The sequence below is a fragment of the Juglans microcarpa x Juglans regia genome, chromosome 8D (assembly GCF_004785595.1).
Source record: "Juglans microcarpa x Juglans regia isolate MS1-56 chromosome 8D, Jm3101_v1.0, whole genome shotgun sequence".
Classification (NCBI taxonomy): Eukaryota; Viridiplantae; Streptophyta; class Magnoliopsida; order Fagales; family Juglandaceae; genus Juglans; species Juglans microcarpa x Juglans regia.
The window spans coordinates 738,515-805,375 of NC_054608.1; the positions used below are offsets into that span (position 1 = coordinate 738,515).

The window sequence follows — 66,861 nt, forward strand, 5'->3', positions numbered from 1 at the left end:
TGAGGTCAGAGAGTGAGAAGAGATCTTACCATCGTTCGGCAGAGAGCTTGGGAAATCCAATCAAGGAACCCATAAAAAATCACAGCAAATCGCATGAGAGCGAGAGAGAGAGAAGGTGAGAGGGAGAGTCTGTTGAGAGAAGAAATATAGATGTGAGAAAGAAACAAAACAAAAGAGGAAGAAACTGTCGAGACGTGATAGAGGAGAGATCGAGGAGAGAGGATTTCAGGAAGAAGAAACTAGAGAGAGAGAGAGAGAGGTAACCGTCGGGTGGGGGAAAAAGAACCTTACCCATACGACGTCGTTTCATCCTGAGCAGCTGGGCTTCCATCTGGTCTGGGCTACGGGCCTGGGCTTTACAGCCTTGTTGCGGAGTTAATTATCTCTCTCTGAAATGAAGATTTGAAGTGGTCTATAAGTTACCGAGTAGTCGATATAACTCACGCATTCGTGTACAAACCAATGCAGACAAAGTAACACGAATATCTCCTATAGTCAGTCTATTTCCATCAGCCAGTCGATGGGAGCAAGAAGTTTGGGATATGTTTGGTGTTTCTTTCATCAATCATACTTCAGATTGTAAGGCACTTCCACTACATAAGAAAATACTTGAATTAGATCTTGGAAATAATCAACTCAAATAGATGCTCATCATAAGCTTTCTTTATTTTTTTCATCTGTATCTCTCTGTTTACTCGCTTTCTCTATGTCTCTGTTTATTTTTGCTCACCATCTCATTGTTAGTTCCTGCCCCTACACTCCACCACACCCTACTTGGAGTATGTCACACCACATGCCTAGTTCAATCGTCGCCTTAATGGTCTATCTCGTGAGGTAAGATGCGTCACTAGTTGGAAAATTGTGCTGATATTATAGAGCTTGTTGGATGTTAAGGTCACTATGGGAATTGGAAATTTAGTTCAAATTTGAGAATTGGGTTTATGGTGGATTTGTACTATTTGGCCATTATCGAGTCTGATTTGTGTTTCTAGGTGTATTAATGGTTTGGTATTGTAAAGGCTTGGTTGTGATAATGTTTCTTTGAGATTTGGATGGAAGCTGGTTATTAACTTGGAGATGGAAGTAAGCAGGTCGCGATGAAGTATTAGTGAAATCAATTGGAGTACTTGTGAGTCAATGGGTATAAAAACATGTTTTTGAATATGGTTGGTTGGGTGTGAAAGTTGGATCATTAGGTCTCAAGATGATAAATAATGGAGGGTTTGTTTGGAGTATCTATGCAATTTGTCAAAATATCCGGAATTGGAGTCTTTGGTGTAATCATATTTGGTAAGATGTGGTAAGATTTTTTTTTTTTTTTAATGGGTTGGCTTGTTAAGTAGTGAGTGCTTATGAAATATTTGAATGGACATTTTCATAATTGAAGTAGTTCTGGAAGTTATTTTGTTGGTTTAGAGTTGAGTAATAACAAGGTTAGAAGAATTGAAACCATAGGGTTATATTGTCGTAAAGTCGTTTAGTTGTGCCATCTTATTTTAGATGTGCTAGTTTAATTCTATTAATTTATAGTTTGTATTAATCATGTTTAGATGAGGATTGATACGTGCTTAGCACTGTTTTGAGGAAATCCAGAGAAGTTGAAAAAGTTAAGGTAAGTAGTGCTCCTATGCTAGATTTTGCCAAATATTTCCTGAGATTGGTTTTTGTGAAAGACTTGTATCTTTTTGTTATGAAAATAATGTCAGTCATTTTCTAGACTATACTTTGTATCTGAAAAAGGAGATAAAATATTTTTCTATCATGACAAGTGGAGATATAAGCATTTTTGGTACTTTATTCTTAAAAGTATAAAAAAGAGTGAATATGAAATCGAAAATTTGTATATGATTATATGGTATTTATCTGGTCAATACTCTATTATCATATGATGATGTTTTATCTAAAAATCATTTGGCATGACATTCTGCTTCTGATTCTATTCTGAAATTACCACGGATGTAAACATGTGATCTCTGTTATTATGTTGATACCAACATTTCTGTTTCTAGTACACCCTTTTTGGAGACAAAGTGATTTTCTTTGTTGTGTTTTCTGTGTGCACAATCGATGCACTAAGTTCAAAAGGGAGAGATTTCATATTCTATTTCTACTTAGTTGATTGTCGGGGTTTGCGTAACCCTACCACTAGGGTTAATATGGTATATGTTCTATTATGATGCTGTTCATGGATGCCTTTGCCAAATGACTTTTGTATATCATATTATTATTATAAATAACTATTTTTAAAATGTCACTTTGTCATTTTGATAATTTGTTTTGTTTTGTATTTTGTAATTGATTCATGTTTATATACTAGTTTAGGTTCACTACTTGTTGAGTCGGTGGACTCGCTTGTTATCTCCACCATTTTTTTTACAGATGACTTGAGAATTGTGATAGTTGGATAGATGGTACGTGATAGGAATATAAGATAAAATGTGGGATAAGTGTTAGGTGACAAATGGATTTTATATTAGAAGGGTTCACCCTCAGATAGGGGGCATGATAGTAACTATGGGATGGAAGGATAAACTTGCTACATGGTGGTCTTTTTTTAATAACGGCAGTCAGATATCTTAATTCCTTGCATAGATGGCTCCATGTTTTCTTCTTTGGGAATTGTGGTTGACCCGAAATTCTGCACGGCATGATCATGCTATTATTTGAAATGTTACAAAATGACAACGTGAGATTCTTCATTGAGCCTACAAAATAATTCCAAGCAAGATGCTTCCTATCTTGTCGTCTCTATACATCCCAAAGTTTGAAATGAAAGTAAGGAAACCATTATCGGTTTCGTTGAATGTTTCCTCCTTTTGGTAAAATGAAATTGAACATAAATGATGCCTCAAAAGGTAATCCGAGATTTGCTGGATGTGGTGGTGTTATATATTAGAGATCATCATGGAAACTTTTTACATGGTTTCTCTTGTTTCTTAGGTCATGGCTGGTACTAACGCATTTGCTGAAACTTCAGCTTTGTGGAATGGTTTAATGCTATGTTACCCGCTTGGTATTCATGACTTCATAGTTGAAACTGATGCCTTATTGGTGGTAAGTTGGTTCCAACGAGGAAACAGCCGCCATGACAATTTTATAAGCTTTGGCAAAACATTCTTACTTTTCACAATTTTATATCTTTTGAGATATGTCATGTTTTTAGAGAGGGCAAATGATATAGCGGATAGATCATGTGCAAATCTAGAGGCTGCTGGATTTAATACATCTTTTTCTTCAGCTCTACAACTTCCAAAACAAATCTATGGTATTTTCTTGCTTGATAAATGTAGTTTGCGGTCTTTTCGATTTAGGTAATTTGTTGTTTTTAGATTTCTTTCAAGTCTATGCTGTACAGAAAAACTTTGTTTTGTTCACTTAGTTTGAATACTTGTACAAGTATAGTTAGTTTACAATTTTCTTAAAGTTTGGTTTAGGGAATTTTGTGACCCTCAAGTTTTATTTTTATAAAAGGTATTCCTCCGTCAAAAGTATGGACAATCAATAAAATTTGGGATACTGTCCATCTTCCTAAAAAAAGAGCTAGAATAAAAAAAAATTGCTACAAATTATAAAGAGAAATTATATTTGCAGTTATAGAGTGCGCAAGCACCGTGCACTCGTTTGAAAAAAAAAAAGTGTGTAAATATGAGATCCACATAAAATGATTGTAAAGGAATTGTAAGTGTATCATTACCTTTTCAAAAAAAGTACACGGCGCTTGTACAACGTGTATCTATAGCATTACTCAATTGTAAGTGACTTATCCAAGTCCATAATAGCTTCGTTTTATATAGAAAGACTTTGTATTAAACATGGTATATGATTTTGTTACCATAATTAATACGTCTTCTGCCTTTATTTTCACTCTTTCTGATTGGAGATAAAGGAGTACTCCCACGTTTCATCCACCAAAAAAGTTGGCCTTTTCGTTCTCTTTATCGTCTACGATCTCTGTCCAGTACTACCTTCAATGCATGAATACAACTGTAAAAGGATCTGCTTTTGCCTGCGATTTACAAGGATGTCCTGTGACATCATTCAGACCTTTGTTTTTAATGATATATTCATAATTATATATGACCAGCACATATTAATCAGTTTATGTAACTTGGAGTGTTTCTATCCGATTGTTGTGATCATGTCCTCTAGGCCTTAAAACTCTGGATTCAAGCAGCAGCTCTGCTAAAAATTGCTCAAATTTCCCTTTATGCCAAAATTTACAACACAACACAACTAGCAAAAAATGCATAGTAAAAGCCAGTATGGTGATCTCTCTGTTTTCTGGGTCCTCTTCTGTTAGCATCGAAACCCAAAAACTGTATATTGACAAAAGATACAGATATCTTAAGAAACATCCGCCTAATCTCTAAAGCTTTCAACTCCTTTTTCTGATAAAATCCAGGCATCACAAAAGCTCCATCACTGGAGATGTCCCTGCTCGCCTTCACTCAAAATAAGATAAAATAAATCCTTCGAAGTGACATATCATCAGATCATACCCCAATTCAATGGCTGTAATCACTGTTTGGGTGAGAAACTCACCCTCTTTCTCTTTCCAATCTTTACATTCAGAAAGATGAAGTAACCAAGCGGTAATCAATGATGAATTGCCAACAATTGAATGAAAAAAATAAGAGGTTGAATCAGGTGAACAAGGAAGTCAACGGAAGCATCTCAGCAGTCTGGTCCAAAACCCAACCAGCTCTTTGGCCTCTGGCATGGGTTCCTTAAAATTTGCTTTCTCGCTAAGCTCTTCAAACTCATCAACAATATTTTGAAGCCTGGCAACAAACTCAATGAGAAGGGATGAAAATGTAGCTAAAGACAAGGAACTGGCACTTTCATATACTTTTGATTCTTGTTCATTAAGCATGGAATCCCCAGCAAATGAGAGACGTGGCCATGATACTGGTTTCTTAAGCACACTTTCAGAGGATATCCACTGCGGCATTGAGGAGGGCTCTACACTCATGTTTGGATTATGTAAATCCCATGTTTCACTGAGCGAATTGATCACAATTCCTTTATTTTCATTGTCTTCGACATCAATCAAGGTCTGAGGATCTTCAAATTCCTTCGCCCGCATTACACCTTCCCAGCTATCTGAATTGACCAGAAGGTATGATTTTCGGTCAATCTTCATTTGTAACTTTTCTGCTGCATCATGCACTTCAAATAATATGTCTTTGGAGCTTAATTTTTCCATCTTTTCAACTTTGCTTCCTAGCTCACATAACACTTTAGCTCCTTCGGTACCAACCCTTTGAAGCTCACTACTAAAAACCTGTCTCTTTTCTGCTGGTGCCTAGAGGTACAAAGTCAAAACAGCTGATAGTGTAAATAGATAGCTCAGAAGAAAGTTATTATGTATCCTCAATGCCAAAAGCACAGATCTTAAAAACAGATGCATCAACAACCAATTTCTAGACTTGGAGAGCTTTTCTGAACTCTAGAAAAAGTAATGTTCATAAAGAGCTTAGTGAGGACTCTTAACTGACATCTTCCAGAAGCTCATAGGTACAAATGCTTCAGCAACATGTCATAACAACTAACTATACTCTTCAAATCATGCTTCATCTCTCATTTGTAATATCTATGCATAAAGTAGTCAATTTTTGCATCCTTTTTATTCGTCAAACCGCAATGGAAATAAAATGTGAGATATCTTGATTGTCTGAGAATTAACATAAAGAAACTAGATGATAAATGTGAATGTTAACAGCTGACAGGAGAAGCAAGTGGAACAGACGTTTCTTCAGTCCCCAGCTTTATTATTGCTCTTACTATCACTTATTCGGTGTCCCCGGCTTGCTTTTAGATACTCTACCTCCCCACCACTCACCAACTAAACTAACAAATCACAACCTAACAGTAACATATTCATTGGAGGCTAGGTCATTAAGATTTTATCAAGGGAGCAGACAGTTCATCAGCTACTGGGGGAATGGTGTCCACAGAACAGATGTTTGAGGCAGTAACCCAGTTATGTCAACAAAGAATGACTCATAGGTGTCTTGGCCAAAAAGCCTGCGGTAAATGGCATATGAAAGCAGACATGATCAAATCTTAGCACGTCCACCTTTTCGGTTAGTAAATCCCAACAAATTTGATAAATAAAAAAGAGTGACAAAATACTGATAGAACCCCTGCATGACCTTGTTCAAGTTCAAGACTTGATGCTTCAATAGAAATGAAAACTGAAAGAATTATGAAAAGAAAGATCAATTCTTGGAATAAATTAACAACTGTGCTTTATTACTTTTATCAAGAGAACTGTAGATGGCATGGAAGAACTAAAACAGACAATTTCAGTATATTATTACAAATGATCGCAAATGTCCAGTTCTAATTGATCATGTTATAAATTGTGCCCGACCTAAAAGAGCGGAAACAAAAGTCACCATTCTGGGAGAAATAAGAACAGATACAATGCTGCAACAAACATATCTAGAAGATATAAAAAAATAAAAAAAGGGAATGGGTCTATTCACCTGTATTTCTGAAAGTATGCACCCATGCATTGCCATTACCATGAAAGCACAATGCCTCAGTGCACCACTTACTTTGACGTAGTTCCTCCAGGGATAATTAAACCCCTTATAAGGGCCATGAGGTGGTTCCCATATTGCAAAATCTAACTGAAATATCAGCATTAAGCTAAAATTATCACCTGCCACATTTTGGCTCTATTCAAGACAGGTGCCAGAATAATGACAAAAGCATACCAGAGATTCCTCTTGGCTTGAAGATTGTACAGCTGATCTACAGCCACTATACAGCGGGTCATCAGATGCTTGGTATATAAGAATTTTGGAAGGGACCCTCTCATATGCAACGCATTGCAAGTATCTATTAACACAGCCTGAACAAAGTTTTGAAGCAATATACCAAGCATGTCATTGCAATCAACTACAAATAAAAGAAAAAAGATACTGTGATAGTTACATAAAAGAATGTATATATGGTACAAATCAGGGCATAAAAGAATTCGGCCCAACCTTCCAAAGAAGTAGCAACACCCTGGAAATTTTTCACCACCAATTTGTGCAGATCCTCCCCTGACCAGATGGGATACATACATATATTTACAACAAGACATACACAAGCACCGATCCCAATAAGTAATAACCGATAGAAAGCTGTTTGGAAAAACTGCGACGAGCTACTCCCAGAGACCAATACAATACAGAATGTCAACAAGAATACCCGGAAACCATATTCATAAGACTTCATTGGTGGATAAAGTTTGGTATAACTTGCAAGAAATCCTACACATCAAGACAGAAGGGTCATTTAAGAATGGATTTTCCATCCAAAACGAAAAAATGAAGGTCGGAGAAGGGAAATATAGGCATATGACATTAATCATAAAGGCTCTGACCTGCTAAGAAAATACTAATTACTATAATAACTTCCTCAAATTCCCCAACCCTCAAAGCCACCTCTGCAATGCCCAGAGCAAGCCCTCCGGCCGAAAATGTCCCTAAAGCACGATTGAATCCTTTGTTAAGCGTTGCCCCTGCAAACAAACCAGCAAGCACAGTGAAGATTACCCCTTTCTATTGAAGCACCTAAGAATGCATTGCACGAATGTAAAACGAGAATATAACTCGGGTAAAAAAGCCAACAATATATATAAATTCGTGAATAAAACAAGACAAATTCGATCTTCTTTCTTTGTTGGGGATGAAAACAAACCGAATCTCCAAGTCAGTCCTTGATATATCAAACTGGCATGAGCATGATCGAAGCTAATACCTACGCTGAATTCGAAAACCACGACGACTGTGAGAATTGCCCAGATGGAATACTGGCTAACGTCCTTGAGCGGTTCTTTGAAGAAGATGACGAGGGACACAATGGACAAGGACATCCCCATTTTCGCGGCGAAGAGGAGCTTCCGAGGATCGGACCTGCCCATCTGGTATAGCTTGGCCGAAGTTTCCCGCATACCGGTCCAGAAGTTGACGATCCCATCAGAGAAGTTACGAAAACACCTGTATTTGACTCCGTCGTCGCCACCGCAGGAACCATTCACGCCCAATTCGGAGTAACCCTTCCTGGAGAGAAGCCTTTCCTTGCTCCTCTCGACGAAACTCTGTCGAAAAGACCCGACCTTCGCAGCCATTAATGCTGCAGCGTGACGAACCGGAAACGGTAATCAGAGAGAAACCAGAAAAACAAAAAGAACAGAGGTAATTAATGAAAAATTAAGCATCGAGAGAGTGAAAATATATAGATATACATTGGATGATTTGTCAGAGAGAGCGAGAGAAACGGTGTCGTTTGGCGGTTAAGAAAATTTGAAAGGTCGTTGGGAGTTAAGACCGGTAGGAACACAAAATTAAGTTAAAAAATTATGCTTATAAAATGATAAGATATGTAGACTCTCTTTTCAATTCAAACAAAACAAAAAGAATGATCAGATCAAGACAAAAGCGAATGACATCTCTTCTGAAAACGAAAGTTGCGTTGGCTGGCATTGCTTGTTTTATTCAATGATGGGACCGGAAATTTATGTTTAGTTTAATCCAAGGTTGTCATTTATTTATGTAGTTTAATTATCTGTAGGATGTGGATGATGATCTGCGCATGTTCTTTCTTTTTCTTTTTCTTTTTTTATTTTCTTTTTTCTTTTTTGAATAAACCATTCCTCATTCATTCATATAAATTGTTTGATCAATACAAATATTATCAATCTGTAAACTATTTAAGACAAACATTGGAGCTTCTTCTATCTACACTTTCTCCTCTTCAAAATGTAAAGCAGCTTTTGCTAGATTATGAGTTACTGCATTTGTATCTCTATGTGAGTATTGAACTATCCATCCTTGCCAGCCTTTGAGCACCATCTTCATCTCTTCTATAATACTGCCATAGAAAGACAGGTCTTCAACTGGATTGTTCACAGCATTTATTACTACCTGTGCATCCCCCTCGAAGATTACTTTGTCAAAATTGAGATCTCTACAAAATTCCATTGCTTTTCTCAGAGCATAACACTCTGCTAAAGCTGGTTCTACCACATTTTGCTTTTGAGCATGACAAGTTGCCATGACCTCTCCCTTCTCATTTCTTATTATAACACCAGCTCCCATCTTTCTTGCTTTAGCATCCAAAGCTGCATTCCAGTTTGCCTTTACCCAATTCTGTTCTGGTGGAAGCCATTTTTTCTCTCCTCCCACTGCGCTTCTATTCCCCCTTGTCCCAAAGACAGAAATTGGCCCTATTGAAACTCATTCAAAATATCTTTTGCTGATCTGATTACACAACTAGGACTAGTGAACTTCTTTTTGAAAATGAAAACATTTATTCTAATCCACAGACTCCTCATTATGGCAGCTATCACTTCCATTTCAGTTTTATTGAGCTTTTTAGTCAACCTCTCCCATAAGCACAGTAAATCTACTTCTTGTTGTATCTTCCATTTCTGCACTGTCTTAAATAACCTAGCCCATACATCATTGGCAGCAGGGCAATGCCAGAGAACATGCATTACAGATTCTTCCTCTTGGAGGCATATTGGACACTTTGAGTCATCACTAATTTTTCTAACAAATAAATTCTTTTTTGTAGCCAACAAATCATTACCTGTCATCTACATGAACATTTTTATCTTCCCAAGTATATTCAACATCCAAATGTATTTCCATCGACCATCTACTTCAGCCCCTCTTGAATACTCCCCTTGTACCCTTTTTGTTCTTTCTTGCTCCAAGTAATATGCACTTTTTACACTGAACATGCATTTAGTAATAGGCCCCCAAAACAGCTTGTCTTCCACCTCATTTCTGCTCAAGGGAATACAACAGATCTGGTCAGCTTCTTCTTTCATGAAAATAGCTCTGACTAAGTTCTCATTCTATTCCTTCTTGCCCTCAACCATAAGTTCACAAACATTTGCATCTCCATTCAAAGTTGTAATTGGAGACTGCACACAGAAGGAAGATGGAGTAGATAGCCATTTATTACCCTAAGTTTGAATCCTTTTACCATTACCCACCCTCCATCTTAGTCCCTCTTTTAATAGATCCAAAGAACTCCAAACACTCCTCCATATCAATGAAGGTGAGTACCCCAGTTTTGCCTCCAACAAATTAGAATGTCTAAAATATTTTTCCTTGTAAATATTGGCAGTTAGAGAAAGAGGGTTGTGTAACAATCTCCAGCCTTGTTTTTCCAACAAAGTTGTGTTAAAATTCTCTAAATCTCTGAAACCCAACCCTCCCTTTCCTTTTGGTTGCCCCATTTTCTTCCAACTCCTCCAATGTATACAACTCTCTCTTTGCTGGTTGCCCCACCAAAACTTAGCTAGCAATCCATTCAGTCCTGTGCAGAGCTTCTTTGGCAGCCTAAAAACACTCATGGTATAGGAAGGGACAGCTTGCAACACAGCCTTTATCAAGATTTCTTTTGCTGCACTCGAGAGAAAGGAATCCTTCCAACTGTTAATTTTCTGCCAAATTCTTTCTTTTAAGCATCTGAAGGTGTTGTACTTTGAATTGCCCACCAGAGTAGGAAGTCCCAAGTACTTTTCATAGCTCCCTTTCACCATATCCCCACCTTCCCTCAAAATCTTACTTTTAGTCTCTGAGTCAGTGTTAGAACTGAAGAATATAGCTGCCTTGTCCTTATTAAGAAACTGACCAAAGGCTCTCTCATAGGTGCTAAGGATCCCTTTCAATTTTCTCCACTCCTCCACATTGGCCCTGCCTGCCCTCATGTGGAGACTCTCATATGTGCTAAGGATCCTCAGCCCCCTCCCCCCCCCCCCTCTCACAACTGAAACTCCTCTAGTATCACCCTGTTGATTAGCTTTATTAAGCAAAGCACTAAGTCCTTCTGCACACATTATAAACAGGTAAGGGGATAGTGGATCCCCTTGCCTTAATCCCCTTGAAGGATAGATTTTATCACTTGGCTCTTCATTGACCAAAACTGAATAAGTAACAGAAGAGACACATTTCATAATTAGATGTGTCCACTCACTGCAAAAACCCAGTTTTTTCATTATAGCTTCCAAAAAAAACCCACTCAATTTTGTCATAGGCCCTGGACATATCAAGTTTGATGGCCATGCTACCCTTCTTGCCTGTCTTCCTCACCTTCATAGTATGAAGAACCTCATATGCAACCATTATGTTATCAGTAATAATCCTTCCAGGTATGAAAGCACTCTGGTTGGATGAGATTATACATGATAAAACTCTTTTTAGCCTGTTTACAATAACTTTTGAGACAATTTTGTAAATTACATTACAAAGGCTAATTGGCCTATACTCAGTAACAAGTAAGAGGCTTTTTGTTTTGGGGATAAGAGTTATATAAATGAAGTTAATAGAAGAGATCAGAGAATTACCATTAAGAAAACTTGGCACTGCATTGCATACCTCATCCTCGATTGTATCCCAATGGTTTTGGTAGAAACAAGCACCAAAGCCATCAGGGCCAGGTGATTTCAAGGTACCCATCTGTTGGATGACAGCCTCTATTTCCAATCTGCAGAAAGGCCTAACCAATCTGTCATTCATCTCACTTGTGACTTGAGCCTCCACTTGCTGCACACATTCTGCAATGTCTTCTGGACTTGGCATTGTTGAGGTAAACAAATTATTGAAAAAGTTATTAAAAGCCCCTTCAATGTCTTCTTGTTTGTTGAACATCTGTTTTTGCTCATCCATGACTTTTTTTTTATAACATTTTTCCTTCTTCTTTGAGATGCACAAGCATGAAAAAATTTGGTATTTTTGTCTCCCATTGCATACCAATTTCTTTTTGCTCTTTGTTTCCATTTTAGATCTTCCTTCTCAAGCAGTACCCCTAACTCCCTCTGAACTCTTTTAATATCTTCAACATTACATCTACTCTCTTCATCTTGAAGTTGTTTAAGCAAGTCAGACTTCTCCTTAATTTCTTTTGATTTGTCTGAACTATTCTGTCTACTCCACCTTTGAAGGGCTATCTTGCATGACTCTAACTTTGCCTGAATCTTCTGAGTTTGTGTATTCCTTTGCATTGTATGCCAAGCCCCTCTAATAACTTCCTCACAGCCCTCCTCCATAACCCAACTAGCCTCATATCTGAAAACCCTTCTCTTCCTCCAAACGTTTTTCACCTCTCTTCTTCAAAGTCAATACCTGTGATCTGAGCTTCTACCTGTCAGCACTTCCACACATTGATCATTGAATATTTGTGACCATTTTGAATTGGCCATTTTGAATTGACCATTTTCTTTTGTAAATGTCTCATCTTCATGCTTATTGCTCCATGTAAACTTATTCCCTCTCCATCCAAGATCAAATAAATTCTCCCCTTCTAATGCAGATCTGAACCCTTCCATTTGTCTGTCTAATCTTGGCCTTCCTCCCATATTCTCATCATTTGAAACAATCTCATTAAAATCTCCTATTACACACCACCCTTGATTGGACCTTGGTTTTAATGCTTTTAACAAGTTCCAAGCTTCATCTCTTCTATTGGTATCAGGCTGGCCATAAAAACCTGTCATCAGCCACCTTTCCCCTTCTCCTTCTTCTGAGATCCAAGCATTAATATGCCTTTGTGAAAAGTTTTGTATCTCTATCTCAACTCTGCTATTCCACCATAGAGATAAACCTCCATTTGTTCCCACTGGTCCCACTACAAAACATCCTTCACAGCTAAGTCTCTTCTTCAATCTCACACACCGCTCACTTTTCAACTTAGTTTCCATAATGAATATCACATCTGGGTCCTTTTCCTTTACCATAAGGCAAAGATCTTGAACTGTCCAAGGGTTCCCAAGCCCCCGACAGTTCCAACTAAGGATTTTCATTGGGAATGGTGAGGCTGTTAAACAGCCACCACCACGCTTTTTAAGGAATTGTTTTCCTCCCCATCTCCACTTTTACTAACATTTTTTCCCTTCAGCCTCTTTGTATCTCCTCCCTCCTCACCTTCATACCTTCTTTTTTTGACTAAGTATTCACCCTTATTTATTACAATTTTCCCTTTTTCTCTTGCCCTTCTCTTCCATTCACCCTTCTTGATAATTAAATCTTGTATTGTTTTATTCAGGTCTCCCTTCTGCTCCCCTGCCACAGTTATAAACTCCTTTTCAGTCCCTATTCCTTCCTTCATTGCTTCCTCCCCATTTCTTATTATCTTTATTGCTTCTACGTGCTTATTGCTAGTCACTTCCCCATTTAACCTATCCTCCTTCTCCTTTTCCCTTGCACTTCTTTCCTCAGACTCAACCTCACTCAGGCTCTCTTCCATCCCAGTAGTTTTTCCTCCATTTGACCCATTTTTTCCTTTATCTATATTTCCTGCATCATCTCCCTCCACCTGAGCATGCCCAACCTTCCCTCCATTATTCTTCATTAGACTAACAGGTTCCCTTCTCTTTTTGTTTTTTCTCCTCTTTTCATATCTGCTCTTAGCCATACCCCACATTGTTCAACCCCTTCACTTTTGTTTACACAACCTTCCTTTCCATGAATTAAACAACCATAAGAGAAGCAAAATCTAAGCAACTTTTCATACCTTATGGGAATCCAGAGTTTCTCTCCTCTCACATTGATGGTCCTCTAGCTAATGGTTTTTGAAGATCTATCACAATCAAGATCCTCAGATGTCTTCCCCATCCACTGCCATCCTCTTTCACATCCACCATCTCCACCACACAAATGGTATTGCCCAGCTGCCTTCCTCTATCCTCATTCATGCAAGACAGTGGCAGATTATGGAATTGAATCCAGAAACGCTCCTGCATGAACCTCAGCTTCTGTGGTGGTGTGTCCTCATCAAAGAGTTTTAGTGCAAACAAATGGTAATGGAAAGACCATGGTCTTCCATTCCAAAGACGATATTTGTCTGCTGGATTTGCAAATGTAATAGTAAATACATTCGTATCTACTTCTAGAAACTTTGCAGGTTTGCTTATTTTCTACACTATCTTCATCGTGCTCTGCACCACCTCTTTACTAATAGATCTGTCCATACACACTTTTCCCACCAGGCTACATTCTCCTTTGTAAGATATCTCCTCTACAACTGCTTCATCAAAGACTATGGTAGCTTCTTCATCTTCTAGCAGATTCAGCTTATTCCATTCTTTCGACCTGGTCTTTCTTGAGTTTTCTGTATTTTCCTCCCTTCTCCTGGCAGCAAGTGCCTTCAGTGCCTTCCTTCACCGTATTCCTCCGTACTCCACTCACTCTCTATCCCTTTCCACTCGCACACCACCACCTAAATTCTGTTAGAATCTAGTGCCCCCCCCTCCCCTCCACCCACCTCAGGCTCCCATTTCGTGGGAGAGAGAGAGGAGAATTTGAAGTTGCTGGTGTTTTCAATGGTTGCTTCCCTTCCACATGAGGGCCGGCCTGTAAAACACTCTTGTTTTCAATTTTTTTTGCGCATGTTCTTTCTTGGATTTGGTTTGGTAGGATCCTCCTGTTTGTATTTAAAATCTATTTCAACTTATCATTATAATTTTTTTAAATTTTTACATAAAATATAATAAACAATTTAACTTTTTTCAAATCTCAAAATAACTTTATCAAATTTCCACACAAAATATAATAAGTAATTCAACTTTTATTATACTATTTACAAACCATCTCAACTCATAGTTGTTTTGATTAGAAGATGAATTGATATGGGTTGTGAATAATAGTAGAATGAGTTGTGAATAGTAGTGAAATTTATGAATTAAAGTTGATGAATAGTAGTGAGATGAGTTGAAATGAGTTGCGAATACAAATCGGACAGTTCAATCCTTAGTTTCACGTTATGAATTACTCTTAAATTTTTTCCTTTTTTTTTTTAAGGTAAAACATTGTAGACTTTTATAACTGAGCAAAGGACATTACAATGTGTTTGTACTATCTAGAACATAAACCAGATTTACAACATGACCATGATTAAGATGAATAGCCTCTTTTGCAAGAACATCATGAGCCTCTTGATTAATACACCTTGTACATAATTGAAATCCCAAGCTGAGAACCCAGACACCAAGACTAGTATATCTTGAACTACTCCCTTGTCATCTCTCAAGATAATCTCTACTCCCATCCTCTTGCTTTGACAATTGATAGCAATATCCCAGTTTGCTTTTATAAAACCCAATAGAGGAGCTGCCAACCAACGTTGAAAGACAAACTGATTGGTAGTCTTCCACAGAATCAATAGCAGCTGAAGTATTTGACTCGGATGCTGGAATACCTCATTGAAAACCAGTCTGTTACGTCTCATCCATCAGTCTGGCCATAACCAGAAATAAATCAAATTCTAATGCATCTAATATCTCTGCCATTTTAAGAACCAAGGACTTGAAACTATTATGTATACTACTACACTTTTGAATCCTTTTGCTGCATAGAGCTCAAACATCTTTTAATTCTAGAACTAGTTTGAATTCAGATATGAGATGAGATGATTTTAGATAAAAATAAAAGTTGAAAAAAATATTATTAGAATATTATTTTTTTAATATGAAAAATTCTAAACATAAGTCCACCGCCCCGCACATCACTTAAAAAACATATGATTTTGTTTTTTTAGCTTCATATTTCATATTGAATTGAAGTATGCAATATAATGATAAAAAAGTAAAATCACATATTTTTAAGGGTGTGTAGGGGTGTGGGGCTTCTGTGTAGCACAACTCTTTTAATATTATTATTATTTTGACATTTGAAAAAATTGAATTGTTTATTATATTTTATGTGAAAATTTGAAAAAGTTTTAATGATGAGATGAAATGAGATAAAATAAAACATTTTCTAAATCCAAACAAGGCCTTATGAATCTAACAAGGACACGTTTAAAAAAAAAGTAATATACGACGTATCACATTAAAATATATCAATATGTGAATTTATTTTTATGAGATCTATTTGTAGTTAAAATTCTTCTTTTTTAAACAGTACTTCACGTGTTAATGATGGAGTTCAAGAAATAACTATTGTTTTAAAAATATCCTTAGATGAACTAAAAATGATTGAGTTTGAGTTTCAAAACATATGCATATGAACTAACCTCTAAGGGAAATAATAAAATTATGAGAAATCAAAATAACTAAATACTTTTCATTTCTAAATCAAAATTATGAACTAAAAATGACCGTATTTTTATTTTTATTTTTGAATTTTTATTGGGGAAGTCCAAAGTTTAAAAGAAATGAGAAGAAGATCAAATATAATTCATTAGCAGCCCTATCTAGCGATCCGAAAAGACAAAAGCCTTAAAGAGCCGTGTCACGATGAGAGTATCCCACTCAAGCGATCAAGTCTGTCATAATTTGTAATTGCCGTGTCAATCTTTGCCAAATTATTACCATCTCTAATTATTAACAAACTAGAGTAAGTTGATTTAATAAGTCATAAAATAAATCACGTAATGTTACTCTTACGTGATTATTGTAATGTTATTTTTATTATAAAATAAATCATATAAAATCATATCAGTTTGTAAGTTTATTTTTATAAAATATATTTGTGACTGTAGCATTTCTCCTTTGTTAAGGCTTTGAACTATAGTGGTGAAGAGATATTAATAAAACAGTAATGCTTTGGGTTCCGAAATAGTGTCTCAAATGAGTTTTTTTTTTTTTTTTTTTTTACTTAGTAATTAAGAAAGTATTTTTTTAATGATATTGTGAATTTTTTATTTTTTTTAAAAAAATGTTTATGATGATTAAAAAAATGAAAAAAAAAACATGAAAAAAGAAAAAAGAAAAAACTGAAATGCACTATTCGGTAACTCTGTTCAGGACACAATTTCGGTGACTATAGCACCACTCTTAATAAAATACTTCTCTTAACAATGGCATCCTATTCCTTAGAAATGTGCCTAAGAAGAAAAGGTGACAATCTGTTAACCATGATTTAAGCAAAGATTTTGTAGACCATAGAACTAAGGCTTATTGGTTTGTAGTTGGCAGAACTAGAAGCCTTATCCTCTTTAGGTATCAAAAAAGAAGTAGATCAACTTGAGCAGTCAATAAATCTAGGGCTGCTATCAACAGATCATGAAGAAACTGGAACACAATCCATTTGATTCAGGGCTATTCTCAGCAGGAATGCTCCACAAAGCCTCTTCTAACTCCTGCATCGATGGAAGGCTACACCTCTGAAATATACCCTGCAATTATTTTGTTATTTTCACTCTTTTAGAAAAACAAAAGCATGAATTTCTGACAACTTGAAGCTGGCAAAACTCGCATGATCTCAATATTTGAAACTGTAACACCTGGTCCTGAATAGTCTGATCCAAAATCCAACCCTCTTTGTCGTGGGCACATTGATAAAAGGCTCCTCAAAATCTGCTTTCTCACCGAGTTCTTCAAATGTGTCAACCACATTTTGAAGCCTTGCAACAAATTCAATCACAAGTGAAACAAATGTCCCCAAAGACATGGCGCTTGCACTTTCATATGTATTGTATTCATCAGCTTCCTCTGCAACTGCATCGCCATTGAATGGGTGACGCAATGGCCAAGCTATTTGCTTCCTCAATATAATATCCTTTGAACCACCATTTTTTAAAGGAGTCTCGACTGGAAGTGAGCTCAGATCAAGTACTGATTCACTTAAGGACTTGAACCCCAATTGCACACTTTCCTTATCTTTATCCAACAGATCTTCGAGGCGTTCTATCGTCTTGGGCTGTCTTCCAATTTCCCAGCTCTCTGAATTGACCAGGATATATGATCTTCTGTCTATCTTCTTCTGTAGTTGCTCCGCAGCCTCATGCACCTCTCTAAGTATGTCTCCAGAGCCTAATTTTTCCATTTTTTCTACTTTCCTTCCAAGCTCAAGCAAAACTTTAGCACCTGCTGCTCCAACCCTTTGAAGCTCGCTGCGAAATACTTGTCTCCTCTCTGCTGGGGCCTACATGTACAAAATCAAAAGCTTAATGATGTATAGTGAAGCTTCAATGAAGCTCATTTCTTTCCAATGGTTAATGCTCAAGAGCATAATGACAGTGTTGTGGACGGCTGGGGCAAAAGAATCAGGACTATTAATTTTTAAGGCAACATCAACTTAAAAGTACATGAATAACTAGCGAAGATCAATAACAGGGCTAGTGTCTGCAGCAAATCTTCATTCCCTTCTCCAACATTATTGCCATGGGGGCTCTTAAGAGATCAGTTCACCTGCACTAAAAGTATGTTATCCACAACTCCGAAGTGGTTGTCCGCCATTCCCACTTTAGTCCAGAAACTTGATATGACCTTTCAAATTCTTTTAGACCCATTTAGATAGTGAGATAAGATGAGATGGTTTTAGATAAAAGTTGAAAGTTAAATAAAATAGGATTGCAAGAAAAGCCATAAGCCATAACATTTCAGGATGATTGCAAAATATTTAATTAGTTGAAATCCTGCCAAAGGAAAGAAAAAATAACGACAATAATCACCTGTATTTCTGATAGAATACATCCATGCAGTGCCATGACCGTGAATGCACAATGCCTCAATGCGCCACTTACTTTGACATAGTTTTTCCATGGATAATTGAACGTTTTATAACGCCCGTGAGGTGGTTCCCAGACTGCAAAGCCTAGCTGAGCATGTAAGAACGAGTCAAACCCCACAATTCCTGCATTTTTTGTCCAAACAGATAACATTAACATATTATGATATTGCGTACCAGAGTGTCCTCTTGGCGTGCAGAGTCTACCACTGATTGGTAACCGCTGTACAGTGGATCATCTACAGCTTGGCATGTAAGTAATGTTGAGGGGACAGTTTCATATTGAATGCCTTTAAGGTATCCATTGACACATGCTACAGAAAACGACTGGAAAAGTAAGCATGGATGTTTCAATGGTTAAAACAAGCAGTACAGATCCTTGGCATACTAATATAGAAGCTTAGAAACCTTCTAAGGAAGCAGCTAAACCCTTGAAGTTTTTAACCACCAAGTAGTGCAGATCCTCGCCCGACCAAATGGGGTAAATGAAAATATTTATAACTAAACATACGCCTGCTCCCACTGCAATAAGGACTAGTCGAGTTACAATTGCCTCAAGATATCCTCTCGTCCTATTCCCAGCAACCATAAGGATACAATAAGTCAATATGAACACTCGAAATCCATATTCGTAGGGCTTCATTGAGGGATACAGCTTCAGATAAGAGGCAATGAATCCTAAGCAACGAGGGGAAAAAATACATCAGATAATTTGAAACATGGAAAAGTAAATCAAGATATTAAGTGCATGGTAAGTTAAACCTGTTATAAAAATGCTTATAACAATTACAACTTCCTCCCATTGGCCAGCCAACAAAGTTAGCTCAGAAAAGAAGAAAGCAAGAATTCCTGCACAAAATGTTCCCAAACCGCGATTGAAACCCTTGATAAAAGTTGCTCCTACATGAAAATATATTCAATAAGCTGCTAGACAGTTTAAGAAACTAAGCTGCCAGACAGTTTTAAGTCTGGCAAGCATGCATCTTGAGTATTAATTGAATTAAGGATGATATTTATTATACCGATAGTGAATTCAAACATCACAATGACAGTGAGGATTGCCCAGATTGAATACTGACTGATGTCGTGATATGATTGTTTCCAGAATATGAGAAAGGACACAATTGACAATGCCAGCCCCATTTTGGTTGCAAATATGACTTTCCGAGGGTCAGAGTGACCCATTTCCCATGCTCTCCCAGCAAATCCTTGTAAATCATTCCAGGACCTCTTGATATTTTCACTCACCAAGATGAAACACATGGAGCTACTCTTTCCATCATCATGTCCTTCAGTGCTGCTGCTTGATGCAAGTAGACCTTCTTTATAGTTGAATACAGAAGTATGCCTAGATGACTCCATTTCACCAGTACCTGTCTTTTTTTTTTGGAGGGGAGGTGGGGTAAGTTCAGTTGTATTTGAAGAATGAACATACACCGGTAAGGGGCATACCCCAGTAAGACTCTCTGAACAAGTAACCACAGCAGTAAACAACCACTATACAACATGACAACATCAGTGAAGTGCACAACATGCTTCCCCAACTTCTGAAAACCAAGTGCACAAGGAAACTAGAAGAAAGTTGAGCAAAGCTAAATAATTGAACTAGCACAGAAGTACTCGTATAAAGCACAAAATGTACCATGCAACATATATGCTGATCTAAATTATCCCACTAGATTGCCAAAACATCATTTTCGAGAAGCTTGTGAGATTAAGATTGCATTTGAATGTTGAATTGAATTAAATTGAGTTAAGATGATAAAATATTATTAGAATATTATTTTTTAATATTATTATTATTTTAAAATTTGAAAAAATTGAATTGTTTATTATATTTTATATTAAAATTTGAAAAAATTATAATGATGAGTTGAGATGAAGTTAATAACTAAATGTATCCTAAAAAAAAACAAACAAACGTAAACTAAAAATCAAAAAGGAAATCAGGAAAAAAATATGACTTGATGCTTTCATACCAGACTCGAAATGCTCAGAGCAGTGCCATGAATAATATAGGTCTGATCCTTAAATCCCATGCGGTTTTAGACTATGTTTAGAAGTTGAATTGAGTTGAATAGATTTGAATTCTTTATAAATAATATTGAATTGAGATGATTGAATGAGTTTTATAAAATTTATTTAAGATAAATTTAAAATATGTTTAAATATTAAGTTGAATTTAGATATATTTAAAAAAAATTATAAAATTATTGAAATGCACCATAAATATCTTACTGTTTAATGACATTATTGTCTCCCCACAGTGCACCGAACATGCAAAAAAAGGAAAATGTTTTCTACACTTCATTTTGGCCAAGGATTAAGGAACAAATGTCATACTGTGAGTTTGAGTTTTGGGACCCAACAACACCTCAATGAGTAATGCACTTGAAATGTGCTGTCCAGTCGATGTCAATTGTCAGCTCATGTCTGGGGACCCATAAAGCCCTTTTGATAGTTGCCAGCACTATTTACGTCGAGTCCAGTTATCAACTAATTCACAACCTACGCTCAATTCAAAACTTTTTTACGCATACAATTTATAATTTTTTTTAAATTCAACGCTTCTTTATGTAAAGAATTCATAATTTTTTTTAATTTTTTATAAATATATATAAATTTATCTTAATATTTAAATATATTTAAATTCATTTTAAATGAGTCTTACAAAATTTATTCTATTATCTTAATTCATTATTATTCATTAAGAATTTAAGACTTCGTTTGGTTACTAAATTCATCCCAACTCATCTCAACTTATTATTATAATTTTTTTAAATTTCAATACAAAATATAATAAATAATTTAATTTTTTTAAATATTAAAATAATAATATTAAAAAATAATATTTTAATAATATTTTATCAATTCAATTCAATTCAACATCCAAAATCACCCTACCAAATCCAAACGCACCCGTAGATACACGATTGCAACGAAGTAACACCTTGAGAACGTTTCAGACGAAAATTGAGGACTGGGTCAGTGTCTACATCATTGTTTAAAGACGTGTGACACAAGTTACAAAATTCATTACAGAAATGCTAAAGCGACAAATAGAACTCCCGACAATGATTTCTCTTTCCTAATTTAGTAATTAAAAAAATATTTTTTTAATGATGTAATTAATTTTTTTTTCCTCAAGAATATATACAAAGACGTGTGACACAAGTTACACGCACCCACTTGTGTAGTTTGTGGTTGTGGGGAATACCTTGTCTTTACATCATTGTGCAGCCCAATCCAAATAAGTTCAGTGGGAGCGTCAAATTTGAGAAAGAAGATATCGAGGACACCATGGCTTTATCCGACCGATCCTAATGGTTAAAGAAGTTTCTTCTTTTTAGCGGGAAGGAAACGCCACCTTGCTGTACATTTTAACGAGTACTGAACTGCATGCAGATTACTTCAGTTATCTGAATCTAACCCTGCAGATTACTTGCAAGAGTTCTTCACTTCAGTTATACTTCTCTTCGGTAAAAGTTTATGATAGACACTGACCCGAGTGTACTTGTATGCAGGTTTACATCAAAATGTTATATTCCTTGTGGCAACTGGCAATTCAACCCATGCAGTGCCTACAGTAGTACTGCTCTCTTATGTTCTTTGTCTGATATCCTTGTAGATGCTCAGCTTCAGACCCTTCAAAACCTCAAATTGTATGTAAGTAGAAGAGTCGTGCTACACCTATCGAAATTGAAATGTTCCGATAATGCTAAATGCATTTTTTTTCATACATTCTTTTTATATACTTAAAAATTTTTTAAAAAATTCATAACATCATTAAAAGATATTTACTTAATCACTAAGTTAAAAAAAAAAAAATCTCAATAGAAATGCTGGGGACCCCAAGCATTTGGCGCTGTTTCAGCAAAAAGTCACAGTTTCAACAGCCCCAGAAGCACTTCGAGCTTAAACACCCTCTGAAACCGAGAGAGTTCATCAACCTCCACAACCTCAGAACCTAATACGTCCCAAGAAATTGAGCTCCAATTCTCCTCCCTTCAAAGAAGATTCTGAAACCGAGAGAGTTCATCAACCTCCACAACCTCAGAACCTAATACGTCCGAAGAAATTGAGCTCCAATTCTCCTCCCTTCAAAGAAGATTCTAAAACCGAGAGAGTTCATCAACCTCCACAACCTCATAACCTAATACGTCCCAAGAAATTGAGCTCCAATTCTCCTCCCTTCAAAGAAGATCGTGTATTCATGTTTGCGCAAAAGTAGGTCATGTGCTGTTTATGTGTAAAATGTCGTGGGTTCTTGAACTCAAAAGGCTGAGGAGGTGTTGAAGCCTGTGGCAAACACAGCAGCTGGTATTGCTGTAAAGAATTTGTAACTTGTGTGGGGGCAAACGTGTTAGGGACCTCGGTCAAGTCCCTAAACACTATGTTCTCCTCGCCAAAGGTGACCTTGTGATGACCGAATCCTTGTTCTTCTCTTGCTTGGTTCTCGAGCAATTGTGGTCAAGATGACCACTTGGGTACGGTGAGGTTAGGTGTTTAGGCTAAGATGAGTGTATTGAGTGGTGGTAAGGGTCAAGGAGTTGTGTAGGGTTCAATGAATGTGGCCGCACGGCACTAGAGTGAACTAGGGTTGGCGCCACTTGGAAGATGGAATTTTAGGATTTGGAAGTGGTATGATGGACGGCTAGGGTTTAGGTTAAGTGTATGGAAGATAGGAATGTATGTGGTTGGCTAGGGTTGGCCGACAATGCTAGGGAGAGATTTTAGGAAGTTGTTCCTAAAATCTAAGGATTCAATTTGGAAAGAGTTGGCCGAGTATTGGAGAATTGATTCAGTCAACTAGATTTCCTAAATTATAGGAACCTAGTTTGGTAAGTGGAATGTTCGGCTAAGGCAATTCAAATTAGGCAAGAGGTTGCCGAAATTTGAATTCAAATTCTAATGGAAGTAGGGTTCGGTTAGGGCAACAAGATAAAGCCAACAATTTATGGAAAGTTGACTAACACAAGGGTTGGTCGACTTTGATGAAAGGGATGGATTGGAAGAGCAACTTATGAAGAACACCAAGAACAAAATGAAGAACACTCAAGAACACAAGCAATACTTATGAACTTGAATGAATAAAAACATAAACAATGATAATTCAAGACTTGATTCACGAATTGCACAAGTAATGAATAAACCTCATATATTGATAAAATCAACTTGGATTCACGAATTGCACCAAGTTGCAAATAACCAGATAAATGAATCACACTTATTCAAAGAATTGCAAAGTGTGATTCTCTCTTTGGGATTCACAGATTTCACCCAAAAAGCCCAAGTGCAATGGCACCAGTTTGTGATCTCTCAAACAATAGTCCTCCCTCTAGGAGTTTTGCCAAAAGATTCTAAAGCAAATGAAAGATGTCATATTTATAAACAATACAAAGTGGAAACCCCCAATAGGTCCCTTGAAAATAAATAATTAAATCAAATTAATTAAATTAAATAAATAACAAGATAGTGGTCATGGACCAAGGCTAGCCGTGGCATGCATGGCTCATGATGGCTAGGTTGCAGCATGGTGGTCTTCGGCTGGTCCATGGTCATGTGGTGCGGCATGGCTTGCTGATGGTAAGCCAAGGGGTGCACGGCATGGCCTAGGTTGGTGGTCTAGGTGCTGAGTCAGCAGGGCATAGGCTGGGGCCATGCGCTGGATGGCATGCTTGGTGGGTATGCCACTGGCCTGCTCTGCACGGCACGGGCTGGAGCCATGCGCTGGTTGGCATGCCGTGAGGCATGCCACTAACCTCGCTGGGATGCTGCATGGCTAGGCAGGTGCACGCGCGCGCGCATTGGGTGGACTGGCAGTGTGGTGCAAGGCCTTGCGCCACATGGGTGCGCGCAAGGGCCGCGCAGCCCATCACCAAGCGCATGGGCCTGCGCACAATAACTTGTGGGCGCGAGTGGCGCGCTGCGGTCTGTATTGCCGTGCGCATGTGCGCACAGTCAAGAGCTGCGCGCCTGGCCGCATGCATGAGCGTGCGGCTCATGCCTGCGCGTCTTGCTGCGCGCAGGGGCGTGCGCGTTGCCGTGGGCATGGGCACGCGACGCATCGCTGCGTGCGCAAACTGGTCTTGACTAACCTCGCTAGCCCTCATGCTAGGCGCCCCGTGTGGGCTAGGGCGCGGGCCAAGGCATGCATGCATGCTGGGCGCCCCGCGCACCTCACCTCACGAGCCAAGGCATAGTTGTGAACTAGCCAAGGTGTTTATTCCCACCATGACTAAGGCATGTGCGGCCTCTCTAGAGGCAACTCGACATGGGAGTCTAACAAAACGTCAATAGAATAAATATAAATGACATTTTGAAACAAATTCAAACATGAATATTTGCACTCAACTTTAACCACCAAAAATAATTATAAACATTCCTAGATTTTGATTTGAAACTTATATAGACAAAATAAACAAATTGAAACATGAACATTTGCAATAAAGTCTTATGTTTAGGATACCTAAACTTTCATGTATTTTTATTTCTTTTAAAAGTGTAACATTCTTACACGTTAGTGACACTCATTTCTTTTTCTTTGCCGAAATATATAATTTCTTTTTAATTTCTTAAATCACAAATTAGCAAAATAAATTTGTCTAAATTCTAACACGTTCTTATTTTATTATTTTGATGAAATGAAAATCCTCACAAAGGAGGCATTCAATCCAATTTGACATGGTAATAATACTTCTAGAATAAATAATTCTGAATGAATTTGGGATATATTACAAAAATAAAAAGACTTTACCATTTTCATTCCTAGGTTCAAAGTTTGAAATGTAATACCTAATTCTATCTCCTTAAACATTGTAACTTCCTAACCTTTATCACTATTCTCAATAAAAATTAATTTTAGACTTAAAACAAATAAATTAGGGTCTAAGACTCTTACAGTAAATCTAACGTGCTCATCTTACTCCAGAACTAGAGTCATTATGTATAGGAAGCCTTGTAATGATACTTGTATACTTACTGCAAGAGGAAAAAAATATTTTTATCACGTTAGTGCTTTAAATTGGACACTCATAACCAATAACTGAATTTAAATCATTATGGATGAACTAACAGTGTTATCGAGATCACTCATTTGAAAGTGAACTCCAAAATACAAAATGTTCTCTCCAATTTTAAATCATATGGATGAACTAGCTTTATCACCAGATTTCTTCTTTAGGAGTAAGCTCTAACATATAAATTATTCCCTTCATTTAAATTTTGTGAATGAACTAGTTGTATCGCCAAAATTTTTCTTTGGGAGTAAATTCTGACATACAAATTGTTCCATCCAACATTAACTTCAGTGGATCAGCTGGTAGTTCATCAAAATCTTATCTTTTGGAGTGAAACCTTGCACACATATTGTTCTCTCCACATCACTAACAATACCATGGGTTAAATTATTTAAAAATAAGGTTTGTACCTTGGGGCAAACACCATCTTTTAGATTTTTTGTGCCAATTATTATGATTATTTTTTATTATTACTCATGATATCACAGAGTTAATCACTTGTAATCCAAAATCAAGTAAGGTTTTGTATCATTTTGCAACCAACTCATTTCCTGATTATGGTACAAGTTATTCATTCCATTTAAAATGAGTAATTATATATATGGCCAACCATATAATAAAATTTATAAGAAACAATAATTAAGGATTTTATATCTAATAACCATAATTCAAGTCCAAATAACTCATACATTTATAGGCCTATCATATAATAAAATTCATAAGAAATAATAATTAAGAATTTTATAACTAATAGACACAATTCAAATCTAAATAATTCATATATTTATTAAACAATAAATGACATGCTTTGAGAGAGAAAATGAATCTTTTTTATTTCTTTTTTAAAAAAATTTATATTACAGTATTAAAATTAATATTAAAAAATTTGGTTGGATCCGATCGATCAACCTTCTACACGACCCAATTCAATGCCCAGGTCGGTACACTGGTCGGGTCACGATGAATCATGTCTCTTCTCTTTGAGTAGTGCTATAAGTACTACGTATGTATAATTTTATGCACAATGTTACACATACTTAGTGGCAACCTCATTTTATCAATGTTTTCTTTTTTAATTTAAATTTCAAATTTTAGAATTTTCATCATTTTCAATAACTAATATGTCAATATGTATGTTTATATAAATAAAATATTAAGTATATATAATATTTTCCTTTCTTTTTTTTTTTTTTCTTTTCGGTTTTTCATCTTCGGCCTGGGCAAAAAATTCAGACCCAGTGTGCTTGGCCCACGAGCTTATGTCCCGTATTTTTTTTTTTTCTTTATTGTTCGTATGGGCCGAGCTTACAAGCCCAGTGTGCTTACTTGCATAAAACTTATTTTTGTGACTGGGCTGGGCCAAACCTACGGCCCACTGTCCTAGCCTATAGTCTAATTGGCGAAACCCAACCTGCATTTTCTCTTTCACCCTTGCGCTGCCGCCGCACGAGCTGAGATCTTCCGCCTCCATTCCGATACAATTGTGGTCGTCGCCAAAGAGGAGATGCAAATTAGGCATCCCCGACTTCCTCCTGCCGCCGAAGTCCAACTCCCCTTTTCTTTATTTTTATTTTTTTATTTTTATTCGTCACTTCACCACGGCTACTAGGCTTAACAACCCTTTGTGCCGCCGCTGCAGGGGCTTTAAGGGAGGTACATCGTCGCCCGTTCTGGGCTTCTCATCCCACCGATTGCGCCACCCCTTCTAGGTTATTGACAAGGGCACTCTGACCAACCTTACGCCACCCTCTGCCAACCCACGACGGCTCTTCCTCACACTTTCCTCCCTTATAACGAAACTTCAAAACAATTTCAACATCACAACGAAGTTTTGGGTAAAACGGAAATACAGTTAAGGAAAACGACATCCATATTATATTTTGTTGAGACAGTATAATATCTACAACTTGATGCTCTAATATCAAATATTAAATATTTTAACATGAAACAATAAATATTAACATCTTTGATTTTCTATGATCCATAACATTGACACAATAATAATAATTAGAAGCGTACCTCTCTCTAATTTCACTATAACTCATTAATTAAATAATATAATTTAAACCAATATAAATCCATAGAAATATGAGTGTAAGAGACATTAAAGGCTCGTTTGGATAATAAAATGAGATTAGATAGTTTTAGATGAGTTGAATTAAAATATCATTATAATATTATTTTTTAATATTATTATTATTTTGAAATTTGAAAAACATGAATTGTTTATTATATTTTATGTGACAATTTGATAAAATTGTAACGATGAGATGAGATGAGATGGATTGAGAGTATTTCTATATCCGGGGCCTAAGTTTTAATAAAGAGAAGTGATGAAACACCCACTCATCTACAACTATAAATCACCACTTCTTAATATAATAATATTTATTTAAAAATTAATCATATAGAGTTAAAGCAAAACTAAAGAGAAATTTGAAAAAAAAAAAATATTATTTTATTAAATGGTTGTATATAAATTGTAGATAACTTGGTGTCTTATCATTTCTCTTGAATAAAACTCTTGCAGCCAAGGCTGCTGTTGAAGTTTACATGGCTAGATGAGAACATTGGTCTTGCTCTTGATCTAGTACCTGAACATGGCCGTGAAAGGATGCCGATCGGAGCTCAAGGGCCCAAGGCCACTTCAGAGAGAAAACCAATGATACACCACAAGAAAATGCTCATACATCTTAACCAGGCTACCGATGTGACCAATTTGGCACCAAGGTCGGGCTCTCACCTGAACACTTTAGGGAATAAATACATAGCTTTTCGAGGTGAGCAAGTTGGATTTTAAAAAAAAGTACAATTGAAATTCGGATTATGCTTTTGGAAATTCTGCCTAAGTGTAGTAGTAATGCATTAAGGCTTACCGCCTAAGTGTAGTAGTAATGCATTAAGGCTTACCAAACTTTGTTCTAATCATTTATGCAAATATGCACCTTTGGCATGGAATCGAATAGTGAATGGAATTAGACCGATAAAATCTCATTCTATTACAGAAGTAGTGTCACTTTTCTACTCTTCACATGCCAAATGCAATTAAAATTCGGTTAATACCTGTATGTATTACTCACTGATACTCATGCTGACTTCATACTAAGTGTAGCTAATATTCGTCATCAATATTCAAACATAGAAGGTAAGCGATTAGGCCAACCACAGGGACAAATCTAAGATAGTTTACTAGATCAACCTTGCTCTCCTGAACGTTTTGAAGGTTGTCACCTATCAACCAAGGTTGGAAAATCAGGTAAAAACATATATCCCATATGAAGGCATAAGCCAGTCGCTCTGATCCTAGATAACTGGCCAAGAATTCCCATCTGTCCCCTATGCTCCCAAAATTACTGTCCATTCGACCAAATACCGCCCACAAAGCAGATATCAGACACACAGACCCGCCAATTAGTCCGACAATAGGAGCACCATTTGTCATCACAGAGCCCAGCTGTGAGCGCTTGCTTGGAGTATAGTCTGCACTAGCCTCATTCATCCGGATAGCCATGTAAGGTATTAAAAATGCTGCAATCAAAAGAACAATGGTGATACATTGTTTAGTTGTAAACTTAATTCAGTTCCACTAGCTTTGTTTTTTCAAAACTAGTAAGGATGCACAAGAGGGGAAAATAGGAAGAAACAAAATGAAAACTAACGCATATAAAAAGTGAAGCAAAGACTTCTCTAGGGTGCACTTCCAAACTTAACCGCAGGGGGAACATCATCCAGTAAAATCAACCGTCCAAAAGAGCTCGTACGAACCCTAACAAATATGATTACCCCACTCGGCCTGGGCGCCACTAGTTCAAATTTAATCAGGTAAATTGTGCTTGTATTTACATGGTCAAACCAATCTAACTACCCATTATGCATGACTGCATGAGAGTTTGTAGAAGTGCATACTGTTTGTAAGGAACATCTGAAGACCCCATAGAACGTCGAGAGACCCCTTGTATCTGTCCCTTTTACGATCCGTGAATAGCAATGGAGCAAACATGAATGTCCACCCAATAACAAAATTGAATAATCCTTCTGAAACCTGATGAAAGACAAACGGTCCAACATCATATGAACATTTGGATCAATAAGCATGGTGGAACATGATGAGTGCCAGCCAAATTTACATTGTATTCTGATTCTTACCGGGTGAAGAACCGGGGCATCAATTATGTGAATGCCAACTACTCTGCCAATAAGTTTATTTCAGAGATTATCGGATCAAACACTAAAATAACATATTGCTCCACAAACCAGATAACAAAATAAACAACCACTAGAATTGCAGAACATACCATTACTAGAAGCAAATGATTTCAGCATCATATCCAGATAAAAGAAATATTCTGAGAAAATATATATGTTGTCGTCCAATAAACTACCAAAACAGTCACCAAATCTGGAGATCCCATAAGAACCGGAGCCATGTATAAGTGAAATTCTTTTAAATATTATGAGAGCTTGAATTCACCTCAACTGACAATTAAAAAAAGTTAACATTTGTTGGCATCCCAAATGATTAAATAATCAAGATAGACGGATTCAGAGCATTCGTTAAAGGGGTAAAAAGAACGAATTGAACGCTAGAATGACTTGTTGAGAAGAAGAATATCTTGCTTAAAAAAACAACGAGGGATATTGCTGTTTATTTCAAAATAATGAATATCATCTGCACGATGGTAATGAATTTTCTAGCATAAGAAAACAAAAACTGAATCTAACATTAGAATGAGAAATCATTATCGATAATTGCTAGGTCAATAGAATTCACTATAGAAGCATCAGGAATCCATCAGAATAGAGAGGAACGCCCATAAATTGAGATGATTAACATCACAATATGGGTATAACCAACAATTGCTATACATACCAGAATTCACAAGAGGCAAGATCAAGAAGAAATTGAGAGAAAGACCCAGAAGAGAGTTTATTGTGTCTGAACTGATGGCCCACACGGGATCTCCCTGAGATAATACAAGCAAAACTTGATTTAAATTTAAAGTATGGCTTATCAATCTTGGTATGGTAACATAGGAGTGAATGAAATGTTATGGTTGACAGTATTTTCCTGTCAGATAAATCCCATGGATAATATCAACGAAAGCCACAAACTTTCCATTGAACTTGAAACTCCAACAATTTCAAATTACATAAAGCAATAGGTAATGTTTGGCAAGCAATTGGATACAGAAAGTGGCTAGAAAGGGAAAGCGGCTTACCGGGGCGTAAGGAAGCAAGAAGAGCCACAAAATGTAAACTCCCTCGGCCACCCACAGAATTATTTGCAGCAAACGCCGTGTGTTATCATCGCCCTCGTCTGCGGACGAAGATACTACAGTAGCAGGCTTGCGTCGAGCAGCGCGGCACACTGGTTTCCTTATACGACTGGAGATGATGAGATGTGGTGTTGGTGGTGGAGGAGGCAGCGTTGTAGTTGCCCACGTACTAGCTTTCGAGGATCCTATTGAGGCTGTTGGTTTGGGCAATTGGCGTTGAGAAAGTGCAGGTTTTGAGGTGAAGAATGAGTAGCTGCTGCAGAGCAAAGAATGGGACGTCGTCACCATATTTCCGTGAGCGGGAGGGAGACAATGTGCGTGGTTCAGCTCCCTTCACCCAAAAAATCTTGGATATACACACTCCAGTCGTATTTATAGGCTTATAGCAATTCTCCCTCTATTCTTCCTTCCTTTTTCTTAATGTTTCATAAGGTTCATCAGGAAAGGTTAATTGCATGTGATTTTTCTAGGCAGAGTAGTCAATTTGTTAGTTAATATTGACCGAATTAACTAGGATTTAAATAGAGAAATGCAACAGTCACAACAGATCTTATAAAAATAAATTTATAAATAAATATAATTTTATACGATACGTTATATTTATTTTAAAATAAAAATAATTTTACAACATAACGTATCAAATCAAACTATTTTAATTTGTGAGCATATTTTTATAAAATCTTTTGATGGTTAAAAAATTTTTTCTTTATAATAGTCTATTATGATTTTGTGTTTACAAATTATTTAAATTAAAAATAAATTAAATGAGTTCGGATTTGATTTGATCAATCATTTTGAATAATTTATCGAGTGATGTTATTTATTTACTGACTCCATTACCCATTATTAATAAATGACTAAATAAAATAGAAAAATCATTGGTAAATGCTGAAAAACTTATTTCCACATAATTTAAAAGATTAGATGTCAGGAATTTGAAATTTTATAGACATCTTACTAAAAATTAACTCATGTCTATTATTTATGTCTACTGAGTCTCGTTTGAATAATAAAAATATTTCATCTCATTTTATCTTATCATGATAATTTTTTTAAATTTTTATACAAAATATAATAAATAATTTAATTTTTTTAAATTGCAAAACAATAATAATATTAAAAATAATATTTTATTCAGCTCATCTTATCATTTTATCTCATTTTATTTCATTTTATCTTATTTTATCTCAATTTATTATCTAAACGGTACTGTACTCAGTTTGGATTCACAAATCATCTCAACTCATCTCAATTTATCTCATCACTATTTATTACTATTCATCAATTTTAACTTATAAATCTCATTAATATTTACAACTTATCTCATTACTATTTACAATTCATTTCAACTCATTTTCGAATCTAAAAGTGGGATTAAACTATTTCTTTGAGTCGAAGGTGGAAAATAAAAACAGAAAGTATAGGCTAGTAAACGGTGTCGTTCAGCTTGAAAACGCATTCTGCGAGCTTCGTCTTCCCCAAACGTCACTGCATCGGCATATATATATATATTTGGGGAAAGTAAAATACATAGGAAAAAAAAAAAAGGTTTCAGAAGCTTTCCCGCGCAATCTTCTTAACAGTTTCGGACCAATGGCTCCCAAGTCCGATAGCAGCGCCGAAGGTACATGATACATCCCTCAATTCCATCTTCCATCGCTTGAGCTTCCAATTTCTTTGCTGAATCTCGGTTTGTTTTCTTAATTTATTTTTCATTTGTTCTTATTTTTGCAGGAATCGTTCTCAACTTCGTGAATGAGGTAACAAGGCATTTTTTTCACCGGTCTCTGAGAAAACGTCTGCGTTTAGGTTTCATGGCTTGCTGCCCTTCTCTGGTTAAACCTCTAATTTTATAATGTGCCGAAACTTCGTGTTATCTAAAGTTTCTTCGAGGAAAGAAATGAAATCCTCACATTCCCAAGTTTCCCTTTTCTTTTCTTACGAATTTCGCTGTGGCTAAATGAGGCGCTGAGGCTTCATTTTGAGTCTTACGTTTTCCATTCTTTCGCCGCCGAGGAAAGTTGAATCTGTAATCACATTTATCGTACTCACTTTTAATCATTTACCAAATTTTCTCCTCAGAAAATAGATTTCTTCTTTTTCGATGGAGGTGCATTGAATCGATATTCACAGTTTCTTCTGTATCTTAAATTCTGGGCCCTTTTTTTTCCCCTTTCTTGTACAGCAAAACAGGCCATTAAATTCACAAAATGTGGCCGATTATTTGCAAAAGTTCAACCTCAAGAAGGCGGCAGTTCAAAAGGCATTGGATACTCTGGCTGATACTGGACGGATCTCGTTCAAGGAGTACGGTAAGCAGAAGATTTACATCGCCCGGCAAGACCAATTTGACATCCCGAACAACGAAGAGCTTAATAGGATGAAGGAGGAAAATGCCAGCCTTCAGCAACAGCTCCAGGAGCAAAGGAAAGCAATCGGCGAGGTCGAGGGAGGTACATCCTGCACTCCTTTTACTTGTTTTGCAGAAGTTGGTCCTCGGTGTTGATAGTCTTTGTTATTCCAAACATACCAGCTCTAGAATTAAGATTTTGATTTCTTAATATGAATTCCCATGAACTTCAATGCGGGGAAAAACCAGATTCAACCTGGGAAAGTCTGTGAATTTATGTAATTTGACAATTGAAATACACTGTGTTGCAGAGATTAGAACTTTGCAATCAAATTTGACACTTGAACAGATATGGGACAGAGAAGCCAAACTGAGAAAGGAGGTAATTCACTAGGATGTCTTTTGACTCTTTTCTATATTGAACCGGGTAAGATATATCTCCAAATAAGCATTGGAACATCCTTGGGACATTTTAATTCTGATTCAGGTCAAGGAAATGGAGGACAAACTAGAAAAATTGCGTGGAGGAGTTACCCTGGTGAGGCCTGAAGACCGTAAGGTAATCGAGAACATGTACTCAGAAAAACTCAGTCAGTGGAGAAGGCGTAAAAGGATGTTCAAAGATGTATGGGATGCTATTACCGAGAACTCACCCAAGGATCTCAAGGAGTTCAAGGTAATTTAAGTGGGTTTTATGTCTTCCAAGCATACAGATTTGGGATCGCTGTTGTTGCTAAGTGTACATCTTTTCAGGAGGAGCTTGGAATTGAATATGATGAAGATGTTGGTGTGAATTTGCAGTCGAATAGCGACCTGCTGCAACATGGTAAGAAGCGTCCTAGAGGCCAGTGATTTGGTGAAGTGTTTCCTCTTCGCACAAGTCTTTTCAAGTGTATAAGATGATATTTTCCTAGAGGTGAACCTGTTGCAAAAGGAAAATACATGTAAATTCTGCATGCTTTTAAGATCTATATTTTTCATAGGCATTACATGCTCAATGTTTCTTTTACAATGACACATGATATGACAGTTTATGTAGTAGAGGAGCTCAGACATTACTCACAATGTTAAGCATAAGGCCCCATGTACTTCAATTATGAAAAATTATCAATATATGAGCAATTCCTTTGTTTTACTCTGAGATGACTAATTCGGCCTAACACTTTGCTAGAACTGACAACCTCAACATGAATTGTAATGTTCCTCGGCTAAGCAAACAACTGTATGGCTGAGCACTGATATATAACCATGAACGGATTTGAGCACTTATATCTGTAGTACTGTTCTTTCTTTCAGCTTTCATTAGAACTGTTAATATCATACGATCGAAAGGGATAAATTCTGGTTCTCGGAGTTCATTTCACAGCACGGCACATGACATAAAAAGTTCCCTGTTGACATGGGATGGAAATACAAGTTGAAATATGGCAGCCAGCCTTGTAGCCTAGAGAGGTAGTGTCATTCGCAATATTATTGCGTGAATGTATCTTGGTAAATTATGTGATTGCTTCTAATACTGCCAGAAGGGTTTTAAATTATTAGTGCAGATGGCTTCCTCTTTTGGATCTTGTACGTACAACCATGAATGTTGAAACACTGATGTTGTGACAGATTTTCAATTCCTAGCTTTTTGTCCACGTATAAGACAATGAAAAGTGCTACAGACCAGCCACTATAGTGTGTGCACACATTGCACACTACGTGGCTGCTTCTAGTTTTTTTTTTTTTCCTCACTCTCTCTCTCTCTCTCCTCTGGCCCGATTCTCCCCCACGCCCGATTCACCTTCAGCCCAACCCGACGCCGATGTGCGCTGTCCAGCCTCACTGCCACCACCGGTGACTTCCCCTCACGCCAACGACCAAGCTAGTCACCACCGATCTCCCCCACGCGCAGCTTTCTTTCTCCCCTGCGATAACCCAACCGAAATGGGTTCAAAATGGGTGAACCCATTATGGGGCCACCGACGACCCTATCACCACCGTGCGTCGGTTCTAGCCCCACCGAGTAGCTCTCCTAACCACCGCGACTCCTCCCCGAGCACCTTCCAACCAACCAAGATCTCCACCTCTCTCTCGGTCTCGCCCTCCACCTCTCTCTTGCTCTCCACCTCTCATCCATCAGCTCGTGGGAGATTTGTGGTTTGGATGATGCCACGTCATGTGTGCAATGGATACAGCCAAACAGTGGCTTCTCCCAAGATTATTTCATAAGACAATAGAACGTTCTTCAGTCGCATGAGAAACCTAGGCTGGCTGAAGAGTATGTTTCGATGAACACTAAAATAAATGTTATTAAAAAATGTTGTTTTTCATTTAACCTAAACCAAAGAGAAGATGTGGAGAATATTGAAAAGGAAAAGGCAAATTTACAATGTTTGACTATTTACAATAGGAATTTCAGCTCACGGATAAACAAAAATAATAATAATAATAATAATAATAATAATAATAAAAGCATTAGCAGTCCAAATGATAACACTGCTTTACAATTATGGAAAATAAATTCAAGAAAACTAATTAAAGTTCATATAGAATCTGCTTAGAAGATTAGTACCACACCTCACAAAACTTACAAACAGATATGCATAAAATGGTAAGATAAGTTCCTTAGTATCCCCGCACTTGTCTAGTCCTCATCGATATTGGCCTTTTCTCTATGTTTAAACCTCGTGCATTCTGCCTACCAGATCCTTCCGCAGCATGTCCGACTGGGAGTCCAATGACTGATTTCAGCTTCAATCCAGTTTGAAACCCTGAAGGAATTTGGCTGTGAGATTGTATGCGGTTTTGTTCATGCTCAGTCTCAATATCACTCTCATCAAATTGCAGTTCCTTTTCGAAAGGATCGGCCGGAACAGTTTCACCTGAGGATACTCTGGTCATCATCACTATGTCTTCTCCTGAATCTGAAGTCGCAGTAGACATCGACCTCTTCAATTCTGCTGCATTCTTCCTTTTCATTTCTTCAGCTTGATTTTCATTGTCTTGTCCAGTACTAGGACTATCGTGATCATCTGGATTATGGGGTTCAGACCGAGAGAGTTCCACAGCTGCTCTTGCAGCTGCTGCTGCATAAGCTGCAGACTCGAAAGCTGCTTGAGCTGCGTCAGCTACATCCCTGTATTTTTTTCTTGTCTTCATTGAATCAGAGAACCCATCATTTTTTTCTACCACTTCAGACGGAATGTGCGAATTATCCCCAAGCTTGGCGCTACCTGAATTGACAGGTGAGTTTGGATCGGGCTGGTTTTTATTCTTGTTCACATCCAAATTTTCCTGCATACATCAAATGACAAGCCAACTCCATATGAGTTTCTTACTTTTCTACCATCTCGGCAGATTACGGTACTACTATTTAACAAGTATTTTTCTTTGAACTTTCATACCCCAGTCGAAATAGAAGCAGCTTCCTCAAGTTGCAGGACGATATTGTTCTCTGATGCGATTTCTTTGAGAACTTTCATTCTATTCTCCAAGCTTGGTTGCCTTGTTGACAGTTTGAGTATCATCTGCAGGAACCCAATACAGATACAAATTGATCACAACATCCCGTAAAACATTGACAAACATACCTAATTAATCAGATTATGGAGGGCTGAAAACAATCTAGAACAACTACTCATAGATTTTGTCTATTATGTTGATTTAGTCAAGAAACATGAAAGTATACCTTGTGATTTACTCCACAGTTGTTGCGTAATTCTATAGCCCGAGAAGCAAACTCTTTGCCATAACGAGTTGTCAAAACAGCACGAATCTCTTGAAGCTCTGGGAATTCGCCGCATCTTGAAGCCGCATAGAGCAAGCTCGATATTGCCTCCTTCAGTTCATCGGGGCACACTCTATCAAGAAATTAGAAGCATGACCATATCAATAACTCCATCAACAAACAGAAACAAAAATGCAAAGAGATATCAATGAAAAGTACGAATGTAGTTTTGATCAACAGATGATCAGAAATGGAAAAGCAACCAACAAACCTTTCTTGTTCAATGAGATTGATCCTCTCAATCAAAAGATTGCAGTAACTCTCTATCATGACAAACACATCCAACATATTCTGTTCCTTGATAACATGCTCAACCTGTTAAACGAAAAAATCAAAAACTCTATATATAGTAAACAAAAGAACAACTATAAACATGGAAGAAGATAGGTTAAGCCCTCTCCAAAGCAGTATACCAGAAGCATGATATCTTACACGAAGGAGAGCACGTTCATGATGACCAAGCTCAAGGAGCTGAACGACGTCAGAGCGGGCATTGGAGCACTGGACTTGGCGCTTTTTCCTAAAGACGGCGAGGCGAGAGATAGCAAGATTGACAAGAGAATTTAATTTGGAGGTCTTGAAGGTTCTACCAAGCAGAGCATCAAGCTTCTTTCCCATGCCTGTTCGAACAAGGAAAGAAAATGAAGCGGTGCTGGCAGTCCCAAGGCTCTGGAACTTGGAAGAGCTTTGAAAGAACTGTAAGCAGACAAACGAGACCAGGCTCGTTTGCTGCTTTAAGAGATGACGAGAGAGAGGAAGAAAGAGCGGGTCGAAGGCGTGACTATTCTGTAGACTGGAAGTGAGTACGTGTTTTATGAGCTTTTTGCCTTCAGAACGAAGTTATCTTTCATACGTAAATCGGTAAATGGGAACGGGTGCCGAGCGGTCTTAGAACGCGGTTGGGACGTCAATTTCAAGGAAGAAGAGAAGCTGACAAGGATAGAATGGGTCCTGCATTCAATCCACGCGTTTTAGGAAAAGGAAAGGAGGACAACACCCTGCAAGAAAAATTGTGTTTTCTCAGGAGGAACTTCACGGCAAAAGGCCCATTTTTTTTTTTTTTTTTTTTTTTTTTTTTTTTGCAGGAAAAACCTTTTACATATCAAATTTGTTCGTGAGAATATCACGTCGCCTATATTCCGATAATACCTAATAGTTTTCCATTCTATCAAATTGTCAAAGTTTTGTTTATATGGTGTTTAATTACTATAAGAAAATTATTTATTTGCGACCAGTTAATTTTAACGAAATAACTATTTATAATTAAAATTAATTACAAATAATCTTTTGATTGTAATAAATTAGATACAAAAATCTATTTTTCTTATAGTTAAATGATAATTAGTTTTATAAAATTATTTTATCTATTCCCCATTTTTGTTATTATTATATCATATATTATCCAGTTCAACTTATAAATAAAAAAATAATATATCCAATTAAATTACTAATATCATTAAATTAAAATAGTGTAATTAAAGTTACTAGTTTTTATTTGAAATTAGTAACCTTTTAGTTTTTCAGATGTGTACTCTTCTGTTTTTTCAACTTACTTCATTTAACTTGGCACTCTATATGGGTAAATGATTTTGGGTAGAAACAAAACATAGTAAAATGGTTAATGTTGCCTAACCAAGTTTTTTAAAATCTAATTTCTATCATTAACAGTACTTTTTGAATAGTTCTATTTAAGATATGATGCTTCAAGATATACTAATTTAGTCACGTATATTATTTAATATTTAATTATTTTAAGCCGTTTGGATTTAGAGATAAGTTGAGATGGTTTGTGATTAGTAGTGAGATTTGTGAGTTAAAATTTGTGAATAGTAGTGAATAATGAAATGAGTTGACGTGATCTCAACTCACCTCTCAATCCAAACTGGCAAGGACAAAGAAAGTTCGATATATACATGACCTTCCGGATCACTAAAGAAATGGTTTTGCTATATATCATCCTACACCACAAGCTACATATATTTAAATTTTTTTTATTCCTACTAAACTAATTGAGTTCTTCTACTTATCATAAGCCATATACCACATATTTGGTAAGGAAAAAAATTAAAAAAATCACGGATGGTTTGTAGTGTAGGCCAAGATGATTAGTATAATTTTTTTTAAAAAAATACAATAAATAAAAGAAACGAGAAAGGTGAGACGGTATTATCAAATAAAAGTTTCTACATTTAACAACAATTTAATTGCTACAGAAAATTAAAAACATTGAATGATTGATATTTTAAAAACTCTACAATAACATTCTTTAGAAGTATATCATCATGTAACATGTTGGTAATATTTCAAGAAAAACACTTATTTGCGATGAGTTATATGTTGTGAAAATGATCACTTCTTATTAAAATGAGTCTATTCTCGATGCAAATACGCGTTTTTCTGGTAATAATTACCTAGGCAATGTTTAACTAATTAAGTTTTCAAAGCATGGAGATTAATCCTCCAAACTACCACATTTAACATCTTTTATATATAAGTCTTTAAGATCTGACCACTTAAGATCGTGTTATATCACTTTTTTTTATCCATCTCAACGGTTAGATTTTAACTATGAATAAATAATATACTGTTTACTAAAAAGAACTAAATAGAGTATAGGAAAAATTAATTCCTTGTAGGCATAGAGTACAATTTTGCAACAAATGTGTCAACAACTTGATTAATTTGATGATCATACTATAAAAGTAGTTGTTTGTGGGAGCTAGTAAAGTATGATTTTGCTTAAAAATAATTATCTCTTTTTCGGTTGATTTTATTAAAAAAATAATAATAATAATAATCCCAACAAATACAAACCCATCACCATCGTCAAAACATGAAACATAGTCCCCAAATTTACGCCATCTAATTTTCAAAGAATGAAGCTTTGTTCATTTGGAACCATAATTTTGAGCATCAAACACTTTCTGAATTATTTATTGCATAATGACTCAAGGTACGTTACCTTAATTAAAGAGTGCTGCTAAATTTTTCATTTTAATTTTTTTTCAGTATTCATATTTTTTTAGTATTTTTAAACATTCTTAAAAAAAAATATCAATACACTAATAATTACTTCTTGAATCAATAAGTAAAAGAAAAAAATAAATGCATGAGCGGTCAAAATGAGACTATATAGTAGCGTTATTCTTAATTAAAAGGAGGACTTTAGAAATCAAGGACAAGTTAAGTTGATGAGTAGAATACGTCTTCTTCGGATCATTTCTAAAATAAATAAATATAGATAAAATAAACAAGAAAGGTGAGACAGTTCTATCAAATAGTTTCTACATATAATGTACTCTACAAAGTGCAATTCTTTAACAAGTATAGAAGACTGATGATATGAGTGCAGCCGACAAGTGTTTCAATTTTATTTCCTTTTGAGCCTTCTGGAAGTTTCTCAATAGCTTCTCTAACCCAATATGGCAAGAAATCTGGAAAAACGAGACTACCTGTTCTCACTAATCCCATATGGTTAAAACTCTTTGTTTTGGGAGGGTGATGAGATTAATCCAGATAATGAGTTATAGACTTATCAATCGCAACTTGCCTCAATTTTCTTCCTATCCAAACCTTGACTGTTTCATGGAAATTGTTCAGAAAAACAGAGAAGGTTTTATGTGGGGAAGATTCTTATGAATGAAATCTAGAAAACGAAACCTATTATTTGAACAACAGAAGCCACCATTTTAAAGTCTACGATGGTTGCTTTCTATGCAAATCCAATTTGCCTACGCTTTCAATTGCTTGCATGATCTCATTCATCAACTTACCAAAATGTAATCCTTCCTCTATTCTGATTGGTTTCTTTTGTTTTCGTAGATCAGATGAGATGAGTTGAAAGTTGAATAAAATATTATTATAAAATATTTTTTTAATATTATTTTTATTTTAAAATTTGAAAAAATTAAATTATTTATTTTATTTTATATAAAAATTTAAAAAATTTGTAATAATTAGTTTACAACATATGAAAGGTAGGGTTGGTGGTGAATCACGAACCCAAGAAAATGTACATTTAAAAACCAAAATAATGAAGACAACCGACAATCTATCAACCCACTGATTTGATTACATCCAACAAGTTACTACTACTTACTGTCTTATGACTAACCTATACTGTATGACACATCAAGAAGTTCAACATGTCAAAAGGCAAAACTCCAAACAATCAAACCTTGCAAGATGCCTGCTTCTTGACGCTTACGTTTCCTTAGACCAATTAATCTTAATTTAATACTCTACTCCTCAAAGGATGGCCAATCACCGAAATTCCCAAACAAAAGAAAGCTTGTGTTCATACGTACAAGAAGTCATCTTTAGAAGCAGATCAGCCCGTGCAACACATCATTGCTGCAGGGTCAGACCACAAGTTGTCAAAAGTACTGCCAGGACATGAAATTGCTACATTTTATCCTTTTCATGGTTTTTAATAATTTTAATCTTTTTGGGGTTGAATTCTGCATGATTTTGCGTGCCTGATGAAAATATGAATTAGAAACCGAGTACAGTTACGGAAAAGATTGTTTTCGTAAAGAGTAAGTTGCTGTAAGAACATCTCCATGCTCGGAATTTGTAGAATTAGTTATGAACTCAGCTTCATCAATCTGACAGAGGGGCCTGGTATCATCGTATATGAGAAAGGTTCAAAGAGTTGAAAGCCCTCATTCACAGTGGTCTATATTTTCATCTTGCATACTCAATCTAGGTTGTGATTAAAGAATAATAAATTAAGATGGTAAAATAAATTTTATAAGATCCACCTAAAATAGATTTGAATGTTAAGATAATTTTTTTATGAAAAGTCGAAAAAATTGTAAATCCCGATAAATTATAAAAAGTTGTGATCCCACATGTAAAGATGTTTTAAGTTTAATTTAGATCTCGTTTGTTTTAAAGAAACATCTCGTCTCACTTCATCATTATGACTTTCCCAAATCTTCACACAAAATAAAATAAACAATTTAACTTTTTCAAATCCAAAAACAAAAATAATATTAAAAAATATATTCTAACAATATTTTATTCAACTTTTTAACTTTAATCTCATCTCATCTCTGATAGACTCAACTGAGAATTAAGTGTTTGGATGTTAAACTCAGCTTAAAACTAGATTGAACTAAGTGAATCTCAATTGAGTCTATCAATCAAACGGAAACTTAATGGGAAATGAAATGGTGAGATGAGAGCCTAGACACAGAATATATATAGCAAAATGCCAATATCAATTAAGAAATCGGATCGTACAGGTTAGATACATTTGTACAACAAACTTGGCAAGTGGCTCTGCAATAATAATTCTTCAACAAGTTAAGTTGCCATTGCTCACACAGTTACAAGAATATGGAAGCTTTATTTTTCCATCATTGGTAAGGAGAATGTTAGTTGCAAAGATTCCTTGGATGATATGAACAGTGAACATAGCTTTCTCCGTTTGCAATATGAATGGGTATATGAGTATATAGCCCCATTTTGGCAACATTACCACCATTGGCAAAACAGAAAATGGATGAACCTCCAATAATACCACTGCTATTATGATCCTTAAAACAATACCCAGTTCTAACCAAATAGTGAATACAAGTAATGGAAACTATAGTTTTATCAAGTTGGAATACTACCAAAACCACTGACATCTTCTGAACTACTAGAGTTAAACATCTGTTATGTCAAAAGACCTGCAAACTATCAACATCTTTTGCTAAATGTGCAGGGGACATAATCAGCCAAAGAAAGCATAAACCGAGAGAACCTAACTATTAGTAGAAACAAGTTCACCGCAGCAAGAAGTGGCGGGTGGGAGTTGTTATGCCATTGTTGAGTCATACTTAACTCAAATTGCCAGGTGGAATGGACATTAAGAATCTAACACAAGGAACCTATCACTCTCCCTCCCTCTATGGTACCAGTGGATAAAAAAAGCAAAAACCAAGCGAGAGATGCAAGATATGATTAAGATCTCCAGCTTATTAGTCTATTAGGTGTCGGCATCCATAACACATCGTGTCTATATATATATATATATATATATATATATATTTTATAAGTTCATCATATATTGTTGATTATCGACCAAAGGGATATATAAACCACAGATGTTATCATAAAATCCAAGTCAATCAAACCTCTATAATCTCAAGTTAGGAATAAAAAAAAAAAGCAGCAGCTTTCAAGCAGATTATGGTGACACAGAAACAAGCCAATCCATGAGAAAAGGGTTTTACAAGGGCCATATTAGGTTACATGAAACACAATGAATATAGAAATAGAACTGAGCGAACCATATGACAAGCAACACCAGTAAAATTTTAAATTATGGCAAAAGTAAACAAATATTACATAAAGGATACAAACAGTTGTATAAAAAATGTGTACCATGTCTTGCAAGAAAAATGCCAAAGTCAGAACTCACAGACCATATGGTGACCATGCTTACTAGAATATTGTGTTTATGCTTATGCTTACTATTTTTTCAACAAAATGCCTATATTTACTAGTCCTGTAACAAATACACCGGACTCACATAGCACCTTCCGAGGGGGGAAATTCTAAAGACTAGGATTCTTTGAAGCGAAAGAAAATTGAACTTCAGGTTAGTAGCATGTTTTGATATCACCTTTTCTAAGTTTTGCTATAAACATGTGCCTCAGCTGTGTCCCGTATCCATTTCCATGATTCCCGTACCATCTCATCCTCTCATACTATGCTACTAACTATTCTTCTCTTCCTATATTCACAAATCTCAGGTGTTCACCATGGCATGATGCCAAGAATGGCCACTTAATCTCAATCTTCTTCTCTTAGCTCTTTCAGCTCCAAATTATACCTTGCATCTCATTTTTTGACAATTTGTTTGTTTTTTTTTAAAAAAGGAGTAAGTGTATCTCATGCCTCTGAAGCCTTTGCACCCAACTGGTCCCAGAGTTTTCGCCAAACATTGCCCCATTAAACCTACATTCAAACCAGCTGCTACCAGAACATTTATGAAAACTAATCTCTCCTCATGATAAGCCGTTAGTCAACCTAAACAACTAACAAATCCCAGCCTTTCCAACTTCCACCATTAGAACAAGCACAAAAATCACAAGCTTGCAAACCCCAAAAATAAAGCAGGTTTCCAAATACGTCCAACATCAATAATCCAAATCTGAAACCGTCACTTTCGTCATAAAAACTTTTTTTTTTAGTTCAATAGCGCTATAATGTTGAAGGTACTGTATTGAGTTTTGCAAAAAAGTTGTCAGCCATGATTTAATTATTTTTTATCAGTACCATGATTTATTCCAAGATGCCACACCTTGATTATGGATAAAATTCCATTAAGAAAGTGCAAGTTAAAAAAGAGAATGCAGGATTTTTGTTCTTAACACCCGTCACCCTGTAGCATTGCTTAATTTCCCAACCTGATGTTACCCTCTCTAGTTCAAAATTTCAGGATTTTCTAGCCCTTTCTCCTTTTGATAGTCAAGTAGATTTTATGTACATGTCCCATGTACTGAAGTTTCTTCCTCTATTCATTAATAAAATCCCTACTTTACTTATCAAAGAAAATTTAAAAGAAAAAAAAAGAAAAAGAAAAAAGAAAGAGAATGCTAGTCACTAGAAGACTAGGGAAGGTAGCTAACTCCATGGTGTACCACATGTTTGGCAAATTTGACTCCCAATAAAAATGAAAACCATAACGAGGGGGAAAAAACCATAATACAAACAATCATGGCTAAAATGAACAGATAAGCTATGCTACTAAAGAAAACCTGCATTAAGAACATATGAGATTAGGCGATCACAACCACAAAATGATGATGACAGAGAGACAAAAACACAATACACTGTAAATTCAAATATCTGCACAAACAGGAAAAACGTACCGTAAATCACCAAAACTTACATTATCGTTACAAGTATAAGATTTACTCTTTTCTTTTCAATGGTAAACTAGAAGATTCACTCCTTTATCAATCACATCTTTTGCCAGACACGACACCAATCATGTCTCCATGATTTTAACTAATAGTTGTCGTCAGATGCTCAGAAGCATACCATACATTCCAATCATGCATCTTGGGAAGAAAAGTTAGTATTCCAAATTTGTTGTGTAGGTAGGGAATGATATTTTAAGCTAAATCAATTCTTAGAAATGGTTATAATACCAACAAACAACATTTCAACTCAGGTTGTGCTATTTAATGTTAGTTCAATTCTAAGACGGTACAGTTACCAACAAACAACATTTCAACTCTGGTTGTGCTATTTAAAGCTAGTTCAATTCTAAGACGGTACAGTTACCAACAAACAACATTCCAACCTTTATTTCAATCATAAGACAGAAAACAAGAAGTTTCACAACAGAGAACCAAATTATTTAAAATGAAACATTGCCCCTGTCAACCAATAAAAATCCCAACCACTCACGGTAACCTTTTGCTAATGGCTAGTTTAGATGAGGCCAAAAAGCAGCGATAGCAAAGGAGGACCAAAAGCAGGTTAACGCATGCTCTGTAACAAAGAAGGCAGATTCATGAATCAAGTGAGATCTTGGAACATGGGCAATGATTGGGTCTAGGATTTAATCACCACTCCTACCTCTTCTTTTGACCAGTGATTATATAGCTCATATTAGTCTTCCTTATACTGGAGCCTCTAACTTACATGCAAGAGGATACAATCACAGACCTTGAAAGTCTTGGACAAGATTGTAAGGTCGAAATGTATAAGAAAACGTTAATCAATCGGAGTTATTTCATAATTTCAGTAATTTTATAAAGTTTTCAATAATATATACATTAATATTAGTCAAGAACCAAAAGGGGTTGCACCTTATACTTTAAGGCTTATCCCTTGCCTCATAATGAGTAAATCACCACACCTTTTTCACATTAAAAGGCATTGATTACAAATCTAAAAGAGTAATTCTACATACAACCGTAAAGTGCATAAATGCTGCATAATCGCTTTGAAAAAGAGTAGGGCCCACTATTAAAAAATTAATTTTTTCATGTGGATCTCATATTTTATTCACTTTTTTCAAAGCGATTACGTGGCGGTTGCACAATTTACAGTTGCAAATATCTTTTCTCAATCTAAAATTATACAATACAAAATCAATTCATCGAGCATGCCAAATATCTAGAAGGAAAAAACCATGAATAAAAAATGAAAATCACAAGAAACCAAACATCATAAACCAAAGATTGTGGCAAAGTGGATATAGATAAAACATGAAAATGGAATCAGAAAATATACTTACAATGATTACAGGAGCATCCTGTACCCTGCAAAGACTAAGTAAAATCAATAAATTGAATCTTTTCAACAGAATCTTTTCAACAAAATACAAAAGTACATAGCCTTTAACCTAGTGTAAAAGGAGAACGGCAAATTATGAACAGCACTACTCACCAATAAATTCATTTTCATCAAGACTGCAGCCGTAGACCTCCAGTGCAAGTGCCTCCGGAATGACCAGACCATGAATCAGATGCAATGCAATTTCATTAAATATTGATATATGTAAAGAGATAACAACTAATACAAAAATTAAAATTAGAAGTGCTCAACACAAGTTGTCACACAAACAAAGCAACCTCTGAAAAATTATGACACGTCTATTCTAGAAATGTCACATCACTGGACCACTGGCACACATCCAAAAAGAATCTGGTAGCACAGCTTGTTAGCACATTTTAAAATTCAGGTGCGAATTTTATTAATCAGATTATATATATACGTTTCAGATTACTGATACAATACTACGTTAGACATATAAGTACAAATAGATATCTCCCACAAGCATCCCATCACAGCTAAATTTGTTTAAAAATATATATTTTCAAGGATTTCCGTTTAAATCAAACAACTATTTTCAAATGGTGTAGGATTTACAATTTGAAACATAATCAAGATATCAACTTGTAATGCTGTCACAATTATCACCCTTAAACAAACCAAGGTACCTTCTCCTGGGTGCCTTTTAAGCATCTAAGCAGTGGAGGGTTGCCTCAAAGCAGTGGTGGACATCCTGAATGAAACACTACATTAGACTCACCAGAAGCCAGATAACTCAAATAAAGCACCACAAGAAAAAAAGTATACAAATTAAAATTTGATGGGGAAAGAAGATACAGTAAGCCTTTAATTTAGAAACTAATACGCAAAATGAGGGAATGTTAAGCAAGAGAAGTGCTATACTTTTGGAAAAGAGGCACTATTAAAAATGTAAAGTACAGTATAACAACTCATAGGGCATCGATACACCTATGTACTTATTGATTTTCCCACAGATTCATTAGAAACAGTCAAGTTTAAAGTACAAAATACAATCATTGTAGCACAGATGAAAATAGACAAACAAATTTTCACAATGGCCATAATCAACTATGATTACAATTGTAAAAACGCCTTCAGCAAGTTGTCTTACGATAGAAACAGTACAATCCACGAAAGAACCCGCCAGCAAAGTGAACTCCAGACCAACATCACCCCATTTTGACTTCAACCACGCCAAAACTGTGTCGAAGTTCTTAGGCCAACACAGAGAAGACAGATAATGCCCAGTAATTAGAAACTGAAAATAAATGAGGCCATAATGTACAAACATCTAGCGGAACATCATTGCTGGAGTCATAAAATCAGCAACATGGTTCACTAGCCAGTGATGAATGGATGGGTCAATGCTTGTGACACTGTCATCCTTTTGTCTGGATCCAACACAAAATTTTTTTCTAAAAGGTCTTTAAAATTGGCTAACATCTTCGGATCCTCACCAGGAGAGCCTGTAATAATTGAAGAGATATCTTTAGGCTTTACATTGAGAATTATCCGCTTTATAGTCTGCAAGGAGTGGAGTCAAAAGTTCCATCAGCATAAAAAGTAGATATGAACTCCAACCTGGTGAACTATAGGTGCCACGAATGACAATAAATAGATAAATACACCTAATACAAAAGTTATACCCTTTTCGTAACAGGATCATCTTCTGTAGCATGAAAATTCAAGTCCTGATCAAAATGGAGAACTGTAAATGCTCCCTGTATAAAGAAAGCCAACACAGAAGATATCGGCAACATATAAGTCAAACGTCAAGATACCAATGTAGCACCTATACATGAGTAACTACAGGTTGTATCTCCAATATCATAAATAAAATCGAATACTAGCCTTGCGGAGCATCTTCTTTGGGAAAGGGCCCTTCAATTCCATTTGAAGGCGTAGCATGTCATTATTTGTAGCACCTGGAAAAAGAACCTTTCCCGTATAAAGCTCATACAAACAGCAACCCACTGACCAAATATCCAATGGATGATCATAAGGCAACCCAAGAACTGCAATGGAAACATATCAGAAACATATTACTAGCTTTAGACAGTTCGACAAACAGGAATCTGCGACAACATGTTCAACAGCCATGAACAGCCCTTTCCTTCGTTTATAAAATAAATGGATTTAATAGCAATTTTCCACCTTAAACACCAGACTCATTGACACTATCCCCTAACAACACTCTAATTCAAGTACATTTGCAATGTCTCCCATCCAAATATACTTATTTTGGCATTGATTTGGAAAGTAAGGTGGATTGCAATTTGTGGCTGTGGGGAACGTTGCAAACAACCCTGATTTTTTAGAATGAATTGCAGAAATTAACCCAAATAATTAATATTGGTCATCCATAGAACTTACTTATTTCAGGGGCACGATAAAAGCGGCTTACAAGGTATGGCGTAATTTCATTTTTACCAGCAAACATAGCATTGCCAAAGTCACAAAGCTTCAGCATATTTTTTGCCTCATTTACCTGGAAAATATAAAAAAAATATATGGTTTGAAAAATAAATAATTGAAGAACCAACGAAATCATTAAAAGGTGCCAAAAACTTACCAGCATGTTATCCGGTTTTATATCACAATGAAGAACACCACAATTTCTCAGATGCTTCAGGGCAATAAATAGTTGTTTAGCATATGCTCTCACAGCAGTTAGCTTAAGGCCAATATTGCGCCCAAACTTCTTTAAAACCTCACGCAGATTCATATGAAGAGATTCAAAAACTAAGCAAAGATGATTCCGGTACTTGAAACTTGAGATAAATCGAACACAATGGCGCTTGTCATCTGGATCTGCACCTACTAGTTTCTTTAATATGACTAGCTCCTCCAAACCAGCCTTGTACCTATAACGTATAAGTCAAGTCCAGAGTAAGTGCCAACACAACAAGGCCAGACTATTTAAAAAAAAATCAACCAATCAAGCACCCATGCCAGTGGGTGGGAAAATTATAGCTCACATTGTATCATTACTGCGTATAATTTTTATTGCCACTTCCTCTGGTTCACCATTACCAGCCTTTAGATTCTTTGCGCGAACTACAGTAGAAAATACACCTTTGCCATGAGCAGCAGTAACTTCATATCGGCCATCAAGTATTTCACCAAACCGGTAGCCTGGATATGGAAAGGGCATTAGTGCATATATATATATATAAACCTACAACACAAATTACTTTGAAGGGTTTTAAAAACTTTTCTTCTAAGATGGATAAGTAAAAGGCTGTTCTCTTAATCAGTCAACTTCCAAAATGTTGCTCAGTAGGAGGGTAAAACAAAGCAATTAATCCATTAATGATGCTGTAGGAGTTCTGATCTTCACAAAATTTAAACTTAAACCAAAAAAGTGGTGGATGAGCCCGCACAATCATATAACAATGCACAAAATGTCTCGGGCATAAACAACAAAGGAAACACAATGAAATGGGAAATATGACCATAGGTTCACTTAATACTTTGAAAAAAATACTTACCATAATAACCCTCTGCATCATCCCAATTGTCACGAAGACCACTCCTTTCAATTTGTAAACCATCTCCTTTGCACTGCACAGAACAAAACTTAGTGTGGAAATAGACATAAATGATTAATATTGATACTCATATTGTCTCACAGCTCGAGAAGCATAACAAAAACAGGTCTAAAAAAATAACATATATAGCTAAATAGAAGTACTATTCCTTTAATACTACAAAAATGAGAAGATCAATCAGGTAAACAAATAACTGCGATCATTAGAATAATATTCAGCATGTGCACAAAAAAAAATTCATGAAACAGAAAGGCAAAAAACATGTTATATTACACAAATAAGAAGATCAATCAGGAAAAGAAATAACTGCAATCATTAGAATAATATTTGACGTGCATGAAAAATAAATCATGCAACAGAACAGGCACAAAGTAAAATTTAAAATGTTAACAAAATTGCTAGATTTATTCATTCTCTATGCAGACCATGATATCCTCCAAGGCCCTTAACAGCCATTTGAACCAATAACATGCATATATAATGAGGAAAAAAAAACCCTAGGGTTGGCTCAAGTGGTAAAGGCCTTGAACTTGGGGCTCCCCCTAGGTCTAAGGTTCAAATCTCCTTGGGTGCAAACAATCTCTAGAGGCCATCAGACTAGGGGATTTTCCCCTTGAATTACCCGAGGTGCACTTGTAGAAAACTCCTTGCCGAGAGCCAGTGCACCCCTAGAATTAGTCGAGACACTGTTCCCAACTATCCAAAAAATAAAGCAGGGATCCAAAAAGGAACATTACTTAACTACACTCCCAACTATCCAACCAAATGTGCTGCAACGAGGGACAATATACATTGTCAGATAAGGTAAACATAACCATGATGAAACTTACCAATTTGCGAACTCCTGTTGGTGTCTCACCAAAAATATCATCACAGAACTTGTCATCTGAACTCTCACTCTGCACAAATTAACAGGAAGAAAAGGCATATTAACTTAGCCAAACCCCTAAAAGTGAATTTCAACTTTTCGAATGTTCAAGAGAGAACCAAATTGCCAAAAGCATACAATATTTTTCCACTATATTAATACCATGTTGAGGAGATGTCATAAAAAAATACATCCCAAAAACAGATGGATGCAAATATTATCCTTGTATTCATAGATTTCACTGTAAGTTTCATAGAGAAATATAAATTATTTCAGAGAAAATGAAGATACCTTCGGAGTGCCCTCTCCAAGGCCCCCAGCACCGATAGTCTTCTCCAAAGCAGCAACCCCATTTGGAGGTGATTTCCCAACAGAAAATGATGGTTCATTGACAGAGACATCTAAACCATCACTCCTACCATCACCAACTTCTGGAACAACATCAGTAGCAGCTACTGATTGATCAGGATCATGTGCAGGCTCCTTATCTAGCCAACAAAAATTATGTTTGCACTTAGGAAGTAACACAACGTACACCACATAGTAAATATTTCATTTGGTGAAAAATATCAAGGAATATGCTAGGGATGTTTATAAACCAAAATTTTCCTGGATTTGTTATTTGTTCAAAATAAATCTAAACAGGGTTTTTATTAACTCTTTTTCTGGAAATCTTGGACTCCAAAAATGACAATCATAAAAAGTGAGAATAGTCCAAGACCAGAACGAAGAAAAAAACCAAAACTAACCAGACCAATGATAGTTCAATTTCTGTTGTGGTATTAAGGAGCACCAAATTTTTAACCCTTAGGGGTTGTCTCAAGTGGTAAAGGCCTTGGACTTGGGGTATGCTCCCCCAGGTCTAAGATTCAAATCCCCTTGGGTGCAAACAATCTCTAGGGCCCATCTGACTGGGGGGATTTTTCCCTTGACTTACCCGAGATGCACTTGCGGGAAACTCCTTGTCAAGGGCCCGTGCACCCCCGGGATTAGTCGGGACGCTGTTCCTGGACACCCAGTGCCAATCAATAATAAATAAATAAATAAAAGAAAGGAGCACCAAATTTTTATCCCTTAAATTTAATTAAGAAACGCAAAGGTACAAAACCCAAGTACACATGGTGAATACAAGAGAGAGCACCCAACTAGAAAGAAGAGGGAAAACCTGGAGACAAAAAATCAAGATAATTTGAAAGGCCAAGACTATTCTGGGCTGACATGCAACCAAAAAGATTTCTAGCATTATAAATGTAAGCTCATCCATCATCTTCTTTGAATCTTCGAAATTTTAAGTGTTAAAATATAAACTAAAAATTATTAAATTTACCTATTCCCAGCTGCTTAAACTTTTTGAGACAATTGGTTTTTTTTTTTTTTTGATAAGTAGACAATAGGTGATTTAACACAATATTAGAGCAAAGCTCTAAGTTCAAACACTAATTCCAACACTTCACCCTCGTTTCAATCAAACATTCGACATGTAGAATTCACTTAATGTCTAGCCCACACATGATGTAGAATGTAATATAAATTAAACGATTACATTTACCTCTTCCCATCAACTTGAGTGGATTAAGATCCAAGTTGAACAAGCTTAAGTCCAATAAACAATATCAACCTTTAGTTGATATTGATCCAAGCAAAGCTTTCATGACTTGTCAATATCCTATATCTAAGCTTCAGGTGTAACGAAATAGAAAAATGAAATGTTAATTCGATACTAAAAAGAAAATCAAAGTACCTTTCTCTATATTTTCTGATCGTGGTTGACTCTTATATTTTTCAAGGATGGCTTGTCGTCGCCTTCTACTCTCCTCCTTGATTCTGTTGAGATCCTCCTCTTCCTGCTCACCAAACTGCAATGCAATCCCTTCTTCGTAGTCTCCTTGTTCATCATCATCTCTGCATCCAATGATCGAAACAGGTGCATCAATATTTGTCTTGGGAGGGGGCTTGACTTGGCTAGAATAGACAAAAAGGAGTACCTCCTCAGTTTGTCTCTATTTCCTTCCAATGAATTACTCCTAGAACCAGGAACCTTTGTTGAATGCGCTTTTTTCGTTTTGTCCTGGTCGTAATACTTTTCATCATGTCTCGAATGTCTAGAATGTTTATATCTATCTCCATTCTCATAGCCATCCTCAAGAAATTCATACTTCTCCTTATCCCTCATAATGCTCCTATCCTTATTCCTATTTCTGTCATTTTGCCTCTCCCTATCATTCTCCCTCTCCTCCCGAACTTTGTCCCTATCCTTCTCCCTTTCTGTGTCTTTAACTCTGTCTCTCTCACTAGCTTTGCTCCTATCCCTTTCCTTCTCCCTTCTATCCCTGTCCACCTCTCTTTCCCTGCTTCTATCTCGTTCTATCCGCCTTTCCCTATCCCTATCCCTATCCCTATCCCTATCCCTACTCCTTTCCCGTTCTTTCTCCCTCCTTTGAGCCCTATCCATCTCACTGTTTCTGATCCTCTCCCGTTCCTTTTCCTTCCTCAATTCCCTGTGCATCTCCCCATCCCTACTCCTCTCTCTCCCTTGTGTACCCCGAATCCTAAGCCTGTCCTCTCCAATATACCTATTGTAACTAGGACTACGTTCCCTTTCCACATCCCTGACTACATCTCTCCTATAATGCCATCTGTCCTTACTTTGCCGAGTCATCCTTTCATCATCAGAGGCATACACAAACTTACCTTTATCAGTAGATAATGAGGCACCATTCTCATAGTAACGTTCTTTTTTTGAATGAGCCTCCTCCTCTTCTCTTATGCTACGGGAACGAGATCTCTCCCTAGCATGATAAATTGACCTAGATCTGCTCCTAGTACGAATTTCCTCATGGTCCCCTATGCTTTGAGAGGACGAGTTTCCCCGAATGCTTAACTTGCTTCTATAAACCTCGACCTTTTCATCATCATAATAAGTATTTCCCTTGCCAATTCCTTTAGAAGGGGACCCAGACTCCCTCGGCCGCATCTTTTCATCTTTGTGACCCAAAATTCCATTGACTTGGCCCCTTGAGCCATATTGAGGCTCAACACTTGAATTTCTTGGAAAAGAAACCTCATTGCCAATCTCAGTACCAACACCACTACAGCTATAAGCTTTGTCTTCCTTGTCTAATTTGAAATCAGTCAACAAATCTTCTTCATTCTTGTCGTCCTCCAGTGTCTTCCTATTTCTACCCTTGTTCCCTTGAATGTCTTCTTCGAGTACACCAACTTCATGATCAGACGAGCCATGCTTAGCACGATGTCCCTGGCAATTTTGACAAAAACTGACTAAATGCACAAACTAAAAGGGCATATCATCCGAATAGAAGAAAAAAAAAAGAACCACAGTTACGCTAGAAGTAAAAACATGTAACCAGATCTTACAAATTTAAAATGTAAGCCATCAGTCTCCACTGAGATGCCTAGGGGAAACTTCTTTTGCAATTCACTCATGCTCGTCTAGTGCAAGCAGGTTCTTTACATTAACTTAAGAGATACTCACTCACATCAAGCTCTCGCGGCACAAGATTTATTATGAAGTCCAATAATCACAACCACATAAACTCCTGTTGGTCACTGAGAGGAGGTAAAAATCTTGAAAACCAGTTTTTTTTTTCACAAATTCCGTTGGGCGAAACTCATTCAAACAAACCAAAGGCGGATTTTCTTTTTAGAAATCTCGATAAAAACAAAAAAAATAATTAAAAATCTCAAATTCCTCAACTTTCTCAGCAACCAAACAGAAAGAAAATTAAAAGTTATAAAAAAGAACATTAAGAGATAAGGGCAATCAGAACACACCAAATTTCGTTGATCCGATTGAGAGTGAACACCAGAGGTTACATTTTTCCGAGACTCTTCGTCCGACTCAGATTTCCTTTCCGCAATCTCCTGCTCGCCACCACCGAAACCGAAACCCTCCTCTTCAAGAATCTCACCCTCCTCCACATCGTCATCGGGGCGAAAGTTACTAATAGCCACTGGAGGAGGAGAAGGAGAAGCGCGATTGATATCGTCACCCTCACGTTTGGTTTCCTCTTCGCGTTTCTTGCTGCGGTGGTGATGCCGGTGGTGACGATGCTTGTGGCGCTTAGAGGACCTCTCGGCATCGTCTTCCAACGATGAAGACCTCCGGTGTTTATCATGGGATTCGCTGGCCATTGCCAATCTAGGGTTAGGGTTTAATTTTCGCTTCGAGTTTCTGAGAGACGGGACGAACTGTGAAAGGCTGACAGGGAATCTGAAGTCAGAGAGATCACCTGAGCCCTGGAAGCTAACTTTTTCGTAACTTATCATTATAATTTTTTTAAATTTTGAAACAAAATATAATAAATAATTCAATATTTTTAAATTTTAAAATAATAATAATATTAAAAAATAATATTTTATTATCTCAACTCAACTCAATTTAACATAAATGCAATCAGAAGTATAAACAATAATGCAATAGATATTTCTCAAAAAAAATTAAAAATTAAAAACAATTATTCGTGATTCGACGTACAGGATTGCAGGACCAACATCTTCTACTCTTATGTCTAGATGTTCAGCCCAACACTTTATGAATAGTAATGAATTAAAATAATGAAACAAATTTTATAAGATTCACTTAAAATGTATATATATATTAAGATGACTTTAAATATATTTATTGAAATTTAAAAAAGAGAAAGTCTACTATGCCGCCCCACTATGACCGCGCAATTTGACCGCTGGTCAAATTTTTTTTTTTTTTTTACTTAGTGGTTAAGGAAGTGATTTTAAATGTATAGGTGTATTTTTTTATCTTTTAAAAATATTTAAATGTATTAAAAATGTAAAAAAAAAAAAAACAAAACAAAAAACAAAACCACTAGGCAGCACGCCCAGCGTTAAGATTGGGGCGGCATAGTAGTCCCACTCTTTGAAAAAAGTATGGATCCCACTAAAAAAAGTATTGTTCACTAGACTTTACTTTACGCTGGTGCAAACAACCGAAGATGCAGCTAAATATAAGCGGGTCCTAGGAGTCATGCTTGCCGTATTGGGGATGAATGTTATGTGGAAGATGATGGATTTGTGCTTTTAGCATAAGCGTTTTTTTATAGAGGAAATGGGGCTACACCAAGTGATCTATGACGACACTCCCCTTCACTGTTTGCATTCAACAATTGATCACGGGTTGGGTACAAATGAAAAAGAAATTGCAGATTTGATTGAAGTAAGAGTAGAGGAAGCAGGGGATTAGTTTGACCACGAGTTCGAGGTGAGCATAGCTGTTTATTTACCACACCGATTGCAGGGGATGTAGATACACTGTGTGAGCACACTACTTGCAGGAGTTTATCTAGCATGTCAGCTATCTCTGTTCCCACTGTTCTGCAGCCATAACGGGATAGTTGTGTTAGCAACAATCTCTAACGTTCGATGCAATTGATCACTATGTGGCTGGCAATGGTCCAAAAATGATGAACATTTGGGTTGGTATGAGAGACAAGTCCAGCATATACAACAACTCGAGCTAAGCTTTAGTTTCATGAGGACATTTTTCTCGATTTTATTCGAGTTTGCTAGAGATAATGAGATTGGGGAAAGAGATGATTTTTTAGGAGAAAGAGAATAGAGAGAGATGGAACAATACAAAATAGAACAAGTTACTTTTGTCAGTTGTGGGACCCGTGAAGTTTAAAATTGAACTGCACTTAGTGAAGGCTCGACTGTGTGTTTGGATGTTGAACGAAGTTTAAAATTGAACTGCACTCAGATGCTTCCAACATCCAAACGAGCCCTTAATGTTTGAAACAATGTTTTGAATACCGTACCGGAGGCTGTACTGCCAAGTCACTGGAACGAAATATTTCGGTACCGGTACCGTTTCGGAATAATTTATACCTGGATAAATTATATATATAAAAGCATTAACTGTTCTCCAAAATAACAACAAAATAAGTCATAAACTCAATTCTTCTCAATGAAAGTCTTAAGTTTTAAGTTACAACTAACATAAATACCAACATTCTCATGATAAAATCATTCACATCACCACGTCATCAAAAATCATTCATCCTCATCAAAAAGACAATATGAATCAGGATTCGACATGTTAATCAAAATATTTTCATCAACATCACCACCGTTATCAACATCAACACCAATATTATTATTGTCTTCCTCATTTAGTGAGACTAATGGCTCCTCAATAAATACCCAATCCAAATCTTCTCATCAAGAAGCTCAGATTCTTCATTCACTCATTCTTCCATCAAATCAATGTTTTCAAAATCAATTGGATCTAAAGCATCTATTCTCTTTGTTATGCTCCTGTCAAAATAAAATCAAACATAAGTGAAAATATTATATATTTTTCAACAGTGAAAACATTAGTATTAAAAAAATTTACCTCTCTCCCAGCTTCAAGTTATAACAAACAAATGCTAAGTAATTCAAACATTTATGCACTAAACTATCTCTTCTTCGAATGAATAAAATCAAATATGCTCCGGTTTCTCTCACATCTAGTTGCACTACAACATTCGACTTAATACTCGAACAACAAACTTTTGAAGCGTTGGAACCTCGCAACCAAATTGAGTCTACTATGCAATTATAACAATAATACAATTATAAATTATTAATTAAATACAAGTAAAAATAAAATAGGATAAAATTTAACGTACAAAGTCACACTATTTAACAAATGATATTGATAAATGATAATACCTGGATTAATCTTATCATGGTGGATTGCTAAAGAATGTCCCAACTCACCTACTACATTCTTATACAAGTTAAGTTCCGCAATGATCTTGTCTTAATTATCGGGATCAAGTTCCATTTTCATAACACAGCTGTTGAACCCTCTTACAACATCATTTTTATTTTTAAAGTTGGATTTATAGTAAATTCCAGGGTTAAGAAAACAATCTGCCGCATGTAATGAACTGTGAAGCTGCTTATCACATCTAGAATCAATGATCATGGTGAATGAATTGAATAAAATAACTTTATTATTGCATCTTGCTTTATGTTCTCTTTAGCTCTTTCCATTGCATCATACAAGTATCTCATTGCAGGCTTCTCATCCCTGTCAACAAGTCGTAGAACACGAACCAAAGGCTCACTAACTTTAACAATAAATTGGCATTGAGTCCAAAACTCTTTATCTTCTAAAACGATCTCAGCTATCTCATTTCCCATATTGCTCTTAGAATGACTTGATACAATCCATTTATCACAAATAAACATTTTTTTGAATTCTTTTTTAAACAAGAGCAAGCATTGAATACTTAAAAAATTTGTTGCAAATCTTGTAATTGCAGGACGACACAAATCATGACCTTTGGTAAAATCTTTTCTCATCAATGTCAAAACTCAACCATGGTTATAGATGAATTTTATTATCTTTTTTGCCTTTTTTATAGTATCATCAATAAAGGAAAAATATCTTGAATCAGAAAAATTCTACAACATTAAGTCTATGCAATGAGCTGCACATGGAGACCAGTAGAAAGTGCCATACTCCTGTTGTAACTTTTTTCCTGCAACTTTATAACTTGCATCATTGTCTGTTATGAATTGCATAATATTTTCAGCTCCAATTTATTGAACAACCTCATTATAGATATTAAACAATGTTTAAGCATATTTTCTAAAACCAAATGTATCAATAAACTTCAAGAACATTTTACCTTTCGGACAATAAACTATAAAGTTGATTATTGATTGTTGCTTCTGGTCTGTCCAACCATCTGACATTAGTGAACAACCAGTCTCATTCCAAACTTTCTTAATTTGTTGTAAATAATCTTGAACCTTATCCAAAACTATATTTAACAAATTTCCTCTCAACTCATATAAAGAAGAGCCTTTGAATCCTAGCCCAATGGCAGTCATGACATCGATAACTGGTTGATAAAACTTGGATTGAGGCACATTAAAAGGCAGATTAGCATCATACCACCAGCGTGCTACTGCCATATTTGCTTTTACAATCATCTCATTTAAACACATAGAACTCTTAATTGAAGGTTGGGTCGCATGAGTTATTCTTGGAGCAAAAAATTTACTCAATCCCCCCACTGACTTTCCAGTTCCAGATTCTTTCGACTTCCCTTACTTTTTGAAAGCTAAGACTGTCTCTCCATATTATTATTATCATCAATATCATCAAATGTTAAATCTATATCGCCTCCAATCTTTAACCTTATTTTTCTTTTCTTTTATTTGTTTTTTTCATTTCATCAAACAACTCATTCATTTGCCATTCTACATTTTCAGAGACCTTTTTACATGCTTCTACATCGCCTGAAATTCCAACTAGATGATACTTCAACCGAGTGATCCCACCACCTCTAATTACTTTATTACAATATAAACATTCAGTATTATTTCTTTTCTCTGGCACTGCACGTGCATGGGCCCATGCTGGATCTTCTGATCTTACAGGAGCAAGTGTTGGAGTTGAAATTATACCATCGGTTGATTGACGACTAGACATTTTTAACTATTAAAGTATAAAAAATTAACATTTATAAGTAAGCCATTAAGAAGAAACTCATCAAATCCAAACATGATTAGCCAATCACCCCAAATTCGATGCAAAAATTGGGGTCAAGTTGGGAACCTTGATGTTGAGAGAAAGGCAAATGAATTAGAACAAAAAGGTGAGTAATTCAGTAAGAAGAAGACATGATAATTGTATCCACTTGTATTCGACTTTTCAACTTTTGCTCATCAAAAACCAAACACCCACTACCCATGTCTGGGATCCAACACAAAAGAACAGGGATATATATATATATATATATATTTTAATTCAGTAGTTAAGTGTGGCTCATATATATATATATTAGCTAATACTTGAACAGGGATATATATATTTTTTAACTTTTTCTTCACTTTGTAATAAAAATGGAATTTTATTATCAGTGGTTTTCTGGACTCGAGATGTTTGGGGTGTGCTAAACCATATTTAGTTAGCACTAATGTTGTTATCTATACTGGTACCATTATATACATTTCTTGCATTCTTGATATCCATAAATATGCAATTAACGCGTGCTTTATTAGAAAAAGAAAAAAGGGAAGATGTTGGCCAGAGATAGGAGAATATGTTAGAATTATTACATTTCTAGTAAAATTTCTTGAAATTTAGATTTAATGGTCTGAATATTTTCTTTTTCTTTGTATTAGTTGGTGGAAACAGTTTGTAGAAATCACAATCATAAGGTTGAAGATGCTATTAAGAGTCTACGTGCACTCTTTTTTTTTTTATTGATGTTAGGCAAGAAATCAATCACAAAGCTTTGATTCCACAACTTTTGTTAATTGTGCTAACGTTCTTGGTCAAAGCAGTTTTTATCACAAATTTTATTTATAAAATACCAAGTTTCGAGTAGAATCAAACAATCACCCCAAAGCTATAGATTTATAGATACAATATAGAATCTAAAAACAAACAAACACTATAAAATATAATCTAAAATATCTATAAAAATACAATTATGATTTATTTATAAAAAAAAGTAACAAAAAAATCAAATTAACTAAAAAATTACCTAGACGACAGCGGACGGCAACGTGGAACAAGACGAAGGAGACGACGGTGCGAGCTGACAGACGGGGTGAAATTTTGGAGCTCTAGTTGGCCGTCTAGGACTCAGGTGCATGGGTGCTGCACTGCTGCTCCTGGCGGCTGAAGGAAAAGGCTGAAAGCCTGAGGGCTGAGGCTGAAAATGAGTTTGGGCGAAACCGAAAAAGAGAAAAAAAAAAAAAAAAAAAACCTAAGTTATATGTTACGTGAAAGTCCAAAATTGCCTTAAGAGTTTACTGAAATTTCGAAAATGCCATCCAACTAGGCTGTAGAATTTCGTACCGGTCGAAATATTTGTTTCAGCCAAAACATCAAATACCGGCCGATACAGGCAGGTACTGGCCGGTACACCCAGTATTTTGAACGGTACGGAATGGATATATTACCGGTACCAGTCGACGGTACGTTACCAAAAACACTGGTTTGAAATATAAAAGAATTTAAAATTGTAAAATCTCCATCCATAATTTCAATATTAATTTCAAGTGCAAAAAAATATTAATTTCAATATTAAATATAAGAGTTTTATATGTTAAGTTTATCGATTATAATTATAAAATCTTAAAGAAAATAATTAAGATCTTATTCTTAAGAGAGAATTAGGGTATAAGATATGGAAAATAATACGTATAAATTTTACAACTTGGTGGATAAATATGATATTTATGAAAAAAATTTAATTTAAAATTTACTATTTGCAAGATTTACATATTCTATTACTATCTCTAATATCACTGAGAAGAGATATATAAATTCTTTTAATCAAGCCTCGTATTTTTCACAGTTGTCAATAAACCTGCACTTGCTTTTTTGTCTTTTGGAGCAATTTTTATGACCAAACTTCTTGAAACTTCCTTACAATCAAGAGGCAACACATGATGACATGAATTCTCAAGCTTTTTTTTTTTTTGGTTCATGAGCTCTAAATAATGGTTCGCAAACAAGTAGACATTGATACTTGAATAGAAGTTTGTCTTCTGTATATTCCAACTTCTGCACCCTGCAAAAACCCTCCCATTCTTTGCATGTGAAGATTGAATTAATAAACAACATTCCAAGATAATCCTTTTAGAAACTGTTTCACTTCTTAATTCTGGAATTCCAAGTAGTAGACCATAAGATAGAGATATAAAAGGTAAGAAATCATGCATCAGAATATCCCTCTAGACAACTACATTAATGACGATGGAAGTCTGTAAAAAGATGCATGGTTTCTTTAAAAGCAGAGGCAAAAAATAGCCACATAAGATCTAGAACTTCTACTTAGCATGTTTTGCTTGTGTGAAGGACTAAAATATAGTACTAGGGAAGACCATGAATTAAAGACTAGCATCATACCTTTTTCTTCTACAATTTAACCACGCATTTCTTTTACTTAATTGACAAAGCTATAAGGAATGCATGCATCAAATCAGCAAGTATCGAGCCAAGTATCAAGCCAGATTGCTAATTCACAGTACATATATATATAGTCAGATGTCAATCTATTATAGGAAAGTCTAGGTTGTTAGTCAAGCATGTTTTTCTCCCTTATTGTAGCACATTCTTAATTCCTTTACTTGTGTATAGTTTCCTTAGATAACATATTGTAATTATTTAGTTGTTGCCATAAATAACAGATTGTAAGCATCTATATATGTTAATAATATACACCCTCTGTATCTCAATGTGTAAGATAGTTTTCATCTCAATATTTCCTATTGGTATTAAGAGCCACAACGTATTGACAGCGAGTGGTGTTCTTTATTTTTTTCTAGAAATGACTTCATCATCCTTCTTTGTGCCTTCTGATAATTCAGATCCCTAACCATACCCAGTTTCACAAAATTTTTCAAATTATGTCTCTCTCAAACTTAACTCCAACAATTTTCTGCTATAGAAAATCCAAATGCTGAATATACTTGAGAGTTATGACCTTTAAGGATTCATCACCGGTGAAATCCAAGCTCCACCATAGATCATTCTTGATGAGTCCTCCACCTTTCAGTCAAATCCACTCTATCAAAAATGGTACAAGTCTAATAGGTTAGTCAAAGGTTGGCTCACAACAACCCATTTTGAAGAGATCTTAGACATTGTGGTGGGATTAAACATTGCCTTAGAAGTCAGGAATGCTCTTCTTCATGCCTTTGTAAGAGTATCTTCAAATCGAAATCTTGCTCTTAAGCAAAGATTCACCTATATCATCAAAGGATCTGATTCCTTAATTAATTATCTCAAAAAATTCAAGACCATTTGTGATGAGCTTGCAGCTATTGGCAAGCCAGTTTCTGATCACAAAAAGTCTTGGTGGCTCCTCAATGGTCTTGGCAAGGATTTTGAGGTCTTTACAACCACAATAATGAAGCCTCATGTCCCTTCATACTTTGAGGTAGTAACCTTACTTGAAAGTTATGTTGACAGGTACAAACTTGATGCTCCTCCTGCATCAATGGTGTTCTATGGACAAAAGTCTTATAAGAACAAGAAACAGATTGGTTCCTTTACTACCAAGGGACGAGGCTTTGCTCAAGGAAACTCTAATGGGTCCAAAGCAACAAATCAAGGCCAAGCCTCCAACAATTACTCCAAAGGTTTCAATCAAGGCCAAGCTTCCCACAATAACTCTCAAGGTTTCCAGCAACAGCAAACTTACACCAAGAGAAGAACTTATTTGTCAAATCTGTCATAAAACAAATCACACGGCCTTGAAGTATTTTGATATATTTAATCATTCATTTACACATGATAATCTTCCTCAAAGTTTTATAGCAATGAAGTTGGAAGAACTAACAAAAGCCTCTTGGCATCCAGACATTGGAGCCACTGATCACATGACAGCAAATCAAGGTATCCTCCAATTTGTGATTCCCTATACGATGGTATAACGGTTGGGAATGTCAAAACCTTGCCTATTACTCATACTGGTCAGGCCATGATTGGTTCTGCTCCATCTAAACTTTAGTTAATTAGTTTTCTTGTGGTACCTGAAATCAAGAAAGATTTGTTATTAGTTAGTAGGCTAACATCAGATTATCCATTAAAGTTTGAGTTTGATGGCAATTGTTTTGTGATAAAAGACAGGATGACACAGAGGACAGTGGCAATAAGGAGGAAACATAAAGGCCTATATGTTTTTAATGCTACAACATCGACTCTTCCAGAAAAACAAACCTACTTCTCCTCTAGATTTCAAACAATAAATAAGGAGAGCTATCACTTGTGGTTCGGACATCCAAACTCCATAGTTATTGATTATCTTTGCAATAATAAGCTTATTTCATTTGATTCTAAACAAAATTTTATAGGAATTTGTACAAGTTGTCAAATGGGGAAAGCTTCAAAATTGCCTTTTATTCCTAGAGCAAATAATATCGATGATCATTTTTCAAAGATACACTGTGATCTATAGGGACCATCTCCCCCTCATTTTAGAGAGAAATTCTGATTTTATGCTATTTTTATTGATGAGGTTACCAATTTTTCTTGGTTAATTCCATTAAAGCATAAATCTGAACTATTTCAAATTTTTCTTCAATTTCACAAATTGATTACTTGTCAGCTTAATGCCAAAATACAAGTTTTTCAAAGTGATGAAGGTGGTGAGTTTAATGACAAAAACCTTATCACCTATTTTCACAACCATGGCATCATCCATCAATCTACCTGTCCTAAAACACCAGAACAAAATGGCAAAGCTGAGAGGAAACATTGAAGCATAATAGCTTAGGCTTAGCATTGATGTTTCATGCTAAACTCCCAAACAAATTCTAGTTAGACTGCTTTTCCACTGCTATTTTTCTTTTAAACAAGTTATCTTCTTCTCTGCTTAACATGGTCTCTCCTTTTCTTAGACTTATGATAAGCTTCCAGATTATAAAGTTCTTAGAATACTTGGTTCTAGATGTTTTCCATATTTTGGAGACTATCGATCTAATAAACTAGAACCAAAGACACTGCATGTGCTTTCATTGAGTACAACAACAAGCATAAAGGTTACAAGTGCCTTTATCCACTTACTGGTAGGATTTATATTTTAAGGCATGTTGTCTTCGATGAATCTGTCTTGCCATACTCATAACGTACTCAGCTGTATGCCTCTTTTCCCGTTGAAGGAGATTTTTCAGTTTTGAGGAATGTCATAATGACAATCAACCACCACCTTCTACCTTTGCACATCCTAATGCAAATTTCCCTCAAAATAATGTTGAACCTCCATGCTCGACTTAGCAAGTCTCAAATAGTTCTCCAACTTCATCTCACAATGTTCCTCAAGCAGTTTCCCCATCACAGATTGTTACTGAACCAGTGTTGTAAGTTTCACCATTGCACCATTAGATGCAAACCAAGGCCAGAAGTGGTATTCATAAGCCAAATCCAAGATATGCAAATTTGCATAATCTGGTGAAGTACCAGCTGAACAAAAGACCATCAAAGCTACAAGAAATCACCCTGGATGGTCTGCTGCAATGGAAGAAAAATTGAAAGCTCTTACTGTGAACAACACTTGGGAATTAGTTCCACGAACACTCGGGATGAATGTAATTGGATGCAAGTGGGTGTACAAGGCTAAACTTGAAGCAGATAACATACTGGAAAGACTCAAAACTCGACTGGTTGCAAAGGAGTTTAGTCAAGTGGATGGCGTGGACTTTTCAGAGACTTTCTCTCCTGTTGTAAGGCCTGTTAGCATTCGAGTTGTTCTTACAATTGCTACTATTAAAAATTGGTCACTTCATCAACTAGATGTTAAGATAGCCATGTATAAGAATGCCTTCCTACATGGCTATCTTAACAAACCTGTTTTTATGCATCAGCCTCCAGGGTATATCAATAAAGATAATCCACTGCATGTATGCAAATTACAAAGAACTTTGTATGGCCTCAAACAAGCCCCTAAAGCATGGTTTGATAGGCTCAGTGATTATCTCCTTCAACTTGGATTTTACTTGAGTGCAGCAAATTCTTTATTTCACACTCAGAACATGGGGTACTAATCCTACTACTTTATATAGATGAGATGGTGGTGATAGGTAATAATCCACAAAGAATTCAGTGGCTAATCACACAGCTCAGTACTCAGTTCTCGATTAAAGACCTTGGGTTTCTTCATCATTTTCTGTGTATTGAGGTTCATAAATATGATTCTAATATGTTTCTCTCACAGCACGTGTACATTGTCAACCTCCTCACTCGAGCCAATATGCATGAGAGCAAGCCATTGTCAACTCCAATGCCAACAAAAGCACAACAGAATATGGTTCCCAAGAATTATTTACTGATGTCAAACCCTATGGAAGTCTAGTGGGAGGTCTGCAATATCTCACTTTAACAAGACCAGATATTTCTTACAGTGTGAACTATGTTTGCCAGTTTATGCAAGGTCCAACAATGGCCCATTTTCAGCTTGTTAAGAGGATCTTTAGATATCTACAAGGCACTACTACTCTTGGTATTAGAATTCTGTCCAACAGTTCACTTGATCTATATGGCTTTTCAGATGCAGATTGAGCTGGCTACTCAACTACAAAAGGTCTACAATACGTTTTTGCACCTTTCTTGGAGGTAATTGTATATCTTGGAGTGCAAAGAAACAATCTACAGTGTCAAGATCAAATGCAGAAGCTGAGTATAGGGATATGACCTCTACTACAACATAGTTAACATGGCTATCCCTACTTCTAAAAGATCTTGGTGTTCCATTAACCAAGGTTCCATCACTGCATTGTGATAATTTGAGTGCATTATACATGACGATTAATCATGTTCCACATGCTCGAACCAAACATATAGAGCTTGATTATCATTATGTCAGGGAAATGGTAGCTCTCGGGTCACTAGAAATAAAGTTTGTTACCTCAACTAACCAGCTGGCTGACATCTTCACCAAGCCTCTTCTTAAGCCACAATTTAAGCAGCTGAGACACAAACTTGGGCTATGCTCTCTACCACAACCAAATTTGAGGGGAATATAAGGAATACATGCATCAAATTAGCAAGTATCAAGCTAAGTATCAAGCCAGATTGCTAAATCACAGTATATAAGTATATAGTCAGCTGTCAATCTATTATAGGAAAGTCTAGACTATTAGTCAAGCATATTTTTCTCCCTTATTGTAGCACATTCTTACTTCTTTTACTTGTATATAGTTTCCTTAGATAACGGATTGTAATTATTAAGTTGCTACCATAAATAACGGATTGTAAGCATCTATATATGTTAATAATATATACTCTCTCTATCTCAATGCGTGAGATAGTTTTCATCTCAATATTTCTTCAAAAGCCTTGTTTTTTTATCAGTGAAGGCATGGACAGCTTGACAAAGCCTATCTTATGTTGTTTGTATTATTCCATCACTTTTTCAAAAGATCTGGATATGATTTCTATATTTCAACGGTCATACATTTACATAATTAATGGTAATAGTCCCACAAGTTTCCTCAAAAAGTTGTGGAGGTGGGATCATCTTACAGGAATCACTTTCATAAATTTGCTCATTGTCCAGACCAGTTTCTGCTTGAAAGCATCTAGGAGGAGACGGACATTTGGGCAAATAGTAGGGATCGGATACCCTACAAAAACTTGACCATTAATATATAAAAGTTTTATTTTTACAGATTTATACAAAGAAAAGGTTACTCATAGGTGATTGGTGAAATATAAAGAACCCCATTTGATCTTTATTTATGGGAAGGTTATCCTTTTAATTGCTGAAGT

The 66,861-nt window shown here is 36.0% G+C and overlaps 6 protein-coding genes across 23 annotated transcripts; 1 reads left to right on the top strand and 5 right to left on the bottom strand.

Annotated features, from left to right (window-relative positions):
• Positions 1 to 4,180: 4,180 nt before the first annotated feature.
• LOC121243417 (aluminum-activated malate transporter 4-like) lies at positions 4,181 to 8,201 on the bottom strand. Of its 3 annotated transcripts, none has more exons than XR_005936130.1 (7): positions 7,759 to 8,200; positions 7,382 to 7,519; positions 6,999 to 7,268; positions 6,726 to 6,862; positions 6,492 to 6,638; positions 4,543 to 5,305; positions 4,181 to 4,442 (listed from the first exon to the last, which is right to left on the bottom strand). XR_005936130.1 is itself a non-coding variant. In XM_041141536.1 (7 exons), the coding sequence occupies exons 1-7, from the start codon at positions 8,126 to 8,128 to the stop codon at positions 4,764 to 4,766; spliced, it is 1,536 nt and encodes a 511-aa protein (XP_040997470.1). In that variant the 5' UTR covers positions 8,129 to 8,201; the 3' UTR covers positions 4,181 to 4,763. The 3 variants fall into 3 exon arrangements, 2 of the variants coding, with proteins under 2 accessions (XP_040997470.1, XP_040997469.1); XM_041141536.1 differs by having other exon boundaries at positions 4,181 to 4,781; positions 4,850 to 5,305; positions 7,759 to 8,201; XM_041141535.1 differs by having other exon boundaries at positions 4,181 to 5,305.
• Positions 8,202 to 13,552: 5,351 nt separating this feature from the next.
• On the bottom strand, positions 13,553 to 19,706 carry LOC121243071 (aluminum-activated malate transporter 6-like). The gene is made up of 8 exons (XM_041141130.1): positions 19,484 to 19,706; positions 19,224 to 19,361; positions 18,870 to 19,139; positions 18,639 to 18,775; positions 18,406 to 18,552; positions 17,236 to 17,876; positions 14,005 to 14,168; positions 13,553 to 13,857 (listed from the first exon to the last, which is right to left on the bottom strand). The coding sequence occupies exons 1-8, from the start codon at positions 19,644 to 19,646 to the stop codon at positions 13,553 to 13,555; spliced, it is 1,965 nt and encodes a 654-aa protein (XP_040997064.1). The 5' UTR covers positions 19,647 to 19,706.
• An 8,749-nt stretch (positions 19,707 to 28,455) lies between these two features.
• On the bottom strand, positions 28,456 to 31,117 carry LOC121242852. 2 transcript variants are annotated; one of them, XM_041140839.1, is made up of 5 exons: positions 30,700 to 31,117; positions 30,351 to 30,444; positions 29,627 to 29,664; positions 29,387 to 29,522; positions 28,456 to 29,008 (listed from the first exon to the last, which is right to left on the bottom strand). In XM_041140839.1, exons 1-5 carry the CDS (start codon positions 31,042 to 31,044, stop codon positions 28,593 to 28,595), a joined length of 1,029 nt encoding a protein of 342 aa, XP_040996773.1. In that variant the 5' UTR covers positions 31,045 to 31,117; the 3' UTR covers positions 28,456 to 28,592. The 2 variants fall into 2 exon arrangements, with proteins under 2 accessions (XP_040996773.1, XP_040996774.1); XM_041140840.1 differs by lacking the exons at positions 29,627 to 29,664; positions 30,351 to 30,444.
• Positions 31,118 to 32,229: 1,112 nt separating this feature from the next.
• On the top strand, positions 32,230 to 34,241 carry LOC121242853 (homologous-pairing protein 2 homolog). Its single transcript, XM_041140842.1, has 6 exons — positions 32,230 to 32,380; positions 32,491 to 32,516; positions 32,942 to 33,209; positions 33,418 to 33,488; positions 33,594 to 33,782; positions 33,860 to 34,241. Exons 1-6 carry the CDS (start codon positions 32,350 to 32,352, stop codon positions 33,956 to 33,958), a joined length of 684 nt encoding a protein of 227 aa, XP_040996776.1. The 5' UTR covers positions 32,230 to 32,349; the 3' UTR covers positions 33,959 to 34,241.
• A 1,211-nt stretch (positions 34,242 to 35,452) lies between these two features.
• On the bottom strand, positions 35,453 to 37,722 carry LOC121242851. Its single transcript, XM_041140838.1, has 5 exons — positions 37,308 to 37,722; positions 37,087 to 37,190; positions 36,777 to 36,948; positions 36,493 to 36,615; positions 35,453 to 36,382 (listed from the first exon to the last, which is right to left on the bottom strand). The coding sequence occupies exons 1-5, from the start codon at positions 37,491 to 37,493 to the stop codon at positions 35,714 to 35,716; spliced, it is 1,254 nt and encodes a 417-aa protein (XP_040996772.1). The 5' UTR covers positions 37,494 to 37,722; the 3' UTR covers positions 35,453 to 35,713.
• An 8,223-nt stretch (positions 37,723 to 45,945) lies between these two features.
• On the bottom strand, positions 45,946 to 54,849 carry LOC121242837 (serine/threonine-protein kinase prpf4B-like). 15 transcript variants are annotated; one of them, XM_041140809.1, is made up of 17 exons: positions 54,393 to 54,849; positions 52,586 to 53,856; positions 52,342 to 52,502; positions 50,892 to 51,088; positions 50,563 to 50,631; positions 49,673 to 49,760; positions 49,160 to 49,316; positions 48,754 to 49,045; positions 48,555 to 48,669; positions 48,033 to 48,196; positions 47,828 to 47,902; positions 47,639 to 47,647; positions 47,293 to 47,394; positions 46,829 to 46,893; positions 46,460 to 46,532; positions 46,275 to 46,342; positions 45,946 to 46,147 (listed from the first exon to the last, which is right to left on the bottom strand). In XM_041140809.1, the coding sequence occupies exons 1-14, from the start codon at positions 54,750 to 54,752 to the stop codon at positions 46,846 to 46,848; spliced, it is 3,108 nt and encodes a 1,035-aa protein (XP_040996743.1). In that variant the 5' UTR covers positions 54,753 to 54,849; the 3' UTR covers positions 45,946 to 46,147; positions 46,275 to 46,342; positions 46,460 to 46,532; positions 46,829 to 46,845. The 15 variants fall into 15 exon arrangements, with proteins under 15 accessions (XP_040996743.1, XP_040996742.1, XP_040996736.1 ...); XM_041140808.1 differs by lacking the exon at positions 46,460 to 46,532; XM_041140802.1 differs by lacking the exons at positions 45,946 to 46,147; positions 46,275 to 46,342 and having other exon boundaries at positions 47,525 to 47,705.
• Positions 54,850 to 66,861: the final 12,012 nt, after the last annotated feature.

Coding starts and splice junctions, on each gene's coding strand:
- LOC121243417 (XM_041141535.1), bottom strand. CDS start 8,128: ATGGCTGCGAAGGTCGGGTCTTTTCGACAGAGTTTCGTCGAGAGGAGC. Junction 7,520..7,758: donor GGTTTTCGAATTCAGCGTAG/GTATTAGCTTCG, acceptor GTTTGTTTGCAG/GGGCAACGCTTAACAAAGGA. Junction 7,269..7,381: donor AATTAGTATTTTCTTAGCAG/GTCAGAGCCTTT, acceptor CTTGATGTGTAG/GATTTCTTGCAAGTTATACC.
- LOC121242852 (XM_041140839.1), bottom strand. CDS start 31,044: ATGGTGACGACGTCCCATTCTTTGCTCTGCAGCAGCTACTCATTCTTC. Junction 29,665..30,350: donor CTTGCCTCTTGTGAATTCTG/GTATGTATAGCA, acceptor TTGGCAGAGTAG/TTGGCATTCACATAATTGAT. Junction 29,523..29,626: donor ATGCCCCGGTTCTTCACCCG/GTAAGAATCAGA, acceptor GTCTTTCATCAG/GTTTCAGAAGGATTATTCAA.
- LOC121242853 (XM_041140842.1), top strand. CDS start 32,350: ATGGCTCCCAAGTCCGATAGCAGCGCCGAAG. Junction 33,210..33,417: donor AATCGGCGAGGTCGAGGGAG/GTACATCCTGCA, acceptor ACTGTGTTGCAG/AGATTAGAACTTTGCAATCA. Junction 33,489..33,593: donor AAGCCAAACTGAGAAAGGAG/GTAATTCACTAG, acceptor ATTCTGATTCAG/GTCAAGGAAATGGAGGACAA.
- LOC121242837 (XM_041140799.1), bottom strand. CDS start 54,752: ATGGCCAGCGAATCCCATGATAAACACCGGAGGTCTTCATCGTTGGAA. Junction 50,632..50,891: donor TTGGAGAGGGCACTCCGAAG/GTATCTTCATTT, acceptor TAATTTGTGCAG/AGTGAGAGTTCAGATGACAA. Junction 47,903..48,032: donor CAAAGAAGATGCTCCGCAAG/GCTAGTATTCGA, acceptor TTCTTTATACAG/GGAGCATTTACAGTTCTCCA.
- LOC121242851 (XM_041140838.1), bottom strand. CDS start 37,493: ATGGGAAAGAAGCTTGATGCTCTGCTTGGTAGAACCTTCAAGACCTCC. Junction 37,191..37,307: donor ATGAACGTGCTCTCCTTCGT/GTAAGATATCAT, acceptor TTCGTTTAACAG/GTTGAGCATGTTATCAAGGA. Junction 36,383..36,492: donor CTGCTTCTATTTCGACTGGG/GTATGAAAGTTC, acceptor TGATGTATGCAG/GAAAATTTGGATGTGAACAA.
- LOC121243071 (XM_041141130.1), bottom strand. CDS start 19,646: ATGGGTCACTCTGACCCTCGGAAAGTCATATTTGCAACCAAAATGGGG. Junction 19,362..19,483: donor GATGTTTGAATTCACTATCG/GTATAATAAATA, acceptor ATTTTCATGTAG/GAGCAACTTTTATCAAGGGT. Junction 14,169..17,235: donor ATCAGACTATTCAGGACCAG/GTGTTACAGTTT, acceptor AATACGGTGAAG/GAAGGCACTGAAGGCACTTG.